Raw genomic sequence first — 72,089 nt, 5'->3', positions numbered from 1 at the left:
TCCTGTATACAGTCAACAATTGTACACCATGATACTTATTCAATTTACTATGGTAGTCAATACTTAACGATTTTAGAATGCAAATAACCTTACAGGTGGCAGTTAAAGACGAAATATAAAAACCATTATACTTGCAAATCAAGTTTAGATATAGTAGTAGCAGGTCGTCTATTTGTCCTAGTAGGCAGGATATTCAAAAACCTGTTGATCAGTTTTTGGCCCAACTTACCCTCTACGACCTTTCCGTCGGAATCGGTTTTGCATGCTTTGATACAGTTTCCGGCTGTTGCGAATAACTCAAAACAGTGTGCTCGACTCGACCGATTGTTGTCCGTTGCATCGCGCACAGAAACGTTCTCAAGTGGAATAATGCCCCTTGGTTCCTTGTCCGTTGTGAACTCGAAATAGTACAAACATTTGTCTGACAATATGAACCATCTGAATCCAAGAGCAGGAATAATTAGAATAGGGGCTGAGATGAGTGGATAAAAGCATATAATATCACCCGAAAATCGCATTGATCCTTTTTTTCTTGCCTCGTGTAGGGAGCACACACACACGCGCACAGACTATGTGTGTTCTACGGGCATATATAAATGATGTCAGTGAAACGTAGCGTACTGTCTGCAACATTTTTTCCAGGCATCGTTTCGAGAATGTGCAGAGACTTGTAATTGAGATCAACCTGTCTTTAAAGAACCCTAATAAACAATTGCCCTCTCTTTTTCACACACCGCAGTTGTTGCGAGCGTATCACACTGTTGTCTCACAGACCTTCGTTTCCAGGATTTCACGCGGCCGCCCTGTTTCCACAGCCAACCTTCGCGGTCGGGATTGAAGAATGTGTGCATTAAGTCGTTCCCATCGTCCTCTGGTTTTTTGAATGGTTCTCCTCGTATGTTTTCATATATAGACACCAGCATTGCCCTATGACAGACATATGAGTTGAAAAAAAAAAGCTTAATAATAGAATAAACAGCTTGCTTTCCGAAGGTTTAAAAGTAATTGAAAGCGTACAATGTAAACTTTGTGTATTTCACCTGATCACTTAAATCAGACAGTTAAGATATCGGGGATGCTACTGGTTATACTGCTCTATCTTTTCAACTTAAAAGAGGCGTATACCTGTCAAAATTCATAGAGGAGTCGGTGACCATCTTTATAAATCCCTCTGTAGTTGGCTTATCTTTAATAGCCGAATTATGTAACATCGTATTTAACATAATGATTGCGAAAGACAGAATGTAGCACTGATCTGGCGTAGAGAAAGCGCCCTGAAAGAAAGTACGACACGTCAAGGGTCTTTGTTAGTAGGTAGCTTATACGTACGTGTCCTGTAGTGTGGAGTAGGTAAATTCTAAAAAAGATGACCATTTGGTTGAGTTTTAGCAGTTCTTCTATACTTAGCCATCTATATAGCCATCTACACTTAATTGATACTTGCTCACTAATATGGAACGCCTTCTCTGTCGTTAGCCTATATGCAGATATATTGTTACGGTTGAACTCAAACACTGCACATAACGATTTAGCCATTGAAAGCCTGACATTTGAAAAATCTCGCGCAGGTAAATTGAGGTACCTACGGGATTTTGCTGGCAATAGTGGTTGGCAAATTCTTGCATCATGCGGTCAATCTTCTGTGATTCACCAGGCAGACGAAAGCTGAACAGAAACCTCCGCAGCGCTTGGACTAGTATAAGATTATGAAATTCGTGCAATCCAATAAAGGCATGTAACACTGATTCGTTGAATGGCTGCATCATGAAACAAAATCCCACATTATTAGGCGTTCTAAAACGGTCACTGTAAGAGCATCAATTACCCTTATTACCTCTTGGTATTTCATATAAAAAAAAATAGATTAAATTACAAATCATAATATTACATTGATACAACAGATTTATACGGATGTATACGGATTGGCCATAAAATATAATTGAATGTTTGTTGCTGGTGCTGCTGCTTATCTAACTTCTCATTGTGCTATAATATTTTTTTTTCGAATAGTAACGTATCTACTACAATGTAAGCATTCATGTGAACTAACCTCTTTTTCTCCAAGATAATCTCCAATGGATTTCTTAGACAGGCCTTCTCCATTGAACAGGAAATCCGCAACTGCTTCGGGAGTCTTTTCCAACTGACTGCAAGCATTTAGTGTAAATAAATAGGCAAATTTGGTAGACGGATCAAAACATTTTATAATCATACGATACCGCAAGCAATGCCAACGGCTCATCGGCATATGTTTGCATAGTCCTTCCTTATTCACCCAGTCATAACTGCCATGGATACACTGTCAATGTTATTTGGTATGTTTGTATGTGCACGTTCGGCGATACAGAACAGAAACGACGGACCCGTACCGAATGAGACAGTTATTTCTGCTAGTGATATAAATTGCTGCTAAGTAAAGCAAACATAGAGCCGATGTCAGCTGGCAGCTTTGCAACTGTATTCATTTCATTGTTTCACTGAAGTCCACTGATGTCAATTACCCAAAGTCAATAAGATAGTTGATGCCTTTTCGAGGATCTAGATTGAACATTTTTCGTCCTGAAGCTTGAAATTTGAGTCGCGCATTTTCGCCTCCACCGCCATCAACAGCCCCACCGCCTAAAACGACAAAAAGTACACCTGACGTCAGCCGTTAGTGAATACTATTTAACGTATAAATTAGTGTTCAGCATCAGAGCGCTATTTTTTTAAGTTTCGTCCTAAAGGTTCCAGCTAAAGAGCTTTTTGTTGAAACAACCAAGTATAAAGTGTAGCATTTTGCTCTAATTCAAACTATTGTTCTAATTAAATTAATGTTCAACATCGAATGCAAGCACACGAAGTTTCATATCAGATTAAGGATTTTTTTGGGCCTAAAAGTAAAACGTATAGTTAATATTTAGGAAAAGAAGGTGCTGTTTTGTGGAGGCCATAACGTTGAGTGGGAAAGGGATTGGCACGCACACGGCATGACCTACATTGTGTTACTGAAAACGTTTTTATTGCAAATGTTGTACCTCTAGTGACATTAGCCGATTCCAGTTTGGCCATATCGTTTGTGACGCATTCAATCTCGAAACGAATGCGTTCTATTTCCGCTTTGAGGGTCGATTTACGCGCTTGAATGTCCACAAGCACCTTAAATTCAGCAGGCGATATTTCTGGAAACACGAATGAAAAATCGTATGACAATAAAAGCTTTGTTAGTACGGAGATGTTTCTGTTAAATAAACGAATTACGAAGCCTGATAGTTGTATTACAAATGCAAAGACTGCTATGACACTCATTCGCGATTTATCATTGCTATTTGACGGTATTTTTTCCCCTCAGGAAAACAGAGATGCTGAAGCACACCAATCGCTAATTGTACAAGCCGCCCATTTTTTGCCGCCCTCTAAAATTCCAGTGAGAATTTAAAGGATAATTGGTTTCTTCCTCATACTTTTAAGTACACACACCAGCGGCATCCCTCTCGTAATTTTTTTTCCTAATGAACACGACTATGGTGGTATCTTATGGTCTGCCTACTCATAGTTATTTTAATCAAAATCGGACAAAATATGGTAAGTAAAAAAACAACACTGAGTAACCATTTCGACTTAGAAATCCTCAGGTATTTCATACTGTTTTATAACCGAACAATCGTCCGCGATGGCTAGATACATATGACCATTGCCAAGTAGGTCCTACTTTTTTACTCTAAACAGACTCAAAATTCTTTTTCTGATTATTAGGAGCAAATGGAATCCATAACTGCGATGGGAAGTCCACGTAAACCAATGTATAAAAAGCTCACGCTTATGTACGCCACGTTGCGTAGGTTCAATACAGTGGAAGTTCCGCGCTTCGTTATAAAACAATGCTATAACGCAGTGCGGCTTTTGCACTTGAAGCAAAAAAGGGGCCTGTCAGACAATCACATTTTAAAAAATAGTTATGTTGAAAAACAACGTAGTTATGGAACGTAGACGCATTGGTCACATTTATCGAAATGTGAGCAATGTATCTACGTGAAACCCCGCTTAAAATTTACTCAAAGGGACAGTTTCCAACAGTCTTTGCCCGGTTTCGAAACAAACACGGTATCAAAACGGAGCCTCGCGTACTAACTCCGGCACATATTACCCATAAACTTTTAAACAAGGATTTATACAATGCTACATTGTAGATAATACGAAATACTGTAAAGTGAGGCCAGCAAAGAAGACTGCCGTAGCGACGAGCAAAAAGGACAGAAGAGTTAATTTAAAGAACAAAGCCGAGAAGGCAATCGCGCTGACAAAAAAGGAACACAGTATCATTTTGCTCATGCGGTTGGTTTAGATGGCTTCAACACAAGACTGGAACTATGCTGGGAATTTTAAACGAAACCATAACAGACTTAGATAATAATAGAAACATAACATAATAGTTTTCATTGATTTTCTTAGGAAGCCAGTGCACAAGCATACATCGAACATACAGGGACACTGAGGCTTAGGGCGTCGGAGGTATCCCCGACGACTTAGAATAAATGAGACTATGAGCTGATGTACGGTAGGGCGGCGCATGACTGGAGGAAGTACGTCCCGACGAAACATTACAATTGCCGCGCTCAAACAACACATCCGGCCAAATAAGCCATGTTTTATAATAATGTTTACAATTAACATCCCTGAAGTTAATCACAAGAAAAAAGTGGTAGCGAAGCGAAAGATTGGCATACAACCCTTGAATAAAATAAATAATAAAACTTAGAAATAGATCAAAACAGCATAATCGAAAAGAACAAGAATCGTTTCTGTGGGTGAAGTTAAGGGGCGTGGGAAAAAATCTATAAAATAGTGGTTTCCATTGCACTGCCCAAAAGCTAATTTGTAACCTCAATGGCTACATAAAAACGGAAAGCATCGAAAAACAAAGTACACTTAAGCGATTAACATTGCAATGAAATAAATTTCAAATCGAGAGCTTTCAAAGTAGCAGCTAGACCCGAAAAGGCGTTTCAAGTACTGTTCCAAAGGTTAACAACAATGAAAGCTAGTGTGTATACCTTTGGCAGCCATTAGAAGAAACGTGCGGGGTAACGATGATGTATGCCATCCCAAGAAACCTGATAGAACTAAGATACTGGTAGAAAAATGACATAGCAAAAGCAGAGAACGTAAATTAAAGCGGAAAAAACTAGGTGAAACAATTTAGTGAAAACAAGTTCCAAGAAATATGGATGAATGTTGGAAGACGTTGTTAAAGGAAGTCAAGGAACGCCCTACATGCTAGTCAGATATTATAAGAACAGAATTTCCTTTAAAAACTGTTCGCTGTTAAAGGCCCAATACGGTTTCTGGGAAATCGTTCGGTACTTATAGGGATCGGATGGATTCTCAGTAAAAAAGGCAGGTCAGAAAAACAGTAACAAAGAAGGATACAAAGCTTGTTTTGACAGTAATGTTGGACTTGGAAGCTCAGCAACCTCTCATATAAAACTGTTCCTTGTATCTGACTAACACAAACGTTGTACTCTATTTCGCCGAAGTAGTTTCCAGCTCTTTAAAAGGTCGAGCCGTATGCAATGACAGCCTAGAGCTTGATAAGCTGCCTTTATTTTTAAAAGTTTCCTGGGAAAATAAAGTTGAAAAAAAAAAAGAAAATCTGAATAAATTTAATAACTAATGTGCAAGAAGGAACTGTGAGGTCCGCGCAAGTGGGGTAAACAGCCAGAACTAAGATTTTTTCTTGACGCTGTCTCTCAATAGACACGGTAACTTCCAGAGTTGCGTTTTTGGAGCTGGTATTTAGCGATATCGATAACTAAGTCGTTTATTCACTGGCGCGCTGTCTGGGTCTACAGTTGATTTACGCTCAACCCAAAACCGACGTTTAATACAACGGTTCGATTGTGCAACACGATGCCATTCACACGCAGATCCGAACTCCGCTATAGTCAGCTCGAATAACATATGCAGGTTTATAACGCATCATAGCTAGAATTTCTGCCTATCGTATTCATCTGTTAGGTTGAGCAGTAAGCTCTTGCGGCCTCTTCAAAAGCTTCTCTTTACCATTTTCTTTTACTTGTTCTGATATATCGCTGGAAAGCGCTTGTCCAGCTCTATCATGGTGCTGCAACGGTATTGTCGTGAATGTAATTTCAACTCTTTTTTTAAACTGCTCAAGACTAGGTGTTTTTGGGTGAAAAAAAGTATTTTCTACACTCTCCGTACTTTACATTTTGTCAAGGCCAACACTCTCCCAGAACAGTCCGAAACAATTACCTTGTCCACAATAACGACCTCCCGCTTTGATCGATTGTTATGATCATTTGAAAGACAAACAACCTAGGAATTGGCTGAAAAGATTGGCTACGGCGACTAGATCATCACTGATTACCTTAAATTTCTTGGTTTGCGCAAAAACTTAAAGCTTGGGCGACTCTACAACGAGTTATAAACTAACGTAGTATCTCAACGTTTCGAATTGTATCGTGTATCACACGGCCTCAGTACCCGATTTTCGCACGAAATTGTCATCGGTAATAAGACTGGTACCTATGCAATAATATGAATCACACATTGAGCGGCTTTAGGGAGGAAGCGAAGGCTTATATTTCAACCAAATCTTAATCCAAAGAAAGTTGTACTTTGTGCACACAAAGTACAACAACAAAACTTCGTGTGTGTGTGTGTGTATGTGGGTGTGTGTGCACAAAGTTATCAAACCAGACAGTTGATTGACACGCTTATTTAGTTGAATTGCATAGAGTCCACCAGGCTATTTAATAGTAGATCCTGCAGATAGAATTGGATCATCCTGTTTTACGACAACGCGGAGCCACCGACAGCAAATATCGTCAAAGCTGCCCTCCTAGAGCTTGAATGAGATGTTTTGGTGTATCCGCTCCTTGCGCCAACGGATTTCTCTCTCTTTCGTTAGTAGGGCAATCACTTTCGACACAGATCAAGAACTCAAAACGTAGCTGGAAAACTTAGAAATGAAATCCGCTACATTTGGCGAGATAGCATACATCATTTGGTGGAAAGATATAAGAAAGCCGTAAACAATGACCGAGAATACAAAACATAACCTACTGTCACAGAAACAAAATTTTTTCTAGTCAGCGGAACGGGCATGAGCTACTTGCCGCTGCGTCAACTTTAACGAAGAAAACAAATATCATTTATTGGGAAAAACGAGTGCAAAAGAATTCTTACAAAAAATTGACCTGGGCTCCTACAACTTCGATCTTGTTATATACTGTGCGTCACTTCCTCCTGCAGTACCAATGATGACCACCATGGTCGAACAGAAACTTCTTCAGTGATATGTGTTAACTAGGACACTGTTTAGCTGTTGCAACAAGAACAATGATCTGTACACTGGTTAGCCAAATAAATTATGCCGCAAAACTGTTAAGGTCTATTGGAACGTATACGACAATGCTCGTGGCTGTTGAAGTGCTATTCAACAACAGCGTGACGACAGTGGCGCTATCGGCGTTAATGAGGTCAAAACATTGGTGTCGTATTTTTTGCCCAATTTTTCAGCGTTTTTGAGTATAAGAATATGATATTATGACTCGATTCATAATAATTGGCAGACATCATAGGTATAGCTATACTCATGATCGTAAAGTAACTATTACACACTTTCTCCGTCAACGACTGAAGGAATCTCTAGCCCACTTTAAAAATTTTTACTTAGATTCTAGTTATGAAAACACAATTTAAATAAAACGTCCGTGTGCCAAATATGTATAGCACGTTGAGGGAATGGATGCTTAGATTTCCAGTTTAGCCAGAAACCTAACCATCAAAAATAACTGAAACAATGGATTAAAAACAAAATTATCGCTTAGTGCACATCGTGTTAGGGTTAGTTGTTTTAAGTCTCTGACTGCAAAAGAGCCTCAACAAAGTCCATTCAGGAAAGTCCTTTACACGAGTTGATTGCCATTATGAAGACTTAATACTGAGCAATCCAGCTTTATTTATTTACCAAATATCATCTCTTGGGTTAATAATGCAACATCACTTAGCAACAGCCAAAAACCCATTGTAATAATTGTATATATATAAAAACATGTATCGTAATGTTTTTATAGTGCCTTATATAAATTAAGTTGCTAAAGAAGAATTGAAAGAAAAACGAGTGCAACTCCTGAAATAAAAACAACTCCAAGGTAAATAAGCACACAGAAAGAAAGCTGAGCGAATGCGCGAAAGCCTTACCATTTCCTAAATTCTACTTCTTTTGAATCTAGTATTAATTGTTATAGTAGTTGTAGAGCTTACTAGAACGTTAATAGGTGCCTATCAGGCGCTTTCGGCTAATGTCCCAGTTTCTAATTTTGATGTTTCGTACCGTACGCTAACCATCTGTTCCTCCTGACAGCAAACTCTCCAAACTATTAATTCCGTCTGTATTATGTCGCGTGCCGCAATGCTACACGTTAATACAATTATTGCAAAACTGAAGATAGCACACCTGGTGCCGCCATCTTTGGCAATTCCATCTAACTTTCAGACGTAAGTGTTTGATTCGATGACACGGTTGCCGTACTGACCCAGTGCATTCGTGTAGACGGCCAATCGTAACGATCTGAGTTCCGTTTAGACTTAAGTTTTATTCAAGCCATTATCTTCGCAAAGCTGTCCGTACATTGAATGAAACTTTTGATTCCAATGAACTGAGGACTTTACAAATCCTCAGTTCATTGGAATTTAAAGTTTAGTAATTCAATGTTTGATTCGTTGGAAGTAATAAGAATCAATAATACTAAACACACAATATTTTTTGTACAACAAAAATACGTCTAGCATCTACGGTTGCGCGCTTATCAGTAGAAAGTCTCGATGTAACGTGATTCCGTGCCATTATTGCAAAAATAAATTCAACCAATTCACAAGAGGTCCATGTAATGCCACTAACTAAACTCTATCAGTGATAAGGAAGCCAATGACCTAATGTTCTGTCGTAGATAATCGTTGATGCCATCAGTTTAGTGCTGTCCCAAAGGACATAGCCGAAAAAAACAGCTATTTTGATGGAAATACTTGTAACCTACTTCTTATTAATTAACGCTTCTCGAAAATCATAAAGCACCTTCACTGTCTTGTGGGTTTCAATGACACCCCTCCAGGAATTAAAAAAAGACTACGTAATATTCACGAGCTAAGTGCGCGACGGGCGAGCTTACATGATTTACTTAATTTATAAATGTATTAATCCTAAAAAAGTTGTTGTTGAAATTGTTGCTGCTTTCGAAACCTAGCCAGATTCAGTGGTCACCAATCAAGCAAGAACAGAAGCTATAAGCAACAAATTTTAGCATTAATTAAACTAACATACCCAATGCCAAAATGTAGGTTTCAAAATAGGCATATTTTAGGTCATTTGCATTTTTTTCAAACAGCATGAGGTTTCTATAAATATTTTAACTTCATTTACGCTAATGTACACCAAATTCCACATTCAGCATGCCAAAAAACAGGCAATTCCGACCTTTATTACTTACTCAAAAAGGCCTTTAAAACCTATCTGCGCAATATTTGCACACAACTTAATCAGAGTCGATTAAAATAAGGATTAATAAAAACAAACTACCTCGCTCAAGATTGGTATAAACGGTTTTACAGCTTTCCTGCTATTTTTGAGTTATCTAAAGCCTAGACCGAAGAACCCTCAGCAGACTTAGTGGCATTACGTTACAGTCATGTTAATTACCTTTGATGAACATTTGTATGCATAAAACTGTAGCGGACCAATATGGGCTTCACGTACAACTTATTATTAATTGTCAAAAAGAAATTGTCAATCCTAACAAACTATGGTGTTTCAATGCGTGTATGTAATTATGAAAAAAAAAACTAGGTTTCTATTCCTTGGTCTGGAACGCCTCATAGCTTATAATTCCGTAGCACTGAAAAAAACGTACCTATAAATAGCTAAACAAAACTTTATTAGAAGACACTGTTTTCTAAGGAGTACGACAAGAAACGTACGAGGAAATCAGTCAGTTTAATCCTCGTCTTCTGTCGTCTCGAAGATTCGAGCGCAACAACTGAAGAGTACGGCAAGAACCGTATGAAAAACGCGGAATGATCACGCCAGTTTAGTCCTTGTCTTCTGTCGTATCGAAGAGTCGAGCACAACAACGGCGGAGCTCTGCACAGGGCTCCTAAATCGGAATTGTGTACAGTCGTAATATGAATCGCCAAGTACAAAAAACGTTCTTTATAGTTCAGACAATAAAAGTGCTTGAAGTAGTAATATAGAGAATCCAGATGATTTCAACGCAGGCTCGACGTCATATGCGCTGGTACCGGGGAACCGCTCGTCCGTTCGTCAATCGCTGAAGTTAATTACACTATATTCCAGTCATGAACACATACATAGGATGTGTGAAGAATTATTGCTCGTTAGAAAAATGATGCCTATTTACAGTCGGATTTGTAAATCAAATGGTGACACTTATGGCCAACCACTATAACTACTATTGGTCATTTTAGCTATTGGTCACTGGTCACCTGCATATATATATCTATTTAGATATAGCTTTGTCAAGATTTCTTGCCCTATCCCCTTTCTCATCATCTCTTTATCAAGTCTAGTAGCAATATATCAACTTGGGTATATACAATATATCTGATGTCGCGTTACGCCGCTCGCAACGCCGAAGGCTCAGCAGAAACTGGTACGTGCTATTTCATATGTCGTGACACGAGTGCTAATAGAAGTAATATCTGCCGCGTAGCTTAACAACGGCTTCGGATCTGCCACTCGAAGTATTTAGCAGAAACACGAGTACCACATGCTACAGAAGTAGTAGTCGAACGACCAACGAAAGAAGATAATAACAATTAAACTGGTACTATCGTATTAATCGTAGTATTATCATGTTTGCAACGTCCACACAAAAATTAATGATTGTGCATTAATGACTGTGTGACAACAGATTCCTACTGAGGTTTAGCTGCAAATATACTGTTTGGATGGATGGATGGCCATTTCTTGAGTTGATTTGGTAACTTCCGCGTAACGATGATAAAGTTACCCTTCGTAGACAGCTTTATTCTCACGACAGGCGCGTTCCCATAAAAAAAAAACTGTAATAGATAGACGCGTGCGCGAACCTACGTACGTGCGCGTGTGCGTGAAGGGTTTACTTGAACATATCTATACTTTATTAGGCTTAAAACGCTAACGCCAAGCGGATGTCAAGACACGCCCTATAAGGCGATAATGCTGTCTTGTGTGAGATGTTGTGTAAGTCTCAAATAAAAAAACATTTCAAACCGCAAGATTTAATGAGTGCCGACACTGATTAGAAACGTCTTTAAATCAGATGTCACTAAAGTTAATTACACTATATTCCAGTCATGGAAATACATAGGCTGTGTGAAGAATTATCGCTCGTTAAAAAAATGATGCCTATTTACAGTCGGATATAATCAAATGGTGACATTTTTATGATCGCAAGCAAGCGCGCCATCCTATTACACAAATAGTCTAGAAGAGAGGTTTCCTTTGATAGTGGACGGCGAAGAACTGAACTTTAGTGGTATTGAGAAACATTGCGTGCTGCTACCTAAATTCATGTCACTAATAATAGCAGTTGACATCAGTACTCTAAATGCTTCATTTAATAAAACCCAAATATGGGCTTTCATTAACGAATCGCTCTCATTTCTACCTGAAGGTACTTTCAGTTATTACAGTTGGATGATGGTCCACAAAAAGAGCCATTCAAATACTGCTAAATGTGGAAGTAGTGAGTATCTTACCACAGATAACGTGAATTATACTAGCGCTAAAAAATAAAAAAATTCATAGTTGCAAGTGTAATATATGAATCTACCTAATCTACATCACTAACTCTTGCATTAAATTTCTCGATCCGTAAGACAGTATAAAAGACACAATTCGATAGAGAAGGAAGAACATGGACCGCAGATTTTTTACCGCGACGCCCTTCTTGCCATTCAACTGATCAGATGCAGTAGTTAGTCGAAAACTGGTTTCACGTAAATGATACAAAACATCTTTTCAGTTATCTAACGAGTGAAGAGCATAAGCATATGCCTATACTTGGGGTTTAGCTATAAACATTTTTTAATTAATTTCAAATAGTGGTTTCTTATTCTTAAAAAAAATAGCTACCAGTTTCTCAGGTTATTTCAGGAAGTAGTCGTTCCTTGTTAATTTTAACGTCCACTTTCAACATTGCCTCTGTAATATCTCTCTCCACACGCCTTTGTAAAATGGCTAATAGCATACCAGGTATTCCGTCGTCATCTAAAAGAGCTGGTCAGTTTACTCGCCATATATTTCGTTAGCACGTGCACTACTGAATGTTCTAGATCGACTATTGGGACAACATTTTGAATGTTAACCCTGTACTATGTCGAAACCATTGTCTGGCGACCTTCCAAACTGAGAACAAGCGGTACTAACATGTAGATGATGACCTGCTGCAAGGCATAATTGGTTTTCTAGCATCTCCATCTACAATATACATCCAAATTATAATCATGCGGAACTTACATTTCTGTTTCCCATAGAACACTGTTTTATATAGGGCAAAATTCAGGAGTAAATCCATGTGCCTACGCCATCGCATATCTTTTTTTGGAAAAAAAAAGTCTGCACTAAAGGACGGATAATTTATTTTTTACTTAATTCTGCAGAATCAGGGTTAAATCAGTATTTAATTCCAGGTGTGCAGTGCTTTCTTAATTATAAATTCTATAATATGCATCTTCCGACTATCAAATTCTTTAGCGGAAATATGTCGACTTAATCTGCAACAAACTCAAAACTCTTCCATCTTATTTTTGAACATCGTATGTGACATGCTCAAGGACATCGAGTGTCGTTCTACTATTTATATTATCTTCGGCAGAAAAGTAATTTGATCTTCAGCATTCGCCAAATAAAGGCTTCTCAATCATTTATTGCTCGTTCTGTTCTCGTTTCAACGGACATTTACTTCTATAGAAGTGATACACAAACAAGAATAGGTTTCGTAAATTTGACAAAAATTGACATTTGAATTTTGGTACCTCATATCTAAGTGAGCAGACACATTCTAAACTAGAGTACGTTCCTTATCCATGTTCTGAAATGAACCCAAAGGGTTTATTGCAGTAATGCTCAGCATGAGAGATCTGTTTCTTATAGTTAAACCAGTCAATTAATTTTCGTTTGAATATATGCAAAGTACAGCTCTAATAGAAGACAAAGGTAATATCCGATCCATATCGCTAGAGCTCCCAGTAAAAGCAAAATATGAATTGTCACTAGCAGCCTTCTTGACATAACCTACCTGACATGCCTCGTTGAGTGTGGCATATGCGGCCTTGAGGTTTGGCTTCAAAATAAAAAGCAATAGAGAGCCGAGAAGGACAATTTAAGTAATACTGCGCAAAAGTTATGCTTTTTAGTAAACATTTTTAAATAATCTCCAAAATCCTGCGCAACCGTGAAAAAAGTACGAGTTAAAGAAAGAATATAAATGGCTTTTCTTAAAAAACCTACTGCCGAGACAAGAACGTTAAAATTAAGAGTGCAACACAAAGCAGCTTCAGTAGTTAGAGTACAGTTCCAAACTAGTAAGCGTTTACAGCAGTTGTAGGTCTGTATATAACAACAATGACCGATCATTCTATGTAATATCATATATTTGCTCAATTGGCTATATATACATATATACATGTAGCTCATTTTACTCTTTGCGTAAATTAGGCGTTAACTATATAAATGCGAAGGAAATGCGGTTATTTTAGAGTCCCAGATTGCCAGTTAATCTTTAGTTCATCTCGAAATAGCGCTGTGCTTAAGTAAGAGCTATTGTAGCCTTAGCTCGATGGAACGGATAAATCAATAGAACCCAAATTGCTTTTTTATTTGTAATTAAAGTATTAGTTCTCAGTTACTGTTCTGCGAACAGAAAAATGTCATTTTAGCACACATGAGCTACATGGCAGTCGCCGACGTTAGTCCTATGACGTTACAAGGCTTCTGTGAGCATCATTAGACTGTTTCATAAATAAATAAAAGACAAAGTAGATTATGTGTGAATATTTTTGGCCGTGAAATCGGAATTCCATGCAGTGTTCTCTCAATTACCAACAGAGCGAAATTTTTGACAGTGACAACGACCACAGCATGGATCGTAGGAACAGTGATGTCACACATTAGAATAAGAGTGTAACCCTTATGCACTTATTATCAGCTCTGCATTGTAACAGCCAGATAATTTTGGAACAACTACGTCACCAAGTAATCGATATCTAACTGGCCACTTTTACATGGATTGGTGTCCGCTACGAACCAAACGGTTTATTTTAATCTATCATTGATGAACTGAGTGTAACTGTTAAACGTTTGATGTCGATGTGACGCTTTAGTGGCCTAAAATAGGAGAAAAGTCAAAGTAAAACTCACCTGTATGCGGCTGAATCATGGTTAGTACCGATCTGCCGAGGAATCTCCTCGTTCCGTGGCAAATTTAAAAATAGGCAACCACAGCGTGCTTTGCCACCACGGCGTCGACACACAGATCACTGACTGTATATCTTCGATCGCAAAAAACTATTTTGCGCTAAATCTCTTCATTACTTGTGAGCTTGCCTGGAGGATCGTTATTGATATACACACAGTAAGAATCCGCTTACAATCAATCACTGCTTATTCAATCACCGTATCGACATTGCTCCGCCATTTATTACATATTATGTTTACACCGAAACCATTGTCTCTGTGCACTCGTCGTATAATTCTGTTTCAAAATCAGAACTAACACCAGCTGCGGAGACGTTTTTGATTATGACTTGCTAACAACAACGACCCTTGACACGAAGAAACAGGGAATGATATCCAATCGTAGTACTAGTAGCAGCAAGAAAAACGGATCATTTCACACTGTTGTCTTCACTCTAACTGACAGCAGCAACATAAATGAGCATCTCGGACGACTACCAGCTCTTATTGCCCTACTCATCATCACCAGCACCGCATCTGCACACTCGCTCTATTCTCTACATCAGCCGATAATCATTATTAGTCATAATCATAATAACACAGCCACTGCTGTGGCCGATACTGCTATGTTCATATATATATATATATATATATATATATCTGGCGATGATGCTATGAAGTTGTCGTATGGAAAAGTCGTCGAATATTACATCTTTTGCTACTGCCGCTGTTGTTGCGATGCTAATTCATAGTGATAATATAACAGACGGATTTTACAGACAACTCCTACAGCTTCCTACTCCTACAGCGCTGCGGCTGCTATGACGGTTTTTTCCGTTCAATATTTTACCCATGGCTGCCAACACCAGTGACTGCGTGTCCCTAGACGACGACAATGCCAACAGAACAGACCAACACTCCTCAATTGGTGCTGGCCTAAGTGACCCTGCGCGATTGTTTGTTGTTTATGCGGGAGAGGATAAAGCAGACGATACGAAGATGGCAGACAGACGAACAGGCGATGAAAGCGGATCAAATCGCTTGTCTAAATTCATAATAACAGTGAAGAACCGGCGCAGAAACTAAGAAGCAGCGCGGGCGATTTGAACCATGATTAATATGGTATCTGATGAAGTGTAGAACACAAATAATTAGATTTATTGCGAAACTCACAATTCATGTAAGTTGTGTGAAAAAGACGGGCAGTTTGTCTTCGCGAGGCAAAGAGGGTTAACTAGTAGAATATATTTATTCGAATTTATTTAGGTGGGTATACGATAATATCTAGCCCAATACGCTTCTAACTGTTATTTGAATTTATCTGCTATAAATGCAGTGTCACTATTCTACACGGACAACGACAACAGCTATCGAAAGTACTTTTTTCTCGCGTCTGTTTCATATTTCGTCATTTTTTGTAACGGTTTCTGACTTAAATGATAGAAAATTTCAGCAGTTATACCCATTTTTAAGTTAAACAAAGTTTTTTTTTAATTTTCTTCATATATTTTTTTTAGAAATCGCATCCTTTTTTTGCTGCCCCGGAGCACAGAACAACATAAAATTCATTTATACAATCTGCGCATATCATTTATTCTTTGGTTATATCAGAAAATCTTTTTTCTTTTATTCCTTTCCCCAGCTTCCCATAACATATGCAAACTCGTTTAACGCCAAACCTCGAAGACTTTTCTATATTAAAAACAAATCGATCCACTTCAACTTATTATCTACGTATGTAGTGCGAACGTCCTTTCCTAAATTTGAACCCATTACATACAGCCAATGGGATTGCAACTTAAAAGGAATTCAATAGATCCGCTCTGTGCCTAGTGGCTTTTGTAAGTTATCTATAATGAGAGAGGTTCGTAAGCAATCTGTCGCCAAATTGACAACTTGGTGTATCTAATTTTAAGCAGCCTTGGCTAAGCGTTCTTTGTTAAAATGACAGAGGCCAAGAAATTAAGGGTATATTTACGATGGCGTTACAACAGCCGTCCCTTACGATCGCAGAATTTATAACAAATAGTAATCTATTAGCTCAAATGTACTTTCTATGACTGACCTCGTATGATTCGTCTCTGTATACGCTTATTTCGTTGAACATAGTTTGTTTGGATGCGTGGCAATTGTATTTGAACCTTTTCAGATACTCTAACCTCTAGCGACACGCATAGTCAATTTAGATTTTATCACAGAATGGTTGGCTTAGCGCATATTCTGCGCTTAGAAGTTTTGAAATTCGAAAAAGCTAATTTTTATAAGGTTAGCTACTCGCACAGAGAACAAAAAAAGAGATCAGTTGAATCAAGCGTATGATTCTTCTATAGGACCGGGCGAAAGAAAAATCGCATGTGATATTTGTGACCATTAATCATCCAACGTGTTATTCGCGTTTTAAGATATCAGCTGGATAATGATGTATCTCATAGAGTGATACGTGGTATTTCAAAATTTCGAAACCACCATCAGGGGTCATATATTCAGCTAGATGTGCTAAATTGTTGAGAGGTTTGTATTTAGATTTAAGACAGAGTGCCTTCAAGATAAACTCAATTCGCGCAAAAGTTCACCATGGTGTACATTTTTGTTCTAATAAAAGCAAAGTACCGCCCATAGAAAATATATTCTCTTTATGGTCAGAACGTGTTATTGGGAGAGAATGGTCCACAGAATGTCCTGTTGCTTTTGTTTTAGTAACTTCTATGTAACAGATGCTCCTCGTAGTAGTCCCGATCACGGAAGAAGCTGGTTAAATTTTTGCGAACACTAAGATAGACTAGCACGAGTATCCATGACATCATCAACGAACTAACTATCAATTACTAAATAGTTTCAAAGTACTTGAATTATTTTTGCACTCCTTTATGATCTCAGCTATTGTTTTATTCTCCTTTCCTTATTGTATACTTTTGTTTTTGTTATATATTATTGTATATTTACAACGATAAATTGTCTAACATCATCGTAATATCGTGTGGCCCTAGTTTAACAATTGCCCATTCTTTTACAGGAGCTAAACATACACAGCATTTCATATTAAAAAGTTGACATCTACAATGGAGTGAACGGTACCACTAATCACTTCGTTTAACATTTACCCAACTGGGATCCTATTGGACCCATGTCGTCTGCTGGTAGAGTATATTCTGTCCGTTAAGAAACAGAAAAATCTTTTGGCTTGAGGAGTTTTAAATAGGTATTTTTACAAAACTACAGTTGTGGACCTAGAGTGTCTAACCAATGAGCGGCTGCATTGCTGTTACGTAGCGTTTCGAAATGTTCATATCTTAGCCACAATTAAATAAACGAAAGCTCTATTTCATTCAAACGAAAAAACTATTTCATTCGAACTTTTTTAAGCCTTCGTAGAATCGCCCATAAAATTCGATTTCATGAATGATAGCTTACAATTATAGTCATATATACCGGATTTTCAGAACTGCGGTAAGACAAAAACAAAAAAATGTATTGTTCTAGCTCCGAACAGTGTTTGCATACGGATTATTTGCTGGTTAGTTAAATAACTGTAGGGGTGAGTCTAACAAGCCTATTAACAAGTTGATTTACTTTTTCAGTCGGAGTTTCTTGTACATCGGAGAGCGTAGCCCTTTAAACAAAAGGACCAAGATTGAAAAATCCGTCTTTTAAGCGATTCCTTTATTCACTGACACGCCACGCTCGGCGAGAATTTTCCAAACGCAAAGAAGGGACTTTTAGCTGGATAGCTTTCAGTTGACATATCTCAAGTGGTACGAATCGCGTTGAATTGACGTTAGTACCGTTTGAAAGTCTGATGCGGTAAAACTGTCAGAATACCTTCACTCAGACTCAAGGTAGATCATCTCGAAGAGGAAGGAAATTTTTGCAAAAATTTATTATATTTTACGATTTTATTCTAACAAAGGCACAAATGGTATTCAGGCACATATAAAAAAAATTCGTGCTGTTTGTGGTCAGGATGTGTTATCGGAAGAAACGGCCTCAAAGTAATTTTGTCGCTTCTATTCTAGATTTGAAGGATGCTCCTGGTGCCGGTCGACCGATTACGAAAAAAGTTGATGAAATTATGCCGAAAGTTGAGCGGGACCGACACGGAAGAAGCCATAATATCACCATGGAACTAAACATTCGCTATTGAATAGTTGTAAACCATTTGAAGAAAGTCGGCTACAAAAAAAGGTTCGATGTTTGGGTGCTAAACGGACTGAGGCAAAACAATTTTTCCTATCGCATTTCCATCGGTGAAACTGTACAGAATTGCCACGAAACCAAGCCATCATTATTTCATATTATGTTATTACATTTCTAAAGCGGTTGATTACGCGCGATGAAAGGTGGATTACATGTGACCATAATATGCGAAAAGGAGAATTGTCAAATCTAGGAAAGATTTCACAGTCTGCGGCAGAGCTTCGATTGATGCCAACGAAGGCGGCATTATGTGTGTGATGGAACTGGAAAGAAATCGTGCACTATGAGCTGTGGCCGCTTAGCAAAATGATTGATTTGGGCTCCGGTTGTCGGCAACTAACAACGTTATAAGAAGCTCTTGAAAAAATCGACCGCCACCAGTGAACGCGGGAGACATCATTTTTTTTATTATGAAAATGCCAGACATATTTGGCTACCCGGCAAAAGGAGCTTAGATGGAAGATTGCAATGTATGCGCCATATATCTTACACTACCAGACTGTTATGGTTTCCCCCCTGACTCCCTAATGGTGTTGATCTAATAGAGATTATTTATCACTATTCTCGGCTAGAAACCACAGCAACATAACAATGGTGTTATCGGAAATGCATATATAAGCGCAAAGCCTTTGCTTATATAAACTAAGGAGCCACGCTAGTTCTGTTAAGACTATAATGAAGCATTGGGTTTGGCAGCTGCTGTCAACTGTGACACGGTACTTTGCATAATTTACAAACGTTTACAATCATCCACGCTGCTTTGAGCAATCCGCCTTTAGTATCATAGAACATTCAGTGTATATTAATAATCATCATTTCATGCATTTAGTTAGTATTTCTGCTTCGAGCGTAAGACTATCTTACGCTGCCGGTTATATGTCTTCTTCGCACCAGTTTGGCAATAAATATATCTTAGTGTGTAGATTAAACAACTTCATTGTGTACTACAACTACTATGGTTAGCTAAACGATAACAATAACAACACATAATTCTTCAACGATGTATAATATTATCAAATCTTTATTTGTCAATCTCATCATTATCAGCGATTGCGGTCATTATTCTTAATTCTTATTATCTTGCTATCACCATTTATGAGGTTATATCAATAAAATATTAATATTAAAACCAGGTACATGAATATAACAATATTTCGATCAGTTTGCCGTTCCGTTCTTCTCAGTTACAATAATAGATAAATGGATGCACATGTATTTGTTTATCTGTGTGGCTTTCATCCTTCGCACTTCAATTTTTCTAACTTTCTATTTGTGTGTGTATAAATACAACATTATCAACTGATAATTGTATATATTAGTTTCTATTCATATATTTGACAATCATGATGTGAAAAGCTTTTCCTTAGTCATTTATTGCAGACAGGTTATTTAAAGTAATCGCTATAAACACTCAATGACTAAAGGTATTTAAAGCTAGTCTGGTTGCAACTAGACGAGTTCGAACTCAGTGCCTCCCTGAACTTCGACTCGTTTTCCCCCAAAGCAATACATTTTTCTATACACAGATTTTTTAAACGGAATATAAACGCTACATGCTTCTAGAGCAGCTGGAATTACTTGAGCCCGCCTCGTGATAATGGCTACTTCGTCACTTAGCGACATCGTATGAATCTGTGCATATTATTATCATTTAGTTGAAAATCAATTTTGAAAGAGCAGCATTTAAATTGGTATCGAGTCCGCTGCTTGAACAGTCATTACTCTAAAGCAGCTTCTCAGAAACTGTTCATCGAAATAAAAATTAGCTAGTTTTACAATAATTGACTGAATTTCTCACATGTTTAGAGCTTCGAACGTAGTGAGGTTTTTAACAGTACACAAATACACGCTCATGTGAAGTTTTTACTACGCATCATCATAAGGGCGGCGTACCTAGCATCTATGCAAAGAACACTATTTGATATGAAGTGGTTTTGAGTAAAATAAATAAACGTTTGTTCAGTCCCCGAACAAACACAAATAAATTTCTGTCGGCTCAAGATATATACGTAAGGGTATAATATGTATTGGAAATACGAGGGGTCGTCAACAACCAGTACCCGCCATATATAAGCGATCGGTCCCCGAATACTTCTATTTGGGGACCGATCGTTTGCGCTTGGTGCAACGGTTCCGGCTACGTAGTAATATTGTAAACCTAAAGGACATTGAGACCTGTCGATTGATTTACCAGATTCTAGGTTGCCACCAGTGAACAATCGATTGTTATAATTATGTTGCAATCTACTTTTCCTAAAATGAACGCATTGCGTGTTTGTCTGTAAAACTTCAAATAATGAGATGCTATTTCGATAACATTTCATCAGCAACTGTAATTTAGAGTTCTTATACTCTACGACGAAAAATCTCTGTTTTTTTTAAACTAATTCGAAGGTTAAGCGGTCTAAAAGAAACTGCCAGGCATTTCAACCTTTGAACTTTTATGGTAGGCTTACAAAGAGCATAAGGATATAGTTGTACTCTACCAACCGCTGTGTTGAAAACTTTGCAATTTACAATGTTGTTTAGTAAGTTCTAGATACCGGGCCAAATTATTGATGCTATTAAAAGATGCTTTGGAAGACTGCAAAATCGAATCCTCATCCTATCTCTAGACGACGACAACAACAAATGTACGAAATATTAACAGTAACCCGCTTCATCACAAAATGATGTTAAAAAAAAGGTGTAAGAATCCTCTCTCACTCACTTACTCACTCGTCATACACACCCAACGTACACGCACATATATATACACATATATATGTGGAAAAAATTCATCTTGGTCAGTAAAAGGTAGCAGTAACAGTAAACAGGGTATATTATGTGTTACATGGCTGCATTCTTGATTATTATCAAATAATTCAGTTTATATATATATATATATATATTAGTTGAATGGTTAGTTGTCACTTGTATGAGAAATATGGAAAAGAACGATACAATAGAAATCGGTGGGGTATTTTTTCTATTACCCAAAATTTCATGTAAAGCCTAAAATGATCAGTGGAGGAAAATCCTTGGAGAAATCGTGAGGAACGATACACAAACGGTATATTTTAAATTGGATGCATGCTAGACCTTTATGTATATATTAAATGTTCTCGCAGGATAAACTGAAGTAATTGTATCATGCTCATATCTAAGACGTGCTCACATATTCTACTATGGTAAAAAACCGAATACGAATTCTGCCATTTTTTTGCAATTATTGCTTTAGGTTTGCCATGAGACGTATGTTAGAAGAAGTGGATTATTATGTTAGTTTAGTATTGTATTGGCAGGCAAGGCCGATCATTATAAGTTTTACTTTCTAGCTAAAGTAACTGTAGACCTCGCTTAAAACAACAGCATGGAGATTGGTAACATAATTATATGAGCATACCATGAATTTATAATATGAAGCTTATTTGGTTATCTGAATTTGTTAGGAAACAAAGTTTATTTTTGCGAAACAGTTTTTTTGTTTGATTAATTGAAAACGAAATAAAAATAATAATAATGTATTTACTATAGGAACCTTAGAGTCAATTTACCGTTGCCTGAAAATATTAAAATTTGGCATGCGCCAATCCCCTTCTTACCTCTAAAATAGAGACAGTCTTTTGATATCATTTAGCTAACATAAACATCTTTGCATTTCTACATCAGGCCTACTGAAGCACATACGAATCAGCCCCTAGTAGTGGAAATACGTGAAAACTGATTTTGAAGTTTCGTATCTAAAACGGAACCTCATTTTGCTGTTAATTTTCAAGCGGAAACTATTTCGCTAAACTGGATTTAACACCTGTTAGAGAATCGATAATGATCGAGACGATCGCATAAGTTTCGTTCAGAGAATCAAAGTATGGTCGTACGTTAAAGTTCTGTCCATTAACCTAAACAGCTCTCTGTGTAGATAGAAGTCAGTTGCAAGACAATTGCCTACACGGATTACAGAATACTATGAAAAGTAATGATGTAAATCCCCTATACTACTGTCAGCCGCTCGACTAGTTCGGTACGATTGCTCGCGCCATAAGAAAAATTCCTCTACACAACGTGAGCATTGGAAATAAAACATAAATCTTTTAGCTCCTCGTAGGATTTAATGGAATCTGAGAGGGCATAACAGCAAAATGATGATCAATTCACAATGCAGTTTGCCTCATGCGTGGTCAAAAATTTCTCGACAATGCAAAGGCCCAGGAGAATCGAAGAAGTTCGCAATAAAAACATCTGACTTCATAACGATTTGGAAGATTAGAAAATTCTGACGGCTTTTCGATGAACGTCTTCGCGCCCTGTTCTTATCCTAGACATTGCTCGATCGGATTATAACTGTTCGGATCTACGCAGCTCGCTTTGGCGAATGACCAATTGAAAGCAAATGATAGGAGTAGGGAAATGAATCGTCTTCTGGAGGAATCTGCCTGTTTTCTAAACGGACCACCAAAAGGCATTACTCCCTTTAAGAGAGTTAGTCCTTTTCAGACTTGACCACTCTGAAATTGATTTAAGGGCGGAACTGCTTTCTGACCGACGCAATACAAACAACAGAAGCCGAAAGGTCGCTGATGATTGGCGAACACAAATGGTAATTGAATGAAGTCGACCGGAAACGACCGTCCGGTTGCGTGAACTATTATAATTGGGTAAAACATTAGTTCAGAAAACGTTCGTTTAAGAAAAATTACGTGTATGTAATATAGCGGTACTCTCGTTACCGAGGGGTACGCAGGCGATAGAAGGATGCTAATGATTCACTACGGCTATCATCGCAGTGACCGAAAGCAGTTGATTTCGATGCTCAAACAAGCTACGCAATTGAAACTAGTTCTGTCGTACAGAATATGATAAGATCAACAAAAAAACTACAGCCAGCAAGAGCCAATTGCACCAGCATTGAGTTAAAGTGATGCTGGGTTCAGTCATATATCAAAGACTAGTTAAGTAATCGGCAATGGCGCCGATTAACCGCCTTGCATCGCCACGGGTCGCACCGTACCAATACGAGGCCATTCAATTTTGATTCAAGAGCGATACATAATAGAAACCCAATAATGCGTATGTTACTATTATATATATATATATATATATATATATATATATATATATATACGTATAGCAAACAACTTGCACGCGTTTACCGATACTAAATATCACTGTTTCATGTTTACTGACTGAGACATGCATAAAATGAAATGTCTCAAAGAGATAAACGAATCTATTTTCAGTTCACTGATGAACCACTCAATGCAAGGACGCCCGACCTAATAAGGGAGCGTACTGCTGAAAGATGTGATTGATAAATATTTTTTTTTTCAAAAACTCTAACAGCTCCTAGCGTCGCGGGATAGTTCGTTCTTGCGGCATAGTTCCGCCTCATCCAGGATCTGCCACCGTAAAAGTAGTATCAAATCGTTGCTTTTGGTTGTTGCATAGCTACTGCGAGTAGTGGCGTGATCATTGCGAAAAATGTACCAAGGTCTACATCCATGTGTAAGAGATAATTGTCATTATTAATAGTATCTAGTTTTCTTTGGTGTTTGCTACGTACAATCTCTTCTACCTACTGCATGATTTTTTGACTTGGACGACATCGTTCAAGAAGGTACACGTGTATAAGGTCAATAAGGTGAGCCAAGACGTTCGTTTCTTCGAAGAAATGCAACCGCTCAAAGCAAGAATGCGTTTCTGGTACCAGCCATTGAAGCAACTCCAAGAGTTCTATTTTCCTATATAGACCCTTATAAATCCTTCCTGTGCTTTAATGAAGCTTCCGTTCACCGACAACCAGGAATGTACAACCCGCTAATAGCTGCCTACTTATGCCAATAGGGTTAGAGATGAGACGAACGATTGACATGGCTTCTTTGCCCGGAAACTTTCAGCATTAACCTCGTAGTATCTAGATTGGAACAGAATAAATCACTAGACATGGGTGTTTTTTTTTCAAGAAAACTACAGTGCTAGCTGGCTTTGACTCACCCTATACATGAAACCCATACTAGGGTATTGCAAAACTCGTTTGACCAACAGTGGCTACAGGCTTTTTGCTCTAACAGACGTTACCGTTAACAGGCTGCGTAATTTGATTTGCTGCAAAAGTATTTGTCTGCGTGTCAAACGGAAACATTTAGATAGACCTTTTCAATGATAATCGATAGGACAATGCGTAAAGTATTGCTGTAGTTACTGCTGTCGTTACCGTCTCATATATATAGCAATAGCAACGATGTCATGTATAAATAACCTCCCGGCTGAGACTCATACTCTCGTGTGAAAGCACTTGCGACATTTCCTATATCTACATAGACCTAATTTAGCACAATATTGTATGACAAATGCGTGTGACGATTGCGCGGAATATTTTATCGAATAAATGACAGGTAAATTGTAGGCTTTGAACTATCTACATACAATTACAAACTCGTCTTTAAGAAAGACACCAATTTACTTATTTTCGTCTAACTAACTCAAAAGCATGAGACAGTATCTCTTCAATCACTGACTAGTTGTGTGATAGGTCTCGGAGGAACGGAGATAATCAACAGGTTTACAAGAACATCGCCTAATGGTAATTGGTGGTTAAGTAAGTAATGCCCTTTTTTGTTGACTGCCTTCCCGTTTTTAATGTGTCCTTGTTATTAGTAGTAGATTTGTATGCTAAGGCTTTTCAGCTCTATTGAGATCGTTTTGTTCGGATAGCAGTATGTCCTGTTGATCTCGGGCTCCGAAGACGCATGGAAAATAAATGAATTTGCAACACAGCGTCCACCAAACATATGCCCTGTTTTGCGTGTAGATAGGACTCTTTTGCTAAGCATATAGTGATCCTTCCCCTTCAAGGCTAGCTCACCGCAGTGCCTGTTGAATTTTACTTTCAAATTTAGTAAGTAGGTAAGTAAGAGAGAAGATCTTTATCGTACATATCAGGTCTATTCGAAGTTGTTTCGACAGCTGTTTTGATCCTTTTCATCTCCTAGAGGGCAGACAACGAGTGTCGAAATGTTACACGAACGCTACCCGACATCCGCACGTTTGGGCTCCCCCAGAACTTTATCATCTGAACTAAACGATCACCGCAGTGTTATATCGAAACAGAGAAGCTACTATGAACAAATGAAGCATTAGAAAAGGAAGGCAATAAACAAAAACGGTTATTATTTAGTTAACAACCAAAACATAATTAGGGTCTATCTTGATATTTATAGCTAAATGCATATTTAATCCACAAGAATCTGGGAATACCATTCACTACAGTGGCTACTGTGACCACCGCAATCGATTCCTATTGCCTTATCTATAGTTTTACAAGAATCCCTGTTGACTCGCTCACTAGTACATGTCATGACGTTATGTTGACTTACATTTGAGACTCTCGTGAACAGTTTAGTTTGTGAGTACAGCTACATCTTTTGTCAATTTCAAACAGCGCAATCGTGAGGTGATAAAGCCAGTTATTGTTGAATAACACTGACGACCTCAGATATTTTGTCTATCTATTAAAAGGATTGTGTTTTATTTAGACACTTTTTAGTGAGCTTCCAGAGATTTGATCCGATCAGTCCTATACAGAGGCTCAGACTCATGCCTTGTGGCATACTGATCATTAGGTCACTGCGATCTACCGACTGACCTCGCGTTCTGCGTATGCCCGACCCACGGACATTTGCCCGACCAGACCACCGCTAGTGCGACTGCTTATGTTTGTGCGTGCGAGCAGACGACTCCGGTAATAGCCCGATGAAGCACTGTCATGAGAGTATAAGGTGAACTTGCGTTTAAGGTTCTCAAACAGAGTGCACTACTATCATTAATCGTAACAGATTAGATTGATACAACCTCGAGCCGATGCTCATACACAAGACACGGCAAATGAGTCCAATTTCTACGTCCTGATCTGCAAAATCTCCATAGCAATATACACTTATCCGTTTGCCTGGACAAACTAAATATATCGAAAGGGTAACGCGTGTATAAACGAGCCCTGGATATATGTATTCTTTCCAATGATGTTTGCTGTACCCACAAATAGGTGTGTCCCACTTGGAGCTTCTATTTCTTCCACCTGTAGCAGATACCATGTTCACGAAAGTGTGCGTAGAAGGTTTTCCAGGATAAAAATACTACTGCACCAGTCACGCATCGTACCACCTAAATGGAGATAGTGACATGAGGTCAATTTCGACGCCGCAGTCACGCATTTTCAAATTTCCTTCATTCTACGCAAAGATCAGTTTAGCTGTTAACCACTCTGTCTACGCTCGTATTAGTCGCAAATATAGGTCAGGTTGCAATATCTGCAATAGTAGTAGATGTTCTAGCTTGCTCTATCTAAAAATCTTTTAGTCACGGCCGATTAATAAATTATGTTGTGAAAAAAATGTTCCGCCAAAGCAAATAAGGTTTTCTTCGTTAAATTAAAAAAAAAAGAGAAAAAAGAATATATGGCAAGTTAGAGCAGTTCGAGACTGTTCAAACGGGAAATTAATCGAACATACCTCTGAGTGGGCGTGATGTCTGCACTTTGGACTGATAGAAAGCTGCCATCAAAGATCAGAAGTTGGAATAGACGCACACCACGCCACAGTGATCGGTGCGACAAGGAATCGCGACCAAACCCATTTTCGGTGAAAGATCCAGTGATCGCTTAGCAGGGAGTTATCCGGATGGAAGACTCCTACCAGGTTTTAAGATGTCTGAGCGCAGTATGATTCCGCAGGATTCTGCACTAGGGCAGCTTATCACGAGATGAATCCCTATATTGCGTACACAATAACAGAAATCATAAATATCCGATAACACCTAGGTAGTGGATAACCAACGATCAAAGCTAGTACTTTTGGTTCGGAACGTAAAATTATCTCATCTTTGAAAAAAAAGAGTTGCATTCTGGAGGTATCGGCACCATTAGCAGCATTAAATAATGAACGTAAAGTAAACACAACATCGCAATCAAGGATCATAACGTACGAATTTTCCTACTTTTTCAATAGAAACCCAACCTCACTTGACCACATTTTTTTCCAGGCCTAAAACTTTTCGACCCCTTTTTTAATTCTCTTCTGAATAACTGCCTAGAAAATAAACGTGGAATGCCACGTGGGTCTAGCTTCTTCATCAAGCGTAACTTGACTAAACAATAAATGAAGCGTGCGACTTTAAAATAGGAATGAATATATTAAGAATAGGATCTATTGATGCTAAAGAGTAAACGTTCACTCAGCGTTTACCTTGAAACGAAGTTCTAACGACACCCGAAACATTATACGAACTTGTTTTGCAAAGCAATATATTCAAGTCTAGAATTACAGTAGCAGCGTCTTGTTAAGGGATCCGCATTAAACCGGTACAGGACCAATCATACCGATAAATAAAACAATAAGTAAACGGAATGCTTTATTTAGTGGTTAGAATAATCAAGTGAGATTAAATTTTGCAATGTAGTAGAATATGTGCGAGAAATCTTGCCGGAGGACTCGTAAGAGTACGCAGTGGGATATGGCGTCTGCTACTGATAAAGTATTATTTACTTTCCGAAAACATTATTTCGTTCGTATAGAAGCTGCACTTTGTCATTTTGCACGATACCTTACGCTTAGAGCTCGGGGAACTACGTAGCTCTACGTTATCACCTCCAAATGTGCTAACAGATAAATGGCAAACTCTTGTTAAAAAGAACTGGGAGACTGATTGCATCTTCGAAGCACGTGTACGACAACCTCATATTTACTATTTTGCAGATTATACGCACGGTAATGTGAGGCGAATTCGATATTAGATCTTTACGAACAGCAGCACACCGTATACACTGGGCGATCGTAGAGATACTTCTTGAGACTGGGGTAACACGTTTCAATTGGGGTATAGGTGTCCATTCACAAGAATAAATAAACTCAGCAATTAGGTTCATCTAGTCCTGCGTTAAGGATGTAATCGTGTATACAACTAGGAACGTTTTTAATAATATTTTCTAATAAGTAATACAAATATTTTCAGCACTTCAAACTAGAGATCGCCAATAAGGTTGCCAATGGAAGCACTTATCTATCTATCAATCAATAAATCGAGCAACGATAAAAACTTTATAATAGGTTAAATGTCTGTAGTTAAATCATTAATTTCATGCTACTTTTTTACACATTCTTTCTGTCTCGGCTGAAGCTGAAGTTTTATGTGGATGTTAGCCCGATGTCTCCTAATTTTTTGACTATGGACCGATAAATATGTGAATATAATCATTCAGATGTGCCTAAAAGAAATCTCAGTATCAAAAAAGGTATATTACCTTTTCTTTTCTTGACTGACACGTGCGCTCATGTTGGCGCAGATTTGAGCTATCGCCGAATCCTCGCCCACAGATTTTGCATTTAAATGGCTTTTCACCTGGAAAAAGTGTTATATATATATGGCCATTGCGCGTTATAGCTCACTTATTGAATATATTTTTGGGCCGGTTAGGTGTTGTCACCAACTGTTAGCTCATAGTTGTTGAAAACTTTTTTCGCTTATTGCGTAAAATTGGGTCGCTATCACTTTGTCTTTTTGGTGGACAGATTAGTAGAACTTTGTTGTTCGGGTCAGGGTAAGGCAATTCAGCATAAATCGATAAGCGTAAATATGGGACACACAATTTTGTAGGGTATTTATCATTACTACAAATTAGAATCTATACAAACTAAAGAAATTTAGACAGGAAAAGGATTTACGACAGCTAAACGAACTGTTCGTTAACACGCTCATTATGCTGCATTTGTTATGTAGGAGGCAGCTTTATTGTAACTCGTAATGGTTCTTTAAAATCATATCCATAATAGCATGGCGATATAGGCCAAGCTTTTCCTATTTTAATGCAAATCTTATCATTATCACTGTTGTCCTTCGCAGTTACTGACAATCAGAAAAACAAAACAAATATAGTCACAATGCCTTCTAGAATTTGGAATAAAAAAAGAGCTAATATCACACTTGTTACGATAAGGCAAAGTGCTCTTCGAGATTTATCCAACACGACCAAAAAAACTATTTACAGCGATAAAATATCTAACACCATCATGAGTTTGACAATTGACCATTCTTTTACAAGAGCTAAACATACACAGTGTTTCATATAAAAAAAGTTGACGTCTACAACGGAGTGAACGGTATCACTAATCACATAGACCTTCGTTTAACATTTACCCAATTGGGATCCTACTGGACCCATGTCGTCTGCTGATAGAGTATATTCTGTCCGTTACGAAACAGAAAAAATCTTTTGGCTTGAGGAGTTTTAAATAGGCATTTTTACAAAACTATAGCTGTGGACCTAGAGTGTCTAACCAATGAGCGGCTGCATTGTTGTTACGTAGCGTTTCGAAATATTAATATCTTAGCCACAATTAAATAGACGAAAACTCTATTTCATTCAAACGAAAAAACTATTTCATTCGAACTTTTTTAAGCCTTCATAGAATTGCCCATAAAATTCGATTTCATGAATGATAGCTTACAATTATAGTCATATATACCGGATTTTCAGAACTGCGGTAAGACAAAAACAAAAAAATGTATTGTTCTAGCTCCGAACAGTGTTTGCATACGGATTATTTGCTGGTTAGTTAAATAACTGTAGGGGTGAGTCTAACAAGCCTATTAACAAGTTGATTTACTTTTTCAGTCGGAGTTTCTTGTACATCGGAAAGCGTAGCCCTTTAAACAAAAGGACCAAGATTGAAAAATCCGTCCTTCAAGCGATTCCTTTATTCACTGACACACCACGCTTAGCGAGAATCTCCCAAACGTAAAAAAGGGACTTTTAGCTGGATAGCTTTCAAGTGACATATCTCAGGCGGTACGAATCGCGTTGGATTGGCATTAGTACCGTCTGAAAGCCCAGATCTGATGCGGTAAAACTGTCAGAATACCTTCACTCAGACTCAAGGTAGACCATCTCGAAGAGGAAGGAAATTTTTGCAAAAATGTATTATATTTTACGATTTTATTATAACAAAAGCACAAATGGTATTCAGACACATATAAAAAAAATTCGTGCTGTTTGTGGTCAGGATGTGTTATCGGAAGAAACGGCCTCAAAGTAATTTTGTCGCTTCTATTCTAGATTTGAAGGATGCTCCTGGTGACGGTCGACCGATTACGAAAAAAGTTGATGAAATTATGCCGAAAGTTGAGCGGAACCGACACGGAAGAAGCCATAATATCACCATGGAACTAAACATTCGCTATTGAATAGTTGTAAACCATTTGAAGAAAGTCGGCTACAAAAAAAGGTTCGATGTTTGGGTGCTAAACGGACTGAGGCAAAACAATTTTTCCTATCGCATTTCCATCGGTGAAACTGTACAGAATTGCCACGAAACCAAGCCATCATTATTTCATATTATGTTATTACATTTCTAAAGCGGTTGATTACGCGCGATGAAAGGTGGATTACATGTGACCATAATATGCGAAAAGGAGAATTGTCAAATCTAGGAAAGATTTCACAGTCTGCGGCAGAGCTTTGATTGCCGCCAAAAAAAGGTGACTGGAAAGGAATCGTGCATTATGAGCTGTGGCCGCTTAGCAAAATGGTTGATTCGGACCTCGGAACGGGACTTATCAAAAGCGGTCTCATTTCGGACATGACAATGCCAGACCAGTCACCCGGGAGAATTGTACTGCATCTGCCATATAGTCCGAGTTTTACACCGTCAATCTAATATCCGTCCCGGTCTCTGCTTAACTCACTCAACGGTGTTTATTGAATTTCAATGGAGGGGTGCAAACGTAACTTGTCACAATTTTCCGCCCTCACCTTGTACAGCGATTGGCTTATGGTGTTACTAGCAAAATGCTAGAAAGTCATCGATCAAAGTGGCGTACATTTAATCCAGTCATATTGTTTTAAAACACAAAAAAATATTCGCTTTAATTTTGGCTTTGAATGCCTTTCCGTTGTGATGGAATACCTTATCACAGATAACACAACAACAAGTTACGTATACAAGAAAATCTGGAAAATAATTAATAAATAAATATATTCAGCATTAGGGTGTGTGATACAACCGCATCTACTTAAACGTTTCATTGTTCTTCTGGGCGTCCACACTCAGGTTGTTTAACGATAAGGCTTATTATTTTCTCAGAAGTATAAATGTATTAGGCTTTCGTAGATACCACGAGTACCCATGGCGGGTGCATTTTGTGAAGATGGACGGACGACAGCATGTCAACTGAGAGGATAAGTAGCCTGTGCCTTCGCTACTGGCCACATTTAATCACCTGGAGAGGGAAAAATTGAGAAAAACGTAATATGTAGTGACACCTTAACGTGCTACATGCATGATGTCCAGTTGTATGAGATGACGTAACTGTCGAGTGCCTGTATGATAAGGGGATATCAATTTCATATAGTACTATAGGCTAAAATCGATGAGACAGCTTTTATGTCAAACTCTGGGTTCTCTGTATCCTACTGGGACAAAAATGTTCAAGGCACAAGTCCTGCTAACTTGATTACAGGAGACCACATATTTCATAATAGCTGTAAATTATCTAATCTACATGATAAGTGGTAGGGACAAATAAAATACTCGATACTGCATGTTGATCTAATATTTCTCGGGGTTTTGGTCCTGCAATATGCACGATGTAAGATATAACACTGCACATGTACAAGCACATGCTGCAGGACACTATTTTGATGTAAAGGCTTTCATAGCCCTAAAAATTGCAAAGAGCCTGCAGTGAATGCACCAAATAGTGTAGAGACATTTTCAACATATTTTTCTTAGTAATTGATTTATATTACTACAACTGATTTGGACAAAAACATATTAGAGACACTATCGATTGGTACTCACCTTAAAGCAAATATTACGTCTAGCGAGCCGCCCGTTCTCGATAGCGCAGCTTTTCACCCGACACGTAACAGTTGACCCGATCGGTCCATCACCTTCTACAGAAACAGTGTGTTGTTTGGGTTTGATATTGAGAGTTTACAATTCCTAAATAGACCGGTATTGTGATTGAAAGCGGCATCCTGCGTTTTTAGCCAAAACTTTCGACTGGTCAAATGAAGCCTGGCTCATCCTTTAACATTTAGAGCGCCATTATGTATCTCTTCAACAGTGCCCTTCGTTAATCGAATAAGCAGAACATCCATGCTCAAATGAGATTGATTGATTGAGAAACCTTTGTTGTTGTGAAGCACTCGCTAGTGAACTATCAATCGCACAGGCTTGATGATCCTTGGAAGTAAAAGAGGCAATTCATCTACACGGGCGTAGTGCTCTATTAATTCCTCGCCAATTAGGCATCCGCTTCCTGCATATGGCTTGAGGAATTATTTTATTCGCAATCTTGTTTACAAAATATTTTAAATGAAGTACCAAGTTAGAAATTACACTTAAAGCAAATCCACTATGTCATTCGGAAATTGGCAGGAGGATTTCCTCCGTTTGAGTAGAATACACATGGCTTATTTTTCAGTAAATTACTTTCTGGAGAAGAAAAGAGACAACGTTAAGTGCCTACCACGTCGTTGTCATGATTTCGTCAGATAGCGCTCAGTCAGAGTATAAGGAACCTTCCTGGCAGCTGGAGGCGACCATGGATAAAGGCGATAATACTATAGTCTCCGTATCACTCCACACGAGCATGCATGAACAGGCAAACAGGAACATCATATTACCGCATCATCTTCCTACCCCCTTCAGCCCCTCAAGTTTAAAAAAGGTAGGCGGACGAGTGTGATATTACGCACATGCATAGTTTCCTTGTGTACTAGTTGACGTTATGAGGTGTACACGCCGAAAGTCACTGAATAGTAATGATAATCATAGTAAAATGATAAAAATGGCCTCTAGCAAATTTTGAAATTCAGTAAAGGTTAGATTCTAAATTCGAAGGGTTCGCAGGTTCAGCTGTGTTCAGCACAGGCTTTCGATCAATGTGTATAAGTATTTTGAAAAGGTCGATCTTCATATTAGAGGATTTCATTTCGCAAACAAACAAAATCATGTATAAAATAATGACTCAAATCAAATCAAACGATCTCATTATTGTTCAGGGAGTATGATCGCGCGAGATTGACAGTCAGCTAAGCGTCAACCTGGCTAATGTTTAGAGAATAACTATATACGACTGTCGCGACCTCTCCATGTTAGGCGTATTTTCCTTCCAAAATCTGATTAGCCGCCATGCGCCAGAATTGCTATACTGATAGAACATTCAGAGAATGGAGAAATGTTTGAAAGCTAAAAGAGCCAAGACGTTGTTTCTAGTAAAGGAATACTGATATTATTATCGAATGTCAATTGACCTATACCCGAGACTGCTTGCTGTGCCATATTTCTAAATTATTTTTAGAAGTTATTACATTTACCATGTTGAGATAGAGCATCGTCGGTAGTAAGCAACGTCGATGACAAATGCATCTTTTTCGGACAGACACAATCGTGGATTATAATTAATCAGAAAGAGATAATCCCAATGATCAGAATCATGGTTAAGCGCAATACATACGTTGATCGAAAATCTATCCAAAAGATCATACCTTGGATACAACTTTGTAGCATTCGGTCGATTAGCGGAAAAATCTAAGCACTCAACGAAAGTGAAGGCTAGCTAACCTGTGTGGCTGCGCTCGTGCCGTACGACGTTATGTCGATTTTGCGAGCTATACGCGCAGAATTGGCAGAAAAATAATCGGCGAGCGAATTTCGAAAGTGACGAAGGCGTTGATGATCGACCAATCCTGCCGGCTGTATTGGTGGGCTCATCAGTCCCCACGGCCGCTGACGTGGCCGTAAATGGATTAAATAATAAGAGATCTGTAAAATACAGAAGGAAAAAAGATTCGTATAATTTTTGTATGATGATTTCCTTCGTTAATTCATTTTAATACAGAAATTGTTGTTAGTGATATCGAGGCGGATGGTTTGTCAATAGCCGATCACTAGTTTTATATTATGAGAAAGCAGTTTTATTAAATCATTCGCTGTGGTAAACCACTTCAAGTTTGAAAGAAAGACGGATAGCATTGGCAGTTGCAAAACCTCAGGACAGAAAAAGAGGCCTATCAGGGATTTTATCAACTATCTCTGGTTTATTTCGCTTGGATGAAACTGACTCAGAGGCTATAAACCAAGTAACCTCGTTACGAAGTTAAACTCGCTTCCTGAGATTGACTGCTTCCTTCAACATTTTTTTGATATTATGATTCTTCTATTTGCCGTGTAGTACCTCAATCCGTCTGGTAAAAAGGGACAATTCGCCCTTCAATAGTCTCATGAGAGAAGGCGTATTCCCAACACATACTCATCGTTGGCTTCCGAGAGCAACCTACATATATGTATATATAGCCCAGTAAAAAAGCAAATGCGCTGTTTTTATTTTGCGATTTTATAAACTGCCTTTGTACAAATTTGATTCGTTTCAAATCGCCTTTATTCAAGGATTCGATTATTAGAAAGTACGCAAATTGATCGAAAAGAAACAGGAGGTAAGTAGTTAGTGGAAAGAACGCATCTCAGTGTAACGGTTCGTACCGACAGAAAATACGATGGACTTTAATAACACTGTTAGCTAGACCTACGCATGTTATATAGATTCAATTTCATAGTGGCGCAATTACAGTCTATGCGCATTGATCGATTTAAGTATCAGTGGTCGCTTCCCTTCCGTGTGCGTAAATAGAACTCTTCTTCGTTGTCAAAGCCCGGCCAATCGCACTCACTCATCTGAAACGAAATGTTGCTTTAAGTGGCTTCATTCTTGGCCCTTCAGTTATCACTAGATATTTCCTTAGATAAAAAAAAAAAAGCATAAGGTTAAGATATAAGATTCACACAAAGGTTAGAAAATCAGGTTTGAGATATAAAAAAAATCTTGTTCTTGATTCTATTGTGCCTTTCTTTGATCTTCGTCAGGTTCTGCAGTGTGGGCTGCCTCTTAAATATTTGATTCTATCCAGTTTTTGTCAGTACCAATCTTCGTAAGGCCTGGCTGCCCGCATATAGCTTACTTAAATTGTATAAATAAAACCAAAAATAAGTTAGTAACATTACCTTGGCTAAAGATACGTACCGCAGTTGCTGAGAAGGGCAACTTCAGCTAAAACAAAGTATATTTATAATGTAATAGTAAGACCATTAATACTGGAATCTATACGATGCTAAATATGAATGCGGCAGAACAATTACTTTAGTTATGCTAGACTGAGCTTGCAAAATTGGGAATGATTTTACGGTTACTGCTATTGCTTTCCAGTCCTTTCACGCGTCACTTGATGGCTGCAACGCTATCGGTAGTGAAAGCTTCCGTACTTATTCGCTTAAAGCAGACGCATTGATTCGATAAGGGAATCTACTTTAAAATATTGTGAAAATTATGACGATTTCAATTTTCAAACACAAAAAAAATCAACCGGCACTTTTTAGTACAGGGTATTATAGAAGCTTCGCTTGGAACATGGAGAACGTGTTCATCCAAAATGGGAATTAGACTTGATGAGTTAATACCTTCCCCAATTAAAGCAGCTCGAAATTTGTGGACGCTAAACACGTATCGATGTATGTGACGATGGTTATTATTGTTACCAACGATAAGGGTTGCCCTTATTATACTGATACTGCTGCTCCTTGAAGCCAACGTAAATGCTTTCTGTCCCCTTTTTCCTTTAACCGATTTAACCGGCGTACGCTCGGCTTAAGTAACGCGCATTTACTCTGAAAGAGGTGTCGTTCATCGATCTCAGACGCCTGATTCCATTTGGTATTCGCAATTAGATGTTTGGGTTGTCTAACGCGCCCCAGGACACAAATCTTAAATTTCGTCGGGTGCCGATAGTACCGGTGGCCTATGTCGAAACCCGCTGACATAAAGGATCACATGAGACGACTTTACGTGGTCGGTCGAGATTCACGCATGTTCTTGTCGAGAAGGGATCAAATGAGGCTAAAAGTTGTAAAAGATACGAAGACAGCGGTGGCTCTCTGCAGCACACGATGCCCCAAGTAGACTAAGTAAACTATAAATGGTACGGTCTGCCTTTTCACCTGCCTTCAAAACAAACTAAGTGGTGCAGTTGCGTGTTTGAAGCTGGCCGCATACAAACTTTATTCTGTGTTAAGAGCCAGTCGTTCGAAGTAATGCTTAACTAAGACAGAACCGGACGTAGAACCTTGAACATTTATAATTATTATTATTTCGTTATGTTATCGAACTTCGAACTACTTCAGTAATCTTTGTATTTGATCACATATATCTGTACAGCGACGGCGAAGCTTAATCTTTCGAACTTGTATAAAGTTCGCACAATGCATATATTTGTATAGCGCATGTGACGATTCTATTTTTAGTATTTTTTTTTTTAATTGATGTACGTTTTCGGTAAGCATATAACAATACAGCATGTGCTGTAAGGCACCAAACATTTAGTCATATCACAGTGAAAGAAACGATAGATGCGTGATATCTGTAGTGAGTTCAACCTATACTGGTGCTTTCAGGACAAGATACCGTCGCATTAATTACATACAAGTATCGCCAATTAACTAAAAACTTCTAATGACAACTTTTTAACAATATCTCGTTACCTGGAAAATCACATCCTTTTTGAACAGGAGTTTACCACGGTGTATTTCAGCAGTGCCGAGATCTAAACATCATTATCGCTTTTAATAGTAGCATTACATACACAGCAACAGAATACTGCAGGCATTTCCTCTGCCAGCGCCGAATTAACGTTCACAATGAACTCTTCCATGACCCAGAATCCAGCAACTCTGACATACTGGACTGCAACAGAAGCATTTGTCGTTTAAGAAAGTAAACTCCAATAAATAAATTGAATCAACGTATTTTTCATAATGAAAATTACCTAATAATTGCTCTTCAAGATGAAGATTCGAGGTATTTTACTCACAGCAGAGGTGTTTTTTTTTCTTTTTGTTAAAAACTGTTGAAAAAGATGCAGTTAACTGGCGAGCAGATAGCTAAGAATAAATTTTGAGTCAAAGCAGCGTAGCACCTCAATGTACAGATGTTTTGAAGCTTTAATTATGAGAAAAGCCATTAGATGAATTGAGACCTTGGTTCATTCATCATCATTGCCTATATATGTTACATGATTAATTATGTAATAATAATTTAGTTATGATTTAATATGTTATATGGTTCCTCGTCCTCGAGATCAAAAATATTGCATTGCTTCAGTGCCCTGTACAACAAAACAAAATGGCAAATATTGATTTTTTTAAGAGTAAGTGCTTTTTGATTCAAGAGATAGTTTGCACTAAAAGTTCTGCGATATAAAATGTTTCAAGTTTGATTTGTCTCGTAGCACGTACACTGACTAGTAATTCAAAGCTATAATCTTTTCGTCCTTAATAAGCTTACGGAAGACTAGCCTATCGGTTCGTTCGTTCTTACATAACCTGAGTCGCTATAGGGAAAGCCGATGTTAAGCAGCTCAGCTATTTTCCCGTAGTTTTAAGTTATTCAAGGTAGTACTTGAGTGGCCGATCTCTGTTTTCTTTACCCCCACGACTCTCCCTACTTGTACGTTTATTAATCTTCCTTCAAGTAGGTTGAAACAGCTAAGTTGCTGGTAATATATTATCAGCATAAACTCCGTTAATATTACATCTAGACCCACATTGTACGTATGATCAGTTTGACATCCCAAAAGAATGATAAAAAAATTATTAAAAATAATCAAGAAATTAATTTTCTTCGGTTGTAAGCAGATAGTGCTAAACTGCCTCTGTGCACAGCGGTAGTAATGTGTCTTCCCCATTGACGCAACCGATCTCAATCGGGCAAGTCGCACTCATTTCACTTTTGAACATCGTTTGCTGTACCTATGTAAGTTATTTACACAGGAAAAATCTGATAACGTTTTTCCACCACAATTTTTTCAACTTCGATTCTTCGTGTAGCTCAGAACCGGATCTATCCAATTTATCTCACTTTATAAAGTGAGGTAATCTATAAAAGGATTTAATCTATTTCAGAGAAGATGTCAAAGCAATATTTATATAAAGTAACGACGTTATTTTTGTTCGAGCGCCGTTATGGAAGCATCAGCATGAACGTTTTATTATTTATTATTATTAGTAGTAGCTCTGTCTGGTTTAAAATTTGCGTCACGTAATGTCAGGTAATTTTAAATTTGCAAAGGACACAACGTAAAGAGGAAGACAGGAAGGACTACCTTTCAATGAAACAAAAATTTTGCCCATGATTGCCGCTTAACAGGTGGCAGTCAGTTATGGAAAGCTGTATGTTAAAGAGTCCTAACGAGTAACCTCCTGCGCTTCGATAAAGCGGACGAACGAATATTCATATACTAGCCAATTTCTACTTAGTATAGATATTGTGGAAAATGTTCTGGAACGCATTTCGAGAACTTTCTTAGAATGTATTGGCTTAGTTAGCGGAAAAGCTCGAGCTCTTTATGGTTTATTTCGTATGTCTAAGGGTGGTCCTTTCACAATTTTGTTTGCTTGAATTTGACAAATAAGTAACAACAATAGGATCAATAGCACGTCGACAACGACAGTAAGAACAGTAGCATTTTCGACAATGAAAAACAAAAATCAGGGATGAGTGAGAGAGATTGAAAACGCATAGCAGCAACGACCAGAGCGCATCGTGTCAGCGCGCTCTGGTGTTTCCCCTTCCTGTTTTTGTCAGTGGGGGCTGTTCTGGTCGGGCTTGGGCTGATCTCTGCTGTCTCAGTCGTCGTTGGCTGCCGCTGCTACTACTGTCGTTTTCGTTCTCGATCACTGAACGGCGCGTTTATCTCGGCGATGTTCTCAACGCCGCCACATGATCACTCTAAACTAACTAGGCCTTTGGTGATAACGATGCTGGCATTATTATGATGGATTAAGACGACGACGCTTATGATTGTTGTGATGTGATGATGCTTTGGAGTTGGTTGGAGAAATTTGTTCGTCTCAAGACTTACAATCAGTGCGAATCTGAGGACGACAATGCCAGGAGAAACAGGACAAGACAACCCCCTGCTCTAACTTCGTCCCTTCGTGGTCTGCCAGACGATCAGCTCCGTTATAAGCGTCAGCATCTCATCGTCACAGTCGGCTCTCTCGCCAGTGTGCCACCATCACCAAGATCATCGTCGCCATCATCATCAGGGCCACCAGCGTCGTCCGTAACGAGGCCTGTTGCTTCCACTGCTGTCGCTGTAGCTACTGTCAGCAGCATCAGCATCGGCTGATACTGCTGCTTTCAGGTATGAGCACAGCGACAACAACGAGAACGACGAATAGATGCGCGGCTGGCGCGCTTGAGCCCGGCTGATGACAGGGGCGGGGAAACACACGGACCGACCGACGGAGGGAGGGAGATAGAGAGAGAGAGAGAGAGACACGCACCTCATAGAAACAACATGGAAAAGCCACATAAAAGACAGTGGCGGACGGGAAGCAGACCGGTAACACTCATTCACAGACGCAGGCGCAGATCGACCCACGGCGCGCGTATCTGCCAACGAAGCCCTAAGTCATATAAAGCCAACGGCATCGACTAATGCCTATCTCCGCTATTGTGGTAGCTTTACGCAGAATAAGAGCCTGTTATAGCCCGTCTCTACATGGGGACGCTATAGCAGCATCATTGACGCACGGACCGACGGACGGACGCGATCAGCAGAACAATAGACAAAACGAAGGACAGCGAGTGTCTAAGCGGTGCCAGCTAAAAACGATCACAATACAACTGTAGGCAGACCAAATCTAATTACGCTTTGTTTATATAAACTAGATCATTTGTTCGTTAAGCAGAAGAATCTCATTTTTCGTTTATCAATGCTACGATCGATTATTACCATTTACCAACCAGTGGATATGCTTATGATTATCGGCTAGGATTCGAAATAAAGCGGGTAGCCAGGTAGAAAATGCTTTATGATCACTTGTCTTATCCCTTTCTTTATTTGAATATTGAATGTTTGAGGTTATACGATTGCGGTATGTGTCAATAAACCGGCTTCGGTGATTAGTGCCATCCTTTTACCCACTGAGCTCAGCTTTATCGATTCAAACATTTGTAATAAATTTCCACATCCAGATGTTGGCCTTGTTAAGAACAAATGATTCAGTATTGTCTTTCGAGGCCGTATGATCTAGAAGGTGAATTACGCAAATATGGTAAACACTTCGAAACACCATCTTCACTATAGACTACGAAAACTGAAAATGTCGACCAAAGGCTACAAAAAAATTCATAAACTTAAAGATGTTTTTATTTTGTGTCAAATACAGACATTAAAGCAATAGACCATTTTTGATCGAATTCATGATGGAAACATATGTGTATATAAAAATGGACAAAAAACAAGACTACTTTTTTTTTGAGTTGCAATGAACGACTGCAGGACCAATAAACATGAGCTCTTTCCACAAGACACACAGATACACCGAAACTAAACGTTTATAATTTTTTTCTGTTGTTTCTTGCCTTAGACATGGTCGTGTAATAGGGGCAGTCAGAGCTTACCGCCGTTGCCTTCGCAACTAATGTACAGGTGGTCTACCATGCTGCTGTTGGCGCCATTGATGGTGTTCGTTCTAGGCTTTTGGCGTTGAGGTGGTAGTTGATGTCGGTGCAGTGGCTGCAGATCGGCCATTGCATTAGGTAGGTAGAATCTTCTTCCCAGAGCGCATCCGAGCGTACAGGGCACAACAATGCCTACTACCACACAGCATATTATCATTATTATTACTATAACAAGATATGAACATGTGGGTGAGCCTACTACTAAGTTCGGCAATGACGAGAAACACCGCAAAACCTCATAAGAACAAGCATCTGTTCAACAACGAAGCCACAACAATCAACAAGTCCTTTACACTCTTCTTTATTCTATTACTTTATACTAGGTACGGACTATATGTGTTGCTTCTGCTTATGAATACTCATTTCCGCAACAACCAATGTCGGCCTCTATTTGATCGTTATGTGCCAACGATAGGGTTTTGCCTTTCTTGTCATGTACCACATGTAAAGGCAAGCGCGCGAACGACACACGGAAGGACCACCAGACAGACATGGCACTAAAGATGTGCTTTTTTATCTCTCTTGGCTGGACTCTCGAGTCCGTCGCTGGCTTTTCGTCGTTCGAACATTAGGTGACAAGTTGGCAATAAAATCCAGATGCTGACAATAATCTGCGCTTCACCTATCATGGCCAATAAGACATGTTAGTTAACGAATTGTTACGGAAAAGATTTATGCGATGCTCTCTAGTATCGGTAATATACTTTCACGTCCATATGTACAAAGAAGCTACTTAATATCTTTTAAATGTTATCTACAATCCTGCGTTTGGTCAGCCTGAAACACTGGCTTTCCCTATCTGACCGGTAAGCTCACAAGCAGCAATCAAATGTTACGTTTAAATAAACGATTAATTATAGTAAGGTCAAATAGTAAGTATCTAGAACCTCAATTTTATCTTAATTGTCTAACGATTCAGGTAGGAATATCGTAATTGCTATTCTATTGACCGGTAGCCTGTTTTTCTACACAATGATTTCGCCAAGCGTATTCATGGTGATAATGGCTGATCATTTATCACGGTTTGTTTTCGGTCGTAGCGTTAACTGAACGGAAACATGTCGGCGACATCCTTATATATAATAATACAGACTATGCATATGCTAGATTTACGAATAAAGAACAATCCCAAATGGGCTGTTCTGCCCTAATCCTTCTGGATTCGACGTAAATTTATGTATTGCCGAGCACGAGGTCTACGAGCTTCCACGTTGTCTAAAGACAATTACTTAAAAAAACGTGTAGCTACACACTGTGTGTTATGGTTGCTATTTAACCGCCTAATAGGCTTTAGAAATAGGATTTTATAGTTCATGATGATTTCTCATGGGGATCTTGAAATCACAGCTACTCTACGATACGCAACGCTACGTGCCTCTACGCAAGAACTCGTTCAAAAAATGCATTGTCTATGAAGTCAATGAAGTCTATTGTGAATTTGTTTCAATTATATAAGATAATAGCGTTCTTGTTAGCGCCAGCATGTTATGGGTCCAAGTAAACACATCGGAACTAAATGATTATGGCCTAGCGTAGCATGATGCGTAAAGTTACTATGCAATGGAATATAGATAATAAACTTATGCTTATCTCTTTTTTATTTGAGGTAATGTTTATTTGCAAATAGATAATAAACATAGAAGCCTTAGTTAATGGCGATGTTCATGCAGAGCTATACGCCAAGTCAAAGTCGCCGAGCTTCTATTGTACATAAGTGTGTGACGAGGAGTAAGGCGTACGCTGCAATCAGAAAAACATAGGCTTCTCATGAAAGGAAGAAATAATTCAACATTTAAATAAATGCTCCTTTTATTACTTTTTGCCTAATTCAAAAGTTATGCCCAAGGGCCGGTTAAAAAAGAAATTATTTAACGACCAAAAACCTTCGAACTGATGCGTTGCACATATGGCAGAACTTCATAAGTGTTTTTACTAGATTCCATCTGATAAAGCTCGGAGTAACTTGATATGATTAGCAGTACTATTCTTTTTGCCTTTCTGAAATTAAGATCTTTCGTGGAAGCTTAATCAGAGACCGAAAAAGCATTGAACATTACAAAGACAAAAGTATCCTACGCGAAGCGTTTTAGTCTAGACTTAAAACCTCAAACAGGCTTTTCTACCTCGCGTAGAAAAGGCGCACTTCATATCCACGGGAATGAGCCGTCGAAACATAATAAAGTAATAAAACAAAAAGTTTAGAAAACCTACTCGATTGCATCTTCCTTCTGTAAAATCCTTATAATTTATTGAAGATACAGGCGAGACGCGGATAACCTTCACAGAGCTTGAAGGCTCTGGAAACGTTAAATAAGACCACGACAACTCGTAGTTCAAGGATCATTAAGAAAAAGACAAAACCATCTATACAAATAGAATGTGGTCCATTGTCTACATCTGCAAGAAATAAAAATGATCAGCTCATATGTCCAGTACCACTGCACTGGTCCCAAGACTACGTTTTCCGTAACAAATTCACATTTTTCAGAAATAAGTACGCTGACGAATATAATATTATATATCCACATCGGCGCCTCAAATATAATTATGTGGGCCACCACATTTCGCGTATATATGGAACCAAGTGATATCAAATTCTTACTTGGCATAAAAATGGAAACTGGCCTCAGGATGCAACCCTCTTTTTCCCCCTCTCTCTCATATATATATATATATATAGCAAGTAGGATATTGTACTTTTCTGCTCATATGTGATTGTTTTTAAAATAAATTTTGGCAATCGCATTAGCACAGCACATTGTTAAGACTAAACAAGGTTACCGACACATGCGTCACATTTTGGACAATTACGGTCATGGATCGAGTATTGTTTATACCTGAATCATGAGTAACCACGACAGTTACAGAAATTTTAGAGTGAGAAAGTTGACTGGACTAACTTGGAGAATTGTACGTATTATCATAGTGCCCCTCAGCTCTCGTACAGAGTACAATTTTTTGTTGTGCCAGTGCTTAGAATAGAACGCGACTTCGCACTGCTCGGCGAAACTTTATGAGGACCAATAGCAGACGACTCAGGATCACTGGCAGAATCTTAGAGACTTGTCTTAGCCAAGATCTTTTAGGAAGCAAGCACTTTCGCTCTAACCTCGTGGAATAGCTGACTTCTTTGTACGAAGTGATTGATGGTCCGTCTAGCTACACTTTCATTAGTAATCTATATAAGTCGACTTTATGAAAATATAGGTGTATCCGGTAAATACAGTGGAATACTTTTTCCCCTGGCAACCGATGTCTATCAAGGATAGCGTTAAATAAATTTGGGCCCAAATTGCTCTACCATAACCCTATGCATACAATAACTTTACACAAAAGATATAAATTATTAGCCAACCCTAAGAAATACCTTATAAGCGCTTTTATAACTGTAAAAAGTACGTGCAGGGTATACATGGCAGCCTAATCATTACATATACAAAAAGGGTTAAAAGGTATAATAAATTCGCTAAGGACCCGACTGTTCAATTTGGAGGCTTTCCTTTATATGACGATCACAAATAGAAGGTAGTACAAATTCTGTAGATTCTTTGCCAGCTGGGATATTCACTCTTAAAGCTTGAGCTAAACGAAATTCCGTTTCCTGTAAAACGCAATTGAAAAAAGCAAGCGATGTGAAGTGCTCCAATTGAATAACACTGTAGAATGAGAAGAAAGCAGCGACTCACTGCGAAAAGGAAACTGTACACAGAGCTTGTGTACATTTTCGGCTATCTGCAATTTACATTGTGAGTGTACAAAATGTACGTCTCAGTCCCTCAAAAAGAGGATTTAGCCTTGTACAAGCCAAAAGTGTGCTGCTAAGTTATGTCTGCCTCGTACAGTCGCTTAGTGTTTGTACTATGAGTTCTGAAATATGCCTTCAATCAATCACATTCATTTGTTGTGGTGTATCAAGAAATTCAGCCAGCATTACGATTCACAGTATTCCACCAGTCACTGGACACAGCGCGCCATAATCCCCCCTTCACGTGTTCATCGCCCACCTGCAGTCTTGTCGTCTTCGGTGCCGTCATCATTTTAGCGCTCGAATTTAGGTGGCAGAACAGTTGCTTTTCTCGGACTAGCTCCACTTTATCCATTGTTAAGAAACAAACAATGACGGATTGTAGCACTGCACCTGCGATAGTATATCACGGCATGACAATACACGGAGATACACAATATCGTAACTCATTATCGTCACAAACTAGATGCTAGAGGGTATCACTCGCATCAAACTATTGACACAGTATCTATTTATTGAACGGAGAGTTGTAGCCGAAAGTTGGCAAATGCCACAATCTCCTAGTGTAAGTAGAACACTGCCCCCGTCGCTTGCTCGTGGACGCTCTAGTTTGAAAAAAATTCATCTGGATTGAACTTTGACGCTACTCAAGATTATTTAGCAAAAAAAGCGTAGCAAGAAAATCGCCACTTGCAGCAGCAGCAGCAGCAGCAGCAGCGGCAGCAGCAGCAGCAGCAGCGGCGGCAGCAGCAGCGGCGGCGGCGGCGGCGGCGAGGTCAATAACAATGTTGTCGTTGTCCAAGAACTACGTAAATTAGAATTATACGGAATATCTTTATATAATAATAGCGATTGGATTAGAGCTCGTCGTTATAATTCCAGTCGTTCTAGGTGCGGTGCAAAAAGCGGTTTCCGTTGTCGTTGTTTTACAGGAAAGCTACTGCCGTCATCGTCACCAACTGTTAGTAACTCACTCGCTAGTTAGCCAACTATGCTTAGCGGCATGACACTCATCATCACAATTATCGGCGTCACTTGTTCGTAAATCGATAAGCAGGCATCACTCGTATCACCGTATCGTCATAATGATCATGTTAACACAAATATCGTAAGCATGGCGCAGTCTGGCCATCCGTGATCATCGAAGTTCGACCTACTAGCTGTTGTACAATTGTGCTAGCGATGGTGTGAAACTAGCGAGCGACTTCTATCGGGGCCAATCGGAGTGAAGCCCGTCGTTGTTGTTCCTTCTTTGACAACAACGACGTCCTCGTACGGAGCTACTGCACACTATTCTGTCATTAAAAGCATCAGCCGCCGCCGCCGCCGCCGCCGCCGCCACCGCCGCTGCCGCTGCCGCTGCAGCAGCAGGAACAGTGCTAAACATAGTGGCCGCCGTAGTAACGGTAGCGCCACCGCTGTTATTCCCGTTGCCGCTGGCACGAAAGTCCGCGAACGCAAAAACACAGTAGCAGCCGAGACAAAACCCGCTCGGTCGGTTGGTCGGTCGAGAGAGCTGTAGACGATCAACTAGAAAGACCAACGAGCAGCAGTGAGCACGATGGCGATGGCGATAGTAGCGGCAGCAGCGGGCGGATGAGCAACCGAAACTACGAACGAACGAACCTACCAACCAGCCAACCAACAGCAGGAACCGCCACAGTGGCGACAACGACAGTGACACAGAAACAGGCATTGCGACAACAAAAACATTATAAGCCACCACTACTGGCGCATTAGCGCAGGCCCGGTAGCGCAGCCAGTCAAGCCAAGCAAACGAGGAAACAAGAAAAGAATCAACGAACGACTCGACACGGCCACCGTGATTACGGCAAGCGGATGGCGACAACGATGCTAACGACGAACATCTCCATCGACTCAGCAGTATTATTACTACTGCTACTAAGGCAATGATGATGATTATTATTGTTATTACAGGGAAATAGAATACGAAGGCTGGCGCCACAAGACTCCCTTCCTGCTTCACTGCCACTCTACCTGGCCAAGCTGCCTGGCCGTTTGCCTCTGCTGCTGTCGCCCTTTCCTCATGACGACGACAATGACTACGACAACTGCTGCTATTCGACTACCAGCACCATCGTCATCATGACACGAGCCGACGGCGCATGCTTCAGATACACACGGTACAAATGGTGCCGATATAGTTAGAATGAACCGGGAGGATCTGTGGGCCACTTACTGTGAGCGCGGACCATTGTGGTCTAATTCAAACTGTCCCGCCATTGTGACATCTGTTACTTGTAGCCAATTAAGTAACGAAATAACGATCGCTTTTCATTGAACTGAATATGAAATCATTATTTCATACGCCGTAATTTGCATACGTTCGACGAGTAAGCATGTATTTTGCAAAGGAAAATCTAACGCAGGCAATCGCAAACCCTGCGGCAAAAAGAAGAAGAAACCTATGGGTGATTAAATAGCAAAGGTGTCCAATATCAAAAATGTTCTCGGTTTTTGTGAAACGAAGGTATGGAACGAGAGAGTAGGATCCACGGATGTAGTGGGCAACTGAAAAAAGCCTAACCGATCAGTACCAATCAGGCATGATACACAGATGAATATGAAATCGACCGGTAAGTGTCACGGTTGCTACCTTTGTACATATGTGCTTGCTATCCCGGTCACAATTAATCTAAATGACTTGTCCAAGTGGCTGACATCGCGCTCGCGCGACACAATATGGTACCTTAATGGTATCGTGACCCATACCGCACGCTTTTCAATTAGCGGCATGGGCACTTTATAGCTGAGAACGGGTATCCTGTGGCAACGAATCGTACCACACGCGTACCACAGATCTTAAGAAAGCTTCCTGAATTTTTTTAGACATGATTATGTTCGATTCTTCTTTAGATGACTATGATTGGATTTTATAAGAGCCTTCTCGTAAGGCCTACCCGCAACAAAGAAATAACCCTACTTGCGGTCGGAGTTATTGCAAAAATGACCGTCGTCTTTTTGGTATAGCATAACACTATCTTTTGGATCTTTTGAGTTTTGCGCACCGCACTACCGTTAAGCACTCCATCAAAAAACTTAATCGGCCTTTGAACAGGAAACCAAGCATGTCTACGCCTAGATTCAAACCTCGATTACCTAACACTAGTAGGCATATACGTGTTTCTCTAGGCTATTAAATTAACCAGCAGTCATACGCACGCGAGAATGTAATAATCATATATCAACCGGCACGAGGTGCAGCTCACGCGTAGATCTAGTTATAATATTATAGCGCAGACGTCCATGCTTATATTTCTAACACGATAGAGAATTCTATCTGGTAGGATTTTATTCGTTCAAACGCTTGGTGTCAATACAAAAGATTGTCCTTGCGTAAATTTTAAGAAATGATGTTATTCCGCCGTGTGAATATCCCGCTACCGTCATAGTTCTCGGGTATACCTAAAGATATTACTTTGACGATTCGTGCAGAGAGAGGGTTGGTAAATTGGTTGTGTTCTTCAGAGATTGTGCTACCTTTTTTTTTTTTTACCTTGCCCTAACAAATTTGTCTTTCTAATGCCTCGCTGGCTTGCCACTGCAATCTCTGAATGCTTTCACAGCATTGCTCTATAGAAGCTGACTTTATAATTAATTGCTACGGCGTGCAGAATTCAGTTGAAGGCGTTTACAGATAATAAGCACGTGTTGCATTCTATACTGTGCAGGATACTGTACGTAGGATCCTAACTACATCCCTAGCTGCGCATTGGATGAAGATATCTTTTATTACGTAACTAAAAATATGCAAAAAATATGCTACTTCACATTTAGGAAAAATGTTCTGGGTCGTACCTGAGTGCGGAAGCAAGCATTTCTGGTCGATTACAAACAGAGATCTTCAATGATAACCAGAACGGTGATCTTCACTAATGGTGAGAGAATAACAGTAGTTATGCTGAGTTATATGTAACAATACAATATAATTAACAGGACAGAATGATATGTTCTACAACATTATACCACAAACCGTATACCGCAAGAGTGGAACAAAGCTTGTTGGTTAAAGCTTAAAAGTCTAATAAAATCGCATCCTGTAACGCTCAGACATTTTTTTTCTGATGTTCATTAGCTTATTAGAAAATGTCTTCGACATTACACATCGGTGTGCCCGGAGCGAAGTCCTTCAATAGTGCCCAAAGTCGTTCTATAGAGTTGCATTTAATAATTATTAGAACTTTTTTTTAGATGAAACTGACTTCAGTTTTTTTTCAAAAATGCAAGTAAAAGAGCACGTATTCGTGCTTTTTACACTTTTTTCTCACGCGGGATACAAGACATTTTTATATCAACGGGAGAGTTCCAACAATGTATATACGGACCGATTTTAATACTCCGTATTATAATAACCAGTGGTAATCCATATATGGAAGGTCTGATTGAATATAATTATGGCTGGAACAAAAAGCCTTACACTTGGCTTCTTGCAAAGCGCCTTTCACAATCTTTGCTATGTACGGCCTGGCATTGTTGCGGAAAAGGATGACTTAGCTTTATTTATCACGTCTTTGTTGTTAGATCGCTTGATTTAACCGATGCAACTGAGCTATATTCAGATCCTAAGTGATCGTCTTGGTGTTCTCAACGATTTTATAGTGTATAGATCCTTTTCTGCTAGACAATTTCTGTGATAGTGTAATGGTAACATATTTGGCTTCTACACTGAGAGACATGTGGTCGTTTGAAATCGAAATCGAGCGTAAACGCTTTCCAGTTTCCAGGACTCAATTCCGTGTAGGGATCTCTTGCTGTTGTCCGGCAGCCAGTGAGACCCTGAACTGTGATAAAAGGCCGTGTTCCTTTGAGCGCTTCACTCAGTCTACGGCATACCTAGGTTCTAACTTTTGATCAAATTCTATATATTCAAGATGCCTGATGGTAGTCGATTGTTCGCAGCCGCTTACTTTCTCGGCCAATTAACGAGTTGCTTGCCACCCAAAGTCTTTATCGACATCACGATGCTTACTGAGGTGGCAGACATCTTCCAAGTTTAAGACTCGACTTTTATACCTGGCCATTTGGTCTGATACATCCTCGATAGAGTTTCCGCTGTACAAAGCGCAGATATCTCGGGCTTTTTCGGCAGCCATTTGAGAGCAACAAGAAGGCAACTAAAGTATATGTCAAAGATGCACCTGGAACATTTATCTTTGTAGCTTGGACTTGACCTTAAATTTACTTCATTGCACGATGCAAAAATAAAGGGCTTATAAAGGAAATAGAACTTCTGAATGACATATGGAAATAAACACAATAAGTAGGTAAAGGGAAAATAGCAGGGCGTCGTGTTCGAATTTTAAGCCAAGAACGCCTATTAGTTAACCTTTCCGGGCTGAATGAACCTTCACTGAGACTAAAAATGTATGTTTCCTTAAAAATTTACGAGCTACATAGTTCATTACGAGCCAGTGTTCATGCGGCTGTTTATAAAACCGAAGAGGACCTTCATGGGGCAAATCAGACGATTTTCAATGAAGTCTATATTTAAAGAGCTTCAGAATTCGTCAAAATGGCCATTTTTGATATACCTAGATTTTGATAGAGAAACTAACGATCGTATCAGTTAATAATTGGGTCGTTCAGACAAACTCTACCAGTTAATGCTTTTGATATTTCTCGCGCTTTTCATACTTCTTAGGCTGTTTGGATTTTTTAGCTTTTTTTTTTACAATTTTGAGATTTCTGGTTTCCACCTATCCCAAAATGTATTTCCGTTGGATTCTTGCATATAGACATATCGTTACTATTAGAAAACTATCCGCGGAATAAAAAGAAGAATTTTGAACTTGACTATTTAGTGGCTTAAGTTCTGAATCGAAGGTGTAATCGTGGTGCAAGGCAATTTTATTAAATAGACATGATAGTCGGGAAAACCTCAAGCACATATGAATAGTTTTGTTAAAATATTTGTTTTTATTTAGATACTGTCTAAGAAACAAAGCATAAAAAAGTTTCCATCTGGATGCCGTACCTTGTGTATAGATTGTATTTTGCTTACAGCGCACCAAATAGTTCGACATTAATTCCTGCAGTCAATAAGCTGAAGCTCACTAGTATAGTTAAAGCGCAACGATTTACTTGCTCTTGCTGTACATTGGAGGCATGTAAATTTTTCACACAGGCTGAATTGGCTATACCTTAAACAGTGCTCTACACGCCACGATATGTCTAAGATTTTCTATACCTATCTATACGAGGTGGAAGTTTATGAACCTTTATTTAATTCATTCAGTAAAACATTAGAAAATCTGAATCGAGTACCATATTCCTGCTAAAATGTTTTATAAAAAAAAGGGCCAGTAATAATAAATCTCTAAGTTACTGATTGAAATAAATAGTTCCTCTAAAACCTATATTTTCTGATTCAACGTTTGCTGGTAGACATCGTCACAAGAAATATTTGTGACACATTAATTATTGTTTTGTTGTAAATTTAAAAATTATCATGCCACCATGTTCGAAAAAAAACGATCTATCTCACATTCATATTTCAGCAATAATTTGTTGAACTATATTTAGTTTTTTTTTTTTGTTAAAGTAAATTTTGCTGCAAAGGAACAATTTTTACACAGCTTTTTTGCAGTCTATTGCTAGAATGTAAGCTAACCATACAGGTACAACCTCAACGTAATATTGCTCTTGTTTTGATTTAATGTCAATAGATGTTTCCGTATGGTGAATATCACCTTAGCAGGTACCCTTCTATGCAATCTTTGTCCAACCTTCTTCTAGCACTGGGGCTCACCTAATTGTAAACAAATATGGCGACTTTGGTGCGTGCAACTATCGCGCGGTGCAAAAACGCGATTTTAAGACCTCTAGCCGCTTCCAGAAGATTTTCCACAGATTCCAAAGCTTCTGGAGATGACAAGGGTAAATTAATACGTCCGATTACCTAGCAGCGTCTTATATATTAGCGAGTTATTCCAACCCGAACTACCTAAAAAACGTATATGTTAGAAAATTTATGTAATATAATTCTGAGAGCTTGTTACATATCCTTTTTGTCCCTTTACATTAAATATTTCGTTATATGTCTCTTAACTTCTGCATGCTATTACCGTAGGTCAGTTCCCCAGTCGCGTACACCTCTACTTCTACCTGACTTATACAACTTCATAAAAGCATTTCGGTTTTCCTCTTTATCTTAGATTTATGGTGTAATAAAAAAAAACACGTAGTAATGTGAATTGAGTTTATTTATGCGCAGTAAATTACTTTTCCGCAACTTTTAAAATACAATTTTTAGATTATGTAGTCGGTTCTCTTATAATTGGTGCTGTCCAGTCAGGCTGTTTATGATCGTAAAGCCAGTAGTATAAATATGATGGATGTCTATATTAAATATTTAAATAACTTAATAACTCGTAACAGATGACAAGGTTAGTCGGTGATGTTTCGCGTGGATTTAGTTCAGGTTACATGACTATAGTAGCAAAAATTTGTATCTATCTGCCCTTAGTTAAATGGACAATGTTATTTATTACAATTCATATATGAAATAATGTTCTGTTTTCGCTTGGAACTTCTTAATAATTGGTATTTAATACTAGTGAGCCGTATCTTTTATTAATCATCCAGGCAAATTTGTCTTTCCGAACCCTATTGTTTACCTTATTGTATAAAGCTAGATTTTGCCAGACATGTAATTAGCTTTGTTAATGAGAATTGATTTTTGAAAACGATTTTTACTTTAAATTTGATTGGATTGAATAATTATAAATAAGAATCACATATGGGCAATCAAATTCGGCTAATAAGTGTGAAACAAGCCAACTTTGATACCTTGTTTTTTTCAGGAGATTTCCCTTATTTTATTAAGCTATGGAGGTTTTCATTTAAATACTTGTTTTCTCAAATACATAAGGTAATGGTTATTAAATGTTGTTATCTTACTCCCAAAATCGACAGAACAAACCTCCATCAGTTCGACTGACCAACAATTTACATATAGCTCGTTGACCGACTGCAGTCAGATACCTTTATATCATGAGCCATTGGAGGCTTGGGTAGAGACTCTCGATGGAAAAGACCCGTACACCACAAAACGCGGAGCGGTCTCCCTCCATCCTGAGGTATGTGCTTCTTCCAACGTAGAAAATTTAACATTTCATGTTTCTTATGAATTTTCATGTTCTAAGTAGGCGGCAAGTGTGGTTTTAAAGACCCAATGCTACAATGTCCTCTATAATTTAACAATCGAAACGGTCAGTTGCTTCTAGGTACTTGCATACTCTGCATTCATAGTAATCTTATAATAGCAATTTCTTGATCCAAAATTTAACGTAACAGCCAGAAGGTTAGGTCTTAACTAAAGTTAGTTGGGTTCTAATATTACACAAATGTTCAAAGTAAATTGCACGCATAAGGTCGACCGTTTTAATAAACACTAATACCTTCCTTTTCGTGCCGTATTTTTATAAATGTTTTTTGCTGCCTGATTTTGTGTTAGACAATCATATTTTTGAAAACTGATTAACTAAGTGACTTTAATGTTTTGTTTTCTACAGGTGTTTGGGGCGTTTCCTCGAATAGACATCCTACACTGGAACCTATATTGGCAAAAAATGTATAAAGTCGTTGATTGGTCATTTGCGATGACTAAGCAGGAGAAACGAGGTGTGTGTCCTGATATAAAAAGATAACACCAAATTCACATGTTGTAGATGATTTGCTGTTTCAAGTTATTACTTTATTTCATCGTCTCTAGAAAAAAATACCATGTTGAATCTCCTAACTGTGGTTTTATTTCTTCTGTCGATCATTTTAATAAATGTAGTGCATTACTTCGATATGTTGACGCATTAAAACTTTTTAAAGAGTTAGTTTGTGTATTGGATTAACTCCAGGTGGTGGTCGGAAACCATGGCCTCAGAAAGGCACTGGACGTGCACGTCACGGTTCGATTCGATCCCCGCTTTGGCATAATGGAGGTCGGGCTTTAGGACCCAGGTTAGTGCTAGAGCTATCTCAAGTAACACTGCTAGAACTACTGTAGATGTTTTTTAGTGATTGATAGTTATGCTGTCTGTGCCGTTATATCAATACATTATGAGGTAATGAGATTAAAATTTAAAGTTGCGGATACTAAATTATGAAGGTAATCAAAAATTTTAGGTGGATTTGTACGCATAACTGGCAGTTAGTCTTATTAACGTTCAGATTGGTTCGAATATAAGGTGGTTTATTTAGTTAAGTGAGCCGCTTTTGTTTGCCTACGAATAGCTCCCGGAATTCGGTCTTAAAAACATCGACATTGTGCAGTTTGATGTATGGTCTATAAGTGCTAATTATATTTTGGTTTGCAGAGGTCCACGTACATATTATTTTATGCTACCTTTTATGCTACGTGTCCGTGGCCTGATATCGGCATTAACTTGTAAGTTTGCTCAAAACGATATTCATATCGTTGATAGCCTCGAGTCCTTGCCATCAGACGACACCAAGTGAGTTTCATCTACTGTAAAAACGTAAAATTTCAAGTTACTGGCAAAATGTTGAAACCGAATTGTATGCGGGTATCTTAAATTGTTCATGCTGTTTCGTCTCAATTCGCAATTAACCCTGTTTATCTCTTTGCGGTAAAATTAATATATATATTATATATGCATATATACTATGCTGTTACAGGCAAATTCGATAGACTAATATTGAATAAGGTTTCAATTACATGTCGCTAATAGACGAAATTTAAGCGGTAAATTCTTTAGTTTTTAGAAAAATACGATCGAAAATCGGTTAAATTTATTGTAGAGCAAAAGAGCTTAGGAAGAAAAAAATCTCTTAGTCTCGAAAATCGACTGTCAGTGGTTGAGTTTTTGTATGAAATTCATTCATGAGGGACCAACTTTTACTCAGTTCCGTATTTACAGTATTTAAGTTATAACTCTCTAATGCGTTACGTTGTAAAATACCAGTTAGGGGTTACAGAGCCCTTAGACATCAGGCTCTTCTTTTGTTAAACCCTTTTTAGTTGCGGCAATGTATTCTTGTTTTTCGGGTCTCAACATTCAGCCATCTTCTTGCTGGCCTTTAACACTGTAGTGTCTCCGTTCTTAATACGTCGCATAATTCACCGTGCTTTCGCTTCAAACCCCTTTACCTAATATCTTCGCTAATCGTCGATAAAATCCGCAGCGCTGTGCGTGACCTTCAAGGGACAAAAACTTGATCACTAAGCGTTGATTTTCGGGACCAAAGATGTCTTCGAGGAACTCAACCAGCTTTTATTCAGGAATTTTTGGAAGACTGGAGTATGTACCAGCTAAATTTTGTCTGCGTGTAGTTAAAAAGCTTTTCAATTTCAAAGTTCACAGGATTTGTTTATAACAGCCTAATGTTAAGCTTTTTTGTCATGTTATCTCTGTATCTACTGTAATGTAAACTGTATCTACGTAGAAACAGATATTTAAACAAAGATTTCCACATGTGCTAGATATGCCGTTCCTGATGACCATGTTTTTTCATTGATTGTTGCTTGAATTCAGGACCTAATTTCAGCACGACAAGATTGTACTTTCTTAGTACCGTATTGTAAAAATTGTTGCTGTTCACGTATGTACGATTCATTCTAGGTAGTAGGATATCTAACGCACAAATATTTCTAGTCTAAATACAATTCATTTGCGATAGTGCCATTGATTCTGTTTTATGATTTATATTGTCCTCAGTATATGTAAATAGGGCTTCCTCTTTTCATGTAAAGTGAATTTAACATTATAAAAGTTGTCGTATAAATTTTTCAGTCTTATAAATATTTTTATACAGGTCTTACTAAGCTTATCAACACCAATATTCATGCTAAGTTCAAAATATTTACACCGATTGTGTAATGTAGAGGTGTAAGCTCTTGGCGACCTTAGGTATTAAAGCGGAGAACATCCTTGGATTTTAGGTTTCTCGAGGAGCTCTGCGATAGTCGGGGATGGGGACCGTCAGTCCTGTTTGTCCACGAGAGCGACTTTGCCCCACGAAATATCACTGTTGCCACAGATATGATAGGGCATATGAACATTATGCCTGTACAAGGTCTAAACGTCTATTCGATGCTCAAACACGAAACGCTCGTATTATCGCTAAAATCGGCTCAGTTGATCCAGGTTGGTCCCGAAAAGTTGATTCAATAGCAAGTCTACTTTATGGCTAATCTGTTCGAATCCTTAGCATATTATGACTATTCTTCTTTTTTTTTTTTTTTTTTTTTATAAAATTTACAAATCCATTAATAAATGTGAGTTAATGCTACAGAGGCCCAAAGTTTTTAAGTGTATTTGTATCTGTACAACATATGATTTTTGCCAGAATATAAGTTGATGCGGTATACGCAGAATGAATCGAGCCGTTGATCATGGTTTTATCGTTGAGAGAGTGACTGTTTCTGTTTTTCAGGAACGTTTATTATTCCACCTGTCGCGACCAGATGATTGGCGTGCTAACGGAAAGAAAGTGCGGCCCATAATTAATCGCCCTGCGCCACCCAAGCCGCTTGAATTCCTGGCACCATCGGTGACTTTGTAAAATCTAAGTCAGTTAAAAGGAAAGAGCGTTAGCTACCTAAAAGGTAACTGCCAATAAGCAACGGGTGTGTTTTTCACCTGCTTCAGCCGTTACAGATTAAGTATTAAAAAATTGTCCGCTACATTTATATTTTGTTTTAAATAGATTTTTAGCTATCGGTAATAGAGTTAGTTATTAATTAAAGTTATCTGTCTGAAAATGTTTTATGTGGATTATACATTATAGCTCCATTTATTATTTGGCTTATGAATTTGAATCGCTGTAGTAAGTCGAACGGTATATTTAACCAATCAAGGAAACGTTTAGATCAAATCCTAGGGGAAGGTGACAGAGTTGATGATTGAGTACTGATGCAAGCTACCGACGAATTAAATATTTAATGGCAATTTATAATAACGAAAAATTCACTGCGCATTATCGACATTAGAATTAATTATCAGGAAGGAAAAGTGTAAAAGTGCTGGCTTTGAAGAATGTTACTGAAGTGGCCATTATATGAATATGATAGGGTTTTTCGAATAAAAAAACAACAATGGTTTAGGAAAAGCCCTATGTATTGTTAAACTATAGTTGAATAATAGGTATATGGAGTTGAGTAATAGGTATATGAATCATATAAATGAAACCGCTTAATTAGTAGTCTAAGAACTACCTTCTAATTAAATACTAAATCATCACTTGCTAAAAGGGTCTACGAAAGCTCGTTGTTTTTGCTTCCCCATGGCATATCACATAGTGGAAGGGGTGCTTGCAGATAGTTGACTTTACGAATCGAACCCAAATAAATGTGGCGTGCATTTGATTGTGCGGGAATTCTAAAATTAAGATTTGGGTGAACAAGTAAACTATTTACGTCACATCTTCTGAACCGTTGCGGAGGTGTATATACGAAATGCACAGTACGGATTGCATCAGTTCCGGTTAGAGTTGCCCAAGATTAATATATAGGACCACCTGCACGTTTCTTTACCTATCAAAGATTTTGAGCGCACCGCTAGGCGATATACAGTAACTTATGCAAATCAATGTACATATCAGTAGATTCAGGATTCATTTTAAAAGTGCATCTAACTAGGTCTCTCCAAAACTGATGTAATGCAAGCAAGATTACCCGTAATGTCTAAGAATCACAATGTTGTTCCCATAGCATATTCTACTTTCCCGTCGCCTTCTCGTCTCGACTTATCGTATCAAAAATTCATTACTCAATTATAGGATGCTTATATTAATGAGTAAACCGGAACACTAAATATGACAAAACTGATTTCTTCGAATATATACTAGTTAGACAAGCAAACAACGAAGACCAATGGTATTCTAAATGCTTGTAACCAATCTTTTTTACTGGAAGTCCTTCCGCTTAGTTCCGTCTACTTGTTACAGATGAAAATGGCCCTACCTGATCCATTTGTTAGCGGGCACATCGCTCTTTGCCCCATAGAGCTTTGAAAACAATCTGCGCCGTTGGACGCATTTGCATGTCGACAGTACTTCGGGTCACTTGGAAGATAATGACCTAGTATTTCTTAATACGAATGTAATAATTTATGCCAAGGTGAAAAGATATGACATGGAGAAGTCCATATATGGTTCCCAAATATAAAATTAGACCAACTAAACTACGCTTGCTTGTATCAGCAAAGAAAAGAATTATTTTCGTAATTAAATATCGGGAAACACATTAGTGTGTCTGAGATAATACGGAGGCATACGTATATTAGATTACGCATTATTCAAACCCTACTGCTATTTAAATAAGATGTTCCTAATTGAGGTTATTAACTCAGTTGAGGGTAGTTATTTACTAAGAACTTATTCAGGCTGCATTATTAAGAAGATGTGCTGATGAAATTGCATAAGCTTGATTTAAATTGCGAAGTCACGTGTAGTAACCTAATAGGTGTGTTCAGTGTCTCATCTATCTTAGAAGCACAATTAGCCATTCAGAAATGCGTTTATAGAACGGCGTATTGTTTGTCATTTTTGGGGACCCTTACTCAACGTTCCGGCGAATCAGTATTGGTTGTCACATCAAAAAACAGCGCTTGTTTCCTTCGTTTATACATGTGCCTCAAAATACGGCTGACCTTTACTACTTTCAGCTGTAGAATGTATCGTAGTCTTCACATGGTCGCACGGTTAGTCATAAGTCATGCGCCGACTTCGATGTATCATCCACTTGCGGAAAAGCTTGAACTCTACATTCCTGAAGCCAGCAAAATTCTTTTTTACACAACTCCGTCAGTTATACGAGTAAGTAATGTCAGCTGTCCTGTGAAAAGAAGTACGGAAATCAAAATGGATTTTAAAGCCAGTTTTGAGCGTTTCCCTTTAACTCTAGACATTTTGGTCTCAAAAGTAGAAGTCAATAAAGAAGCGAATTTACCAGCTGGTTCATTGAAAACCAGCATCAAGGCATAGGCTCACATCAATGGTTATAGGGACACCGCGCCAACTGGAAACTAGCGATTGGTTGATTAGCTTTTTCATGTATAGGAAACATCAGAATAGCGAAGTTAGTTTTCGGATCATGTACATCTTCAACGCAGCGCTGCTATATTATTCGCGATAGCCTTCTACTTTGTCTTTTTTATATTAAAAATACTCCGTTCAGCTCCTTTGTACATAGAAAAAGAATGTAATTTTGATTTTGAGGCATTCGAACCTGTTTAATATAAAAGAACATACAACTACCTTAAAAAACTATTGTAAATGTTTAATAATATCTATATGTACTCTAGACAACTACTGATAGTGGGCCCTAGAACACTAAGTAGTTGCTAAAATACGCGGGAGATTCATGGTTGTGTGTATATGGATATATAGTTAACGAGCGGTCACAGGTTCTTCGATACAGGAGATATATCGGATCGAATAACATGAAAACCGAATGACGCTGGACGGCACGAAAGTGGGACGCGTGACTTTTTTTTTGCTTAGTCCGAATATTGTTTGAACAGTGTATTATGCGACTAACATCTTAATAGGTCCTACTATTTGTGTCTCAAGATCTTATTATTCAACTCAGCAGAAACTAGCTAGCGGCTAATCTGGTGAGCCTATCGTCAAATAGGGAACCCCAAACCTTAGAACATATACGTCTTTACCCTGAGCTGTTTGTTAGCCTGTTTATATAGGTTCTAGAAGCAAAAAGCAATTATAATTTATTATATGTAACACGATTTATTTCATCTCTACTCATTGGCTCAAGAAACATAATTTTGTTTCATGGAGGCCTTTGAAAAAAATAATTTTTTCCTCTAGATAATTACGTTTTGAGCATGTTTCAATGAAATTTTACTAGAACCAGTAGTCCGTTCCATATGACCTATGGATTTTTAACAACTAACTACCATAACCTCTAGCAGTCGTTAGCTCTGCTTTCAGGCCAAAGCCTTGCACAGTAATTCTTAGACATACATTAAACAGTATAGCAATGTGTGTTATTGTATTTGGCTGTATATGTATGCGATGCACCATCATCTTACCAGTCAAACTCACTCACAGAGAAACGAAGCTAAAACTAAACTTTGTTCTCATAAAACGCTTGCCATCATTTTCATTTCGACGTTATAATATATAATATCATCATTCCTTCCTTAAAAATTCTACCGCATGGCGTTTGTTACCATATGGTAACCAAAATTGAATTTCCTATGTATATGTGTGCATGCATAGATTTGTATATCGGAGACCTTTTCGGTCCATGTATTTCGTAAGTAAACCTGTAGCGTAGCATACAAATATAATAAGGTTTGTAGCTGCACATGTGTATTAGAATATCTTCACCACGGATGGTACAAGTATTAATGCCTCTGATACGTCAGAAGGTAGCAATGGATGATGCCATACGATATCATTACTACTTAGATATTTAACATATGTCACACACTGAAGGCACATCAGTACACATATAGGGAGTCCATTATATGCTAGATACTCTATAAAAACAATTGTTACGTATCTCATTTATATGGTGTCTTAAAGATATAATTCATTGATGTCTGTTATTCGTCCACGATAAGAAATATCACACACCTTCTTGCAGTAGCTATAATTAAGTTACCTCACCTTTCTATTATCGTCACTCACGTATACGTGCATTATGATTTTTTTAAATTATTTTAAATCATTCGAAAAATTCTTTAAAAGTAAATCTTTCGTTCATTTAGTCGTAACGCAAATTTGCCACGGATATACAACATATAGTACACCACTGTAGACTTTTCTGCATACATCATTTTCTATATATATATGCAGAAAACGATGTCTGTGTGTGTGTTGTGGTGCAGATCAATGTTGTATTATCATGGCAGTCTTTGCAAGACGACATGTGAAGGAACATTTCACATGTGTTTTGCTAGTCTTTCTATCTTATCTTCGCCAATAGCATCACCGTGTTTTGCTTGCTTTTTTTAGATTACAGTTTGAATCGCTATACTAATTATATGTACACTTGAAGAATTTGCTACTGCTTCATTGATTACACATTTCATTTTACTGAAAAATTGAGTTAATCGTCGAAACTGTACGATGTCCCAGTCGTCACTTTCTCTCACTTTTTTAAAGCTATTGATGTTTGACTCTCTTGTTGTTGTAGCTGCTAAATTCATTTGTCTAGAAATAATGTTCTACGCAGATGTATAAGTCGTGTATTTCGTATTACTGGATTAGCTAGAAGGGATATATGTGTGTATATATAAGGCATCAGTTCAGAGCGGATGCCGAATCTAATCTGTAAAAGTGTTATTCATCGCTTATCATAGTGATTATTTTGTTTAGATTTATCTGTCATCGTCGTTGAGACAATTCTTTCCCAGTTCTGTTGTTTCTCTTGTAGCAAAGCATTCTCCCTCTTTTGTCGACTTACAGAAGAGAGCACGTAGTGTACGTATTTTAAAGCTGCCTCTCAAGGACTGTTGTTGCATCGTAAATGTCCGTTAACAACTATTGTGTAACATCTTGCCTTTACGGTGGCTAATGAAGCCAATGAGTGTACTATTTTTCAAATTATGCACAGGTTTTCCTTACTATACATTGGAAGTATTCGCTTTATCCCATATGCGAAATAAAACGACCTCGAATATAGAAGATACGATCCTCAAGGTCACACAGTTCTGTAAGTGCTGCCCTGAGCAATTATTATAATAAAATGTGTAAGATAGAAATATATAGAAATGTAATTATTTTGATTCTCGCAACCTTAAAGAATATCGTTCAGGATTTTTTATAACCTCCATGAACTGTCTTCCTCGGCAGCTATAAGTTTCTGGCTATTTCACAGATATTATTGCTACTAAGGCCATCAGAGATAACCTTTCAAAACACATGTCATGTGTTTCCCACAGATTTAAGTTTTCAGCTTTTTGCGAAAATGCCCTTCGCATTAATCGATGTAAGTCCAGTAATTTATAAATGTGTGTATAAATGTGTGCTTGAACTATTTTCCAGCATTTCAATTTGTCCTGGCTTAGTCATCACTGTTTACACAGGCTAATACGTTTTAAAGGTGTTACAAGGTCCCATGGATATGGAAATCCTCAGTCATACCTATTATTACAAACACAATGAGTGTCAGACGCTCTGCGTGCTCGAATATCTTCGCCTGCATTCGATACGGATCCCGACGGCTAAGTTCGAGGATCTTAGATGACTGCAAAGTTTTTCCGGGACAATTATTATAATAAGCGAATATACTCAAAGTTCGTACTAAGTAAATACCATCGATTCTATGTTTGGACTAAAAACCAAATAGTTGATCTCGTTTAGAAATATTCCTTTGATGTTCACGTAGGCAAATGTTCTGCGATAATTCAGCTATTTAATAAATATCAAATAGGTGTAAGCAGGACGTAAGCGCTAATAAAATGTGCTTTGTGATGTGCGATTTTCGGGGCCTATTTCTTCTGCACTCCCGTCACCTTTGATACCTATAAGGAAGTGGGGTGCTTCTATCTGGGGAAATCATTCATTGACTTATATGCTAGCCAGCGTGCACAGGCGCCATCAGATATGCACGCCCCATATAATCCATACATATGGCGAGTGTGGTAGCATGTAAGGACGAGGTGGACGCTCTAGAGAGGGAGAGCATTCATTTGTGTCATCGTCCCGTCACCAGCTATCTACACCTTTGCTTTCACTAGCCGGACGCCTGCTTTTCCATGGTCAGCAAACGTCCTCTTATATTAGTACTCAACTGACTGTATTACACCAATTGGTCGATGGATCGATCGCGGGAGGATATGTGCGTGCTTAAGACTGACTGCCAAGCCACACGGTTGATAATCAAAGAACTGCCGGGTTTGGGTGATAAAGCCTCCTCTTTTAGCAACGTAAGGCGGGGTCTTCAGCCATCTCGGCGCAGTAGCTGCAGTTTTGTGGCCTTAATCCATGCCAGCAATGCATGGTCCAAAATAGCCGCACAAGTAGTCCTCTTTGTTTAGTTGTCATTGTGGTTTATTGTCGTGCGTCGATCAGTGGGTCTACACGTTTAAATACTGGCGCCTACAGAAACGCATTCTTTGCCACACTTACTAACCAACACACTACTATTAAATACAAATTGTATTATTGTAGAAGTAACAACCATAATAATAAAGTTAATCATCACCATATGTAGGTTGCTGCTTCCATTGTTTGATTTGCAGAAGTAACAGGCTCTTCTACAGAAAGACCACAGTTTCACTACCTTTCCTGACAACGATGGAAGTCTACTTGAAAAGGCATCGGTAAATTTTCTCTGACGGGAAAACTGTATGAAATTTTTTACTTTTCACTGAAAAGCGCGAATAGATAACAATAGATTTTTGAAACGATTCAATATTTTTCGTGTACTTGGTCGGTTCGCAATCATGATGTGATCTGTTGTACGCTTTGTCTGATTTACCAATACGGCCCCTGCGAAAGGATTTGATTCCACGATGAAAAATCGGTCCAACCAGCAATGTCCGAGGTAGAGTAGGAGGCAAGTTTATGCACAGGCGGAATAAATCCAACTTGGGTCGCAGCCACTACTGGAGAAGTGTTGTCTGAGGTTCGGCGTGTCACCGAGGCAAGCTTGTAGTTCTTACCGCCATTACTATCCCAGTATTCTCTGTGGGGCGTTTTGTAACCGACACACAATTCGATGATGCCATATCGTGCGGCGCTCGCTGGTACTTTGATACTAAATGAGAACGTATCAAAGAGCGCTGGCACGGGACACGTGCCTTGAGAGACGAAAATTGCCGGATAGTTGCAGTAGCTTGCCCAGCAATCAAACGTCGCTCGCACAAACACGTGTTTTTCGAAGGTGAGATTTTTTACTTTAATCGTACCAGTCAGGAGGTCGTCATCTTTCTTAACGATGACGTTTTCCAGGGCCACGTTGTTTTCCTCGATGCGCTTCCGGAACGCGAGATAATCTGAAGCAGGTTGCGGAAACAAAGGATCCCATGTGTTGATAACGGTGCTTTCGTTGCGCGTCGGAAGTGACTGGAAGAGTAGCTGCTGTGTCCAACGAGGCAGCTCATTAATTTCGTTTTTCATCACTCGGACTTCAGTTAGCGAAAGGCCCTTGTCGTCGGCAAACGACACTTTACGCTTGACTTTTGTTGGTGACGTTGGCTCTGAGCGAGACGAGTTAGGTGATAAGCAACTTTTTGATGGCGGAACATTTGTTGATGACCGTCTAGTAGGCTCTTTTTCCTTTTGCAGGCGCTGCCGCCTCTGAGCAGCCACATAGATACTCGTTGTGTCATGAGCCTGAGCGGGGAAACGGCAATCTAACATCTGGCCCAAGGTTGCAGCAGGCGTTGGGTCTTGAGCCGCTGCTGGTAGCCGAAACACCTGCGTCGGCTGCTGTGTGTACAGCTCAAGAGACATGCCGTTCGCTGTGCCCCTACGACGAACTCGAGGACCGCCACTCGATTCACTTCCGGATGATGAGGATAACGGTGATGTCGATAAGGTTGAAGTAGACGTAGAAGTTGACGCCCCTGTAGGTATGGCTGTTGCTGGCGACGATACTGAAAATGCTGGCATCTGCGCTGAACCCAGTGATTCGGACTTGCTCAACTCAGAGGAACTAATTATTAGTGCCGGCAACGACTGCTGTAACGTGGACTCAATACAGTTCGAGTAAGTTGTAGCAGATGTATCATTCGACCTACTGATCGAACTATTGTCACCGTTATCAATATACTCGAGGGAGACACCGCTGCCAGTGCCGTTACTGCTACTACTACCAGCAGTCGTGGTTGTCGCGCGGGGGGTTTTCTCGATGACGTCGAAAGATGGCCTTTCAGCCGACGATGATGTGGATGGGGGACATACTAAAATCACCGGCGGCTGGAGTAATGTTGATAGCGGTGCTGGTGGCGAGGAGCTGGTCGTGCCAGGAAGGGAGTTGTTACTGGCGGAACCGCAGCTGGTCGTGGCGGGCGCGCTCGCGTGGCTGCCCGGAGTGGCCGGGAGGACCGCGGTTGTTGTTAGCATCGCCGGCGAAATGTGGGGAGGGCAAACAACGGCTGAAAAAGAGAAAGAGAAACGCAATGAATAGAGATACAGCAACACAGCAATTAACTGAGATACTGAGGGCCGCTACGGAGAGCATGACAATTGGAAGGGAGAGACTACAAAGCGAAGGAAACACAGAGGCAGGACGACATTGCACTGTTATCACCAGCCGTCCAATATCGTTGAAGAAGGTTTAAGCGAGCGAGGGAAACTGTCATCAGGATTACTCGATTATTTGTTGCCTCACATCGTTCAAGCCGGTGCATGCTGGACACGTTTGCATCCAACAGTCGGGTTGAACAGAGATAAAGAGATTCGGAGACGAGGCAAGCCGGTGACTGAGGCTGCAATGAATTGTTGAAATGCAGAGGCGACAACGACCCTTTTTTGCAATGAAAATTAGCATCCTCTGATATGTAATAGATATTTTCTATTCAATAAACCTCTGGGAATTGTGTAAGCAATAAGAGACGATGCACAGCAATCAATTACAGTACAAACATCAAGTCAATTAGATTTGTCACTAAATAAAGTCGATTGTCTGCCCTATTAAAAATGAGAACATTTGACTCAGATAGGACAATAACAATATTTGAAGAAATATTTTCCGAACTACAATTTCAGATAGATTTTTCTAAATACTTTGGCCTACGTCGTCCAGCGGTGTAGACGGCATGGTATGATAGTACGTACTTCGACGTATCGGCAATGTATTAGGACAGTGTTTCCCTATATGACAGTCTTGTGCTATGCCACTCGAGTTAATGGGGTAATTAGCTCAGCGGATTTTTCGAGTATCAGACTCGCAAGATCCCCTACACAATAGTTCCAGCCGCTACAAGTGTTCGTTTAGCCATGGCGACCTGTATCCATCTTCTATGCGTTTGCTTCTATCCCACTCTTGATAATCTACTTACGTACGCTCAGGGTGTCTCTCGTTCGGGTTGCATTTCCGCATGTGTCTATACTAGCTGTGAGACGCTTCCACCACCTTTCTCATTGCGGGGTCGTCGTACGTTCATTTACTCCTTGCAAACATTTTTACTGGGTGATACCGCTTCAGACATAGCTCTTGGTTCATCAAAAGCGAACCCAAAATCTTGAAACTTGTATAGCTTTTCCAGTTATGTGGTTCTTTTGATTTATCTACGATTAAAGGATCCTATCTGTTTTAGTGTGTACTTGAGTAATCGTTAATGTGGCGTTGCCGTTATTTTCTCAAAAAGTTAGTGGCTCCATATTTTAAGTAAAGTGGGCATTTTGCTACACTTTTTAAAGCGCTGGATTGTATCCTTTTTCTATGAATTTTCACGCAACGGAATATCCTGCGTATTTCTAGCGCCCATTTAGCCACCTCCTTTTAGTTTCTTTCAAATACTTTTTTGCCTTTTAAGTATTGGCATTGCTGATACCGTGTTTCCGTACATCAGGTTAGGCGGTGCTGTGGCCTTCCCGTGTCCTCTAGGAAAATCTCAGATGTGTCGTACGTTAACCTTCCCTGGACACGGAGTTATGGTTTTAGTCCAGCGAAATTTCTAAACTTTGCTTGGGTTTACAGGGTCCTTTTTGAAATTGATTACCTCTCTTGGGAAAGTTAGTATTGCAATTTTTAGGGTAAATGTTCTCTGAATACTGTTCGCAAATTGAGTTACAATATTGAAAAGGACTTTGACGTCTTAATAGATGTGCGCGGTCAAAGCTACGTCGTCTGCTAATACTAATCCCGGAATATAAAGCTAAAAGAGGTTTTTATATGAGATGTTTAGTCACCAACTGTTCTTTAAATCCTGCCACATCTGATGCGTACAAGGCTGGCGAATTCGTGCAGGGCTCATTTCGTTAAAAAAAAAAACATCTACACCGCATAGGATTCAAAGTTTTGGTTATCAGTTAGAGTCTTTGTTAAACGCTGACGTCGACTCCCGGTGCTACATAAAAAAAAAAAAAAAAACAGTGCAAATAGCACAGTGATGTAACGGCTCTAAGACAAACATTAAAAGTTCATTAAATTATAATGATTGCCCTCGTTATGCGGTTCGCAAAAATCATACGTTGTCATACGTTGTGAAACTGTGGTTCTCTTCATTTCTTCGATGCAAGCATTTTGACTTGATTTTATCGTGTCCCAAATTAAAGAACAACTTCCACTGTATACTTCTAGCGGATTTGTCGATAAGAACAACGTAGCTAATAGGCAACAGCTAATAGGCGTTAAGGAGGCATTGCCTTCTTTAACGGTGACATTTTGAGTACAAGAAATAGAGCGATCGCCCTTTTGAGCCACGAGCGATAGGCTACCGTACGTAGTTGGTTGATGTTTCTGCTATTCACATACTTCATCGTAGACAGGCGCCTCATAGAGTACCGGAAAGGCCAGACCCGAAGCCAGAAACTGTACGGTCATTGCCACTTCAGAATAGAGAATATGGCCAGTGAAAGTCTTGACGTATGTTGAGCGTGTTCTCGATATAACTCGCTCACTTACAGTTCCCTATCCCGTTAATTGTTCAGAGGAGGGGCCAGTAAAGATGGCCGAGATGCTGATTCTGGTCGAGTAGGCGTACCAGAGACAGTCAGTCCCCAAGGGAACAGCTCGCCTCAAGTAGCCGATGTTCTAGTAGTACTATTTCCTAGTACTATCATCAGCGGCAGCAGTAACACACGCTGGCGCCATCTTTACGTGATGCGAATTGCTACCAAGGCTCACACTTCTATAGTTGTGGCGCTGGTACTACGAAGGAGCGAAAAGAACATACGAAGAGAAACTCGAGGGAGACGTGGAAATGGATGGATGGGTAAATGTAGTGTTTAGAACGGCAATAAGAAAAAGAGCGTTTTTCCTATCGAGACTCAATCGGAGTCGACTCAACGCGCTATGTCGCCTGATCGTTGAATAACTTCTTCATTTCAATAAAAAGAACAACTAAGAAAGGCACTACTAGCTACGCCATCTATTGTGATAGAAACAGCTGTCTGAACCGTCGATTTTGGCTATTTGCAATTTCTCGGGAATGAACATATATATTTCTGCAAATCGAAGGACTTACCAACAACTGAAGGCTGGATTTGCATTAGCAGTATTTTAGTAAATCGGTAAAACTTCTCTAAACTTAAGAAGGCCGTCGAACGATCATTAAACGATTTTAAAAACACGAATATCCGAACACGTACTTACTCTACGAAAAATTAGTAACGCCGATGGATTGAATCGACCGAATCTCTGCTGTGAGTACTTGTTTGCGGGGAGAACGCTTTTGAACACAGATTAATATCTAGAGGCGAAGAGCCCGTATCTTTCGTACTATTCGGCGCAATTTGAGCAAAAACGATTAGCTACTTTTTTCACATTTTGTCTCGGTTGTGAATACGGAAGTGTTGGCTTTGTGCCACGTCCATGTTCGAATCGATAAGCCCGGTTGTATGGAAGATTTTAAACTAATGCTAAACTTGCAGGATATTTGAGGATAGTTTCTCTACTTTGATGGTCAACGAGTAGATAAGGAACAATACGTTGCCCACCGGTAAGACCAAACGTTACTTCTATTCGCTGTAAAAAGGAATGGTCATTGGTAAAGGAATGAATTTTTCTGAAATCAAGCTGAACCCTACAGTGTATTCAGAGGAGCGGATAGTGTATATATATATATATGTTACACATCGAAACAGAGATAGGCGGATGTAAAAGTTGATTACACATGTAGAAGCGACCCTCGGCCATCGAGATAATACAGTGGCTCCCATCCGATCCAGACATTGGCCCAACGTATTCTGTTGAATGCGGAAAAAGGGGAAATATCTCCAACAAAGGGTAGCTCATGCATACAGATTCAAGAACACATACCGTTACCAATACAAACAAATAAACGATCGATAAAATGTCACTAGAGGTATCCGACAACGGCTGCAAAACACCACGGCTCCATGTTGTAAATATAGAACGATAACATTGTTGTAAAACCGCCAGTGCTTCCTGCTCGTCTTTGAAACCGGCGTGCCACCTTCGTTCTCTAACCTTTCGAGGCAAACGGTAACCACATTCAAATAATATATATCTCACAGGCCAGTACCAACGATTAGGCTAATGTCAAAAGGCCCCTAAGAACCTTGCGCCCTTGCTCACAAAAATGCAATCTATGCGAAATACAACTTTGTCCAGCCAATTAAATTTTTTTTCGATGTAAACAATGTGACATTGCGCCAGTGGATGTTAGTATCAAATCAAGTTAGTACCAAATCAACACTATATAGAAAGTATGGAATATAATTAACACAATGTTACCATATTTATGACAGAATCATGCAGAATCTAAGACTTCAAATAGCAGGTTATGACGAACACATAAGAGGGAAATATTTATCCGCTATGCTTGTTTGCCTTTATCGAGACGGCATCACTCACCTTCAGGCCACAGACAGGGCCTACGGTGATTCGAGGTGTTCATATCGTACAATTTCATATTCTTATTAGAGATGGAACGTAAAAACGGTACCATCTAGAACCTTTCGGGGGTTTATGTTACTGCCAAAGTAGCCTTGTCTAGGTACGTCAGCTGGCATGAATCATATATGTAGGATGAATTGATTAGTTTGAAATTATTTTCATAAATGTGCAAATAGAAATGTGAGCTCATGCCTCTTGAGACCGAAACTGAATCCCGCGGCTTTTAAATGCTAAGCTTTTTTAGGTAAGTATAAGATGGTTACACCTATTTACTGTGGGTACTATGCAGGCGTTTTATCTCGGGATTTACTTGTTTTGTAATGCATTATGATCTGTATAGACCCTGAGAGAACATATAAAATACAGTTTTTGCTATTGTGGGTGTACCATATATGAAATACTCACTGGTGATTGTTATCACTATGTTCGAAACTAAGAATTGGGCAATGCGTCGCCAAATATAAAAACAACCTTGGTTCAAAAACATCGTTCGTACGATACAAACGGGCTGACTATGCATCAACAACGATAGATCAACTATAAGATTCGACCACTTCACTCGTTCGGAGACGACTCAAGATTATGCGATGTCCAAGCATATATATATATATATAATAGGTTCTTAAGATGTTCGATGAACCTCTATAACGGGTAAAATATAAGCAAACACTCAAACAAATACTGCGATGTTGAAAATAGCCAGATTTGACTTGATATGGCTCTGAGTATTTTGTGTACCTGTGAAGCGTTGATTGCTACTGACTATGTAAACAGTAATTCGGAATTGGGAATTGCTGATTCTGCTCTAGTATAGAGTCGATTTGTGCAGAACGTAAAAATGGCGACCACAATTCCCATGAGCATGATGACGTAGTAAACCCAGCACAGAGATTACCTTCATTCCGTATTTAGGAAGTCTTCAGGTAACAACGTAACAATTAGCCCAAGCTATTTAGGTGTCATGTAAACATGCACATGTTACCTTATAACGGTAGCTGCCAATCGAATGACTATTTATGTCGAAATTACGAAAAAATCACTGGAAAAAAACAGCTAATTGCTAAAACAACGTTCTTTCTTCGTATGAAGAATACGTGTCAATGAGGGTTACGTTAAGGCTCGTTGAAGCGGATCCTCACCTCGCGAACAAGTGAACGCCGTAGGAAGTGTTTACATGTGATAAAAATAATCTACTGCGTATCCAAGATTGGTCCTTCTATCTCGGACTCTGCAGTTTCTATGCTTCTGTACTTCAAAAAGCAGAGGTATGTCATGCCTTCGTAAAGCCCTGGTAAACACTTCTACCATTGCTCAAATTTGTAATTTTCATAGAGCAGTTTATCTATGCATATTATAGACCTCGAGAATAACGAGCGGGAAATAAATTGTACATGATACCACTGACTATTATTATTTAACGAAATGCATTTTCGCAAAGTTAAAGAAGCTACTATCTTTCTTTCGTGCTGCGTCTCTTTAATTAGGTTACTAAACAAATTTACATTAAAAAAAAAACCTATTATATATTTATCGGATTACGAATGATATTACGCAGTCTCGAAATAGGCACAGTGGACGAATTAACGTTACAAAAGTCGTTTTTAGTTACCGATCTACTGTACATAGTCTGTAAAGGAGAACAAATGCGGACTTCAGACGATCAAGAAGCTCGCTCATCGAGTTCTCAAAGCTGCTGCTGGTGCTCTCATTTCATTTTTGTCATCATGTTGCGATGCGTCGTTAAAGACCTCGTGTGTACATGTGTGCATGTATTCCACGTGAGCATCATCTGAGCGCTGTAGTACTGCTGGCACTTTAAGATGATAGTAATTCTGGGAAGAGTTATGTAATGGCAAGCAGCAGAGCATCTATGGCAAATATGGTTGCGCAGAGCTCTTATAAATTTCATCATCCACAATCCTGGTGAAAGTGGCTGCTGGGTACAGCAGTGTTGAATAAGTACGGATCGTTTATTCGCTGGGGTTAAAGCTAGACGTGTTTCTGATGAATTTCTTCGTTCGATTGTTGTGTTTGAGTAAGTCTAGTTACACACTCAGAAACGTTTCAGAATAAGCATTCTCGACGGATAAGCCTGATTTCGGATATACACATACGGCTTATGTATGAATGAACTTATTTGTTATTGCCGAAAGCCTTCACAACCGTACCTCGAATGCGAATCAAATAGTTGATTTTAGAGAAAGGGAGGACTTCAGACCTCGAGATGTTAGGAACGATAAGTCTGGTAATTAGCTATGACATCTGGCCTAATGGCGTAAAACGTCAGACTACAGGTGCTGCTACACGCTGATCGCCAAAAAACGACGCCCGCAGATATGGCCTATATACAAAATAAACGAATCTATAATAAAAAGGTAGGCAACTAGCTGAATGCATGGCAATACGAAAATTAGCACATCCGCAAAATCCTAACTATTGTAGAAACGTGAAATGTACATCTGTACATTTGTGTGGATCCTCCTTTCTGGCCTTATCCTTATTGATATCTAGCAAAGTTCAATAGAGAAACTGAGGAATTATTAATAAATTACATCATGGCATCGATCTAATGACTCGATTGATATAAGCGTTTTAAGATCATGACCTATGTACGCCTAGTGTTCCGATACAGTTCTACGGCTGCATTACCG

At 39.0% G+C, this 72,089-nt stretch overlaps 4 protein-coding genes across 14 annotated transcripts in view; 1 reads left to right on the top strand and 3 right to left on the bottom strand.

Annotated features, from left to right (window-relative positions):
• Positions 1–15,399, bottom strand: part of step (cytohesin steppke) — a 16,968-nt gene extending 1,569 nt beyond the window's left edge. The window contains exons 1-10 of one of the 3 annotated variants that reach the window (XM_086973167.1): positions 15,312–15,399; positions 14,426–14,611; positions 3,018–3,161; positions 2,502–2,619; positions 2,051–2,147; positions 1,587–1,757; positions 1,126–1,274; positions 775–927; positions 230–438; positions 1–2 (exon numbers count right to left, since the gene is read on the bottom strand). The exon at positions 1–2 is cut by the window's left edge and continues 71 nt beyond it. In XM_086973167.1, the coding sequence (XP_086829293.1) occupies positions 1–2; positions 230–438; positions 775–927; positions 1,126–1,274; positions 1,587–1,757; positions 2,051–2,147; positions 2,502–2,619; positions 3,018–3,161; positions 14,426–14,444 (1,062 nt within the window). In that variant the 5' untranslated portion in view covers positions 14,445–14,611; positions 15,312–15,399. The other 2 variants (XM_022853324.2, XM_086973168.1) reach the window with 2 other exon arrangements.
• Positions 15,400–19,645: 4,246 nt separating this feature from the next.
• On the bottom strand, positions 19,646–47,242 carry LOC111272104 (uncharacterized). 4 transcript variants are annotated; one of them, XM_086973163.1, is made up of 7 exons: positions 46,584–46,936; positions 45,217–45,350; positions 34,258–34,458; positions 28,932–29,029; positions 27,145–27,402; positions 26,673–26,797; positions 19,646–26,394 (listed from the first exon to the last, which is right to left on the bottom strand). In XM_086973163.1, exons 1-5 carry the CDS (start codon positions 46,651–46,653, stop codon positions 27,375–27,377), a joined length of 531 nt encoding a protein of 176 aa, XP_086829289.1. In that variant the 5' UTR covers positions 46,654–46,936; the 3' UTR covers positions 19,646–26,394; positions 26,673–26,797; positions 27,145–27,374. The 4 variants fall into 4 exon arrangements, with proteins under 4 accessions (XP_086829289.1, XP_086829291.1, XP_022709058.1 ...); XM_086973165.1 differs by having other exon boundaries at positions 19,646–26,797; positions 46,588–47,242; XM_022853323.2 differs by having other exon boundaries at positions 19,646–26,797.
• A 190-nt stretch (positions 47,243–47,432) lies between these two features.
• On the top strand, positions 47,433–60,014 carry mRpL4 (mitochondrial ribosomal protein L4). 6 transcript variants are annotated; one of them, XM_022853319.2, is made up of 8 exons: positions 47,433–47,554; positions 48,756–48,856; positions 52,893–53,056; positions 53,492–53,600; positions 53,831–53,933; positions 54,290–54,427; positions 55,876–56,080; positions 56,370–57,044. In XM_022853319.2, the coding sequence occupies exons 2-8, from the start codon at positions 48,826–48,828 to the stop codon at positions 56,496–56,498; spliced, it is 879 nt and encodes a 292-aa protein (XP_022709054.1). In that variant the 5' UTR covers positions 47,433–47,554; positions 48,756–48,825; the 3' UTR covers positions 56,499–57,044. The 6 variants fall into 6 exon arrangements, with proteins under 6 accessions (XP_022709054.1, XP_022709056.1, XP_022709055.1 ...); XM_086973162.1 differs by lacking the exons at positions 47,433–47,554; positions 48,756–48,856 and adding exons at positions 51,711–51,854; positions 58,601–60,014 and having other exon boundaries at positions 56,370–56,541; XM_022853318.2 differs by lacking the exons at positions 47,433–47,554; positions 48,756–48,856 and adding exons at positions 51,711–51,854; positions 57,882–58,197 and having other exon boundaries at positions 56,370–56,541.
• Positions 59,656–65,437, bottom strand: LOC111272101 (uncharacterized). The gene has a single exon (XM_022853316.2). It carries the CDS (start codon positions 64,974–64,976, stop codon positions 63,384–63,386), a length of 1,593 nt encoding a protein of 530 aa, XP_022709051.1. The 5' UTR covers positions 64,977–65,437; the 3' UTR covers positions 59,656–63,383.
• Between the last annotated feature and the right edge of the window lie 6,652 nt (positions 65,438–72,089).

The sequence above is a fragment of the Varroa jacobsoni genome, unplaced genomic scaffold (genome assembly GCF_002532875.2).
Source record: "Varroa jacobsoni isolate VJ856 unplaced genomic scaffold, vjacob_1.0 contig01616, whole genome shotgun sequence".
Taxonomy (NCBI): Eukaryota; Metazoa; Arthropoda; class Arachnida; order Mesostigmata; family Varroidae; genus Varroa; species Varroa jacobsoni.
The sequence above is the reverse complement of the archived record's forward strand: the minus strand, read 5'-3'. Positions and strand labels throughout refer to the sequence as shown.

What these genes read in the sequence shown, in the direction of transcription:
- LOC111272101 (XM_022853316.2), bottom strand. Translation starts at nt 64,976, where the DNA reads ATGCTAACAACAACCGCGGTCCTCCCGGCCACTCCGGGCAGCCACGCG.
- mRpL4 (XM_086973162.1), top strand. Translation starts at nt 51,743, where the DNA reads ATGGCGACTTTGGTGCGTGCAACTATCGCGCGGTGCAAAAACGCGATT. An exon ending in GACTAAGCAGGAGAAACGAG is followed by an intron (nt 53,601 to 53,830) that starts GTGTGTGTCCTG and finishes GATTAACTCCAG; the next exon opens with GTGGTGGTCGGAAACCATGG. An exon ending in GGTCGGGCTTTAGGACCCAG is followed by an intron (nt 53,934 to 54,289) that starts GTTAGTGCTAGA and finishes TTTGGTTTGCAG; the next exon opens with AGGTCCACGTACATATTATT.
- LOC111272104 (XM_022853323.2), bottom strand. Translation starts at nt 46,653, where the DNA reads ATGCCTGTTTCTGTGTCACTGTCGTTGTCGCCACTGTGGCGGTTCCTG. An exon ending in GCACGAGCGCAGCCACACAG is followed by an intron (nt 29,030 to 34,257) that starts GTTAGCTAGCCT and finishes CACTTTTTCCAG; the next exon opens with GTGAAAAGCCATTTAAATGC. An exon ending in GTCAGTCAAGAAAAGAAAAG is followed by an intron (nt 27,403 to 28,931) that starts GTAATATACCTT and finishes TACGCAATATAG; the next exon opens with GGATTCATCTCGTGATAAGC.